General features: G+C 34.3%; 1 protein-coding gene and 1 long non-coding RNA gene across 4 annotated transcripts; both read left to right on the forward strand.

Moving 5' to 3' along the window:
• Nucleotides 1–25,095: 25,095 nt before the first annotated feature.
• Nucleotides 25,096–28,377, forward strand: Kal1 (Kallmann syndrome 1). The gene is made up of 7 exons (XM_014240702.3): nucleotides 25,096–25,277; nucleotides 25,896–26,575; nucleotides 26,649–26,767; nucleotides 26,846–27,039; nucleotides 27,448–27,803; nucleotides 27,865–27,931; nucleotides 28,001–28,377. Exons 2-7 carry the CDS (start codon nucleotides 25,914–25,916, stop codon nucleotides 28,172–28,174), a joined length of 1,572 nt encoding a protein of 523 aa, XP_014096177.2. The 5' UTR covers nucleotides 25,096–25,277; nucleotides 25,896–25,913; the 3' UTR covers nucleotides 28,175–28,377.
• A 24,389-nt stretch (nucleotides 28,378–52,766) lies between these two features.
• Nucleotides 52,767–56,715, forward strand: LOC118682456 (uncharacterized). 3 transcript variants are annotated; one of them, XR_004978292.2, is made up of 3 exons: nucleotides 52,767–55,987; nucleotides 56,067–56,446; nucleotides 56,504–56,715. It is a non-coding gene; the product is annotated as an uncharacterized lncRNA (long non-coding RNA). The 3 variants fall into 3 exon arrangements; XR_004978291.2 differs by having other exon boundaries at nucleotides 52,767–52,999; nucleotides 53,053–56,446; XR_011396594.1 differs by having other exon boundaries at nucleotides 52,767–56,446.
• The last annotated feature ends 15,374 nt before the right edge of the window (nucleotides 56,716–72,089 follow it).

Below are 72,089 nucleotides of genomic sequence, written 5' to 3' on the forward strand. Positions count from 1 at the left end.
CCACTTAATTTCATTAAAATGTCACATATTTTGACCAACCTAAACGGTTTAAAGTCAGGTGGAAAGTCGGAAATCATTATATGGGGTACATTGGGTGCAAAAAAGGTCTGGGCTGATTGCATTAAGTTTTGACATTGTTCAGGCATAGTTGGGAACATATTTCCAAAAGATTTTGTAAATATATAAATACAATAATATATATACATATATATGGAGTAAAGTCAGCCAGATGTTTCAAAATCTTCAATATCAGTTATATGGGTTCTAAGGCAAGTTTTCGCCCGTTTTTATTCATTTTAGGCACAAATATACACTGTTATTAGGAAAACACGTTCTTTCAATTCCATTAAAAAGTCAACTGGAAGTTTGAAAATCTTTATATTAGTTATATGGGGGCTAAGGGAAGTATTGACTCGATCAACCCATTTTTGACATTATAATATATTATTACGAAAGAAACATGCTTCCGTAATTTCAATAACATATCTCACATATTTTCGACAAAAAGTGGTGAGAACAGGTGTAAAAATGGGACTATGGGCATGGCACTGCCTAGGGGAAATTCCATATCTTGTAGACGATAGTGCTTTTAAGGTATGTCATCTCGTGCCCAAAAATGGTCGAAATCGGATCATAACTTGTCAAGCCCCCACATACCGAATATAAGGACGCTTTTTGTTTACTTTTTACCAAATATATCGGCCGTTATATACTTAATACACATAAGGATGTTCAAAATTCTGATTGCTTTTATCATATACAGATTTACACGTGTCGGTCAATTTATAAGATCTGTTAAAGAAATTCAGAGAGTGTTTTTTCTGATAACAATGGGCTCCTAGTGTACAGTGCATTTCAAACTTTCAGTTGCCCTTATGCCAAGTATATTGGATATACTATTGTTTGATGTCGAAAATGAGTTAAATCGATCAAAAAATCCCTGCTTCCATATACTACATAAATATAATGATGCTAGATTTGTGAGTAATTTTAATAAAATTGCATGTAAATATATTCTCAAGCATACTTCAGTTGCCAATAGTAAATGCAGTCAGAACAGACCTTCCCCTAGACCTAACATACCTGATATAGTTATTCCCGACTTCTTAGTTGACTTTGAACCTCATATCCCTATTATTTTTTGAGGTTGAATTTATTCTAGCAAATAGGAAGTGTAAAATGTTCAGTTACACCGGAAATATGCTATTCCTTGCATGTTAAAATTGAATATTTCAAATGCATTTATATATACTTGTAAACTTAAACTTGTAAGAATAATATTCCGTGTTTTCATTGATACTCTAATAGTGTTCAAAGAAATTTTGCCATTCCATAATGTACGGTTGCTACTTTTGACAGGACAAACTACTTTTTTATCAGCAAAATACATTTCTTCGTGCGCTGCACACACCATAAAAAACCCAATAAACGGAAAATGGCTTCAAATAAGTAGTCAAAAACACGGATATTAAGTTTTTCGCATTCGCGCTACCCACTCGATATTTCTGACGTTTTGCTTAGTCGATATTATTCCCACGCACAGTTTTTCTTTAGCTTCGTGCAATTCCAAAGAATAAGCGCGCACGGCACAATCGTGTAAGACAAAAAAGGCGCACAAAATTGCTGCAATATTCACTTTTTTCTAAAAACTTCTTCCTGCGTTTCCTCCCACAATACTGTTGCACTTCCTTCGCAGCTGCCTCGTTGTGCGCAAAGCTCTGTAGCTGCAGCAGTGCAAATATTTGGCCACTAACACAAGCTCTTAACACCGCCACATGCGCACCCAAATGGCGAACACTTACAATCGAACAAATTTATGAGCACGTATGCAGTTTGCCACCCAATTCAAAACTTCAAACACCGCCAACGCTGTCACAAATGCCGTGTCGTAAATAGGATTTCACATCATACCGGAGGCGTTTCCTACGCCACCATCATAGTTGGCTTATTGGCGTGTCGCGTCGGCGGCAAGCAAGTCACCACACCACGCAAATCTTTTGCGCGCGTTGTTTGTGTTGCCGGCGGCCTAGGCGACCAGCATGACTAGCCTGTAGGTCGGGTCGCTATCTTACACTTCCTTAGCAAAATGACACCTTTAAGAGAACAATATGCTTTGCTGTTGCACGCGGTGGCTGCAAATGTTTTTCATATTAACGCTACTTACAAACCGCCATTGAAAGAATGCTCGGCTCCCAGCAGGCGCGAGTCAGCAGACAGCTTGCAAAGGCGTTGTAGCGAATAGAATAGAATATTTGGTGGAATTGTTTATATTCGCGGTTCAGAATTTTAGCGGGAAAATATGTAATTGTATGATCCACGCATACACCGATACTTAAAGGGGGAAGTGCCAACTGTTTGTTGAAGTACTTGTGCCAATTCATGTTGCTTTGGTGGTTTGCAAGGAGTTTTTAATGGCTGAAATTCTCAACTCGCCAGTATGGTCAGCAGGAAACTTAAAGTTGTTCATACTTCTAACAGCATCTTAGTAATTCTCGTATGAAACTTTCTTAGTAATTGTAAGCAAACCTTTCAACTCCATCACGAAATGACAAACACGCTCCAAAGAAGGAACGGGAACTTAACTGTCGCGATCTCAAATTTTATAACTTTTGACGTAGACAGTTTCAAGCTACTCGGAACTTTCTAAGGAATTTTATTAAAAGCTTTTTACTCGTATACTCCTGCAACATGTTGATACAGAGTATAATACTTTTGTTCACATATCGGTTGCCTGTATCACCTAAAGCTAATAGGGATAGATATAGAGTTATATATACATAAACATAAACACCCAAAATTCAAGTTTAATGGGGAATGTTTATTATCTTTCGAAAGAACATTCTTTGGAATTTATATTTTGAGGATTATGTCTTTCAAATGTTGGGCGCGGCTACGTTCCGATGACTTCATCGATGACTCGTTCGAGCATTTCGACTGCTAACTGGCAAATGACACGCGTGGTCAATTAATTCATTGATTGATGCGATGTGTAGCAAGTGACGTCGTCTTGTTGAAATCAAATGTCGCCGAGATCACGAGCTTCAATTTCAAGCATCAAATCCATTCCGCGATAACGGTCGCCATTGACGGTTACGTTCGCACCGGCATCATTTTTGAAGAAATATGGACCGATGATTCCACCGGCCTACAAACCACACCAAACCTTTGTTTTTTCTGGATGAAATGGCAGCTCTTGAATCATTTCAGGTTGCTTTTCGTCCCAAATGCGGCAATTTTGCTTGTTTACATACCCATTAAGCCAGAAATTGGCCTCATCACTGATCAAAAATTGACTAAAAAACGTCGGTTCTTCTTAGAACTCTTCAAGAGCCCATAGAGCGAAGCGATGTCGCTTGCGAAGGTCGATCGGCTTCAGTTCTTTCAAAGTTGTAATTTCAATTTAAGATCTCGACGTAAGTATGTTGCGAATAGTACGCTCAGTAGGCTGATTATGTTGACCATAAGTTGAGCGAAGCGGGCGAAACACATTCTCTACAGAACGTGAATTTTCGTCATAAATTGAACGATTTGTAAACGTTGTTCAGGCGTAAGTCTTTCCATGACAAAATGTCAAACAATACTAAACAAAAACAAGTAAGGAAGTTCTAAGTTCGGGTGTAACCGAAAATTTTATACTCCCGCAATTTGCAAGGATCAAAAACAAAAAAAAAAACAAATAAATTGCCATAACTAAGCTCCACAATAAGATACAAGACTGTTATTTTTTATATAGGATCACATTAGAGAGTGGCATCTGCAGTCCCCTTATACACTTAATGTGCATATCTCCTAAACTGCTAAAGCTACAATAACAAATTCACTGAGAGCAAGCGTTTTAGCACCTCTATCGACAGTGTGAAAATGGGTGAAACCAGGTGACAACCAAGCCCTCTTCCCATATAACGGTACTGTTAAAAACTACTAAAAGTGCGATAAATCAAACACTAAACTCGTCAGAGACATAAAATTTCATTTCTGAAAAATTAAAGAGGGCGTGGCACCGCCCACTTTTAGGTGAAAACCGATAACTTGGGATCTGCTTAACCGATTTAAATAAATCGAACTAAAAATGTTCAAGCCCCTAGGTACTGAATATGTGGACCCCAGTGCCTATAGTTGACTTTTTACCGAAAATATCGGTCAATGTGTAAGATATATACATAATTTAAATGCATATAATAAAATAAATAAATGAAACTCTCGATAATACAAGTAGGATCTTGTAGTATGTCTTTGTGTCAAAAATGCGTTGAATCGGATCAATACTTCCTTTAATATAAAATTTTGCATACACCTGAAATAATTTCCCGGGCTTTGATCCTTGCAAGTTGCGAGAGTATAAAATGTTCGGTTACACCCGACCTTAGAACTTCCTTACAATTTATTCCAAACTTTATTTTATTGTGTTTATCACTTCAAACTTTTTTAAAGAGCTTTGCTGGAATACATCTCTACTTTATGAATATTGGATCAATGCTAAAAGTATTTGTAAAAATCGCATGAAAGCTATCTAAACAACTTGTGCTGTACAGAAACAAAGGTTTTAAGTTTTATATAATTCGTGATATTAAATATATGTTTACAATTTTAGGCGATTGTTTCATGATCAAATTTTTATATAATTCTAATTACTAACAAATAGTGGAATATTTAAAATCTTAATTTTTGTCATCAAAGAATTTTCGTCTAACAATCATGTACAGTATAAAGCCAAATTTAGAGATGGCGAATTTATATTGTTATTCGTATGTCTAGTCTTCATAAGGGTGGTGAGCGCGGGGTGTAACCCGAGCACAAGAAACTCAACATGGTATATATGTACGTTAAAAGAGGAAATAATTATTTATTAAACTCGGATATTGTACCATAAGTAAAGTGCTGGTCTTTAGTAATTTCAATGTGCAACGGACCGCCTGGTGATCAGCACAGATGATTACTTAACATCTAGCAACGCAAAGCGGGCTGCATAAACAATTGCTTTGGTCACTTTGACTAGAACGAAAGAAATTTAATCGATAACGAAGTAAATTCTTGTGTCATTTGCAATAACTGCTCCTTTGGTTTATGGTAATTACGACATGGTAAAATGGTCTCACGACAGGACACAAAATTGAGCACAGCGACATTGAATGTATTTTGTGTATTTTTTATACTCTTGCAATATGTTGCTACAGAGTATAATAGTTTTGTTCACCTAACGGTTGTTTCTATCACCATAAACTAGTCAAGATAACATAGATGTGGAGTTATGTACATATAAATGATTAGGATGACGAGACGAGTTGAAATCCTGTAACTGAGTAAAAACTAAGATATTTAAATGAAACTTGGGACACCTTGTAAAAAATGCGAGGACGGGTACTTAATTGTACCACTGCCACGTCAACAAAACGCCATTAATCGAAAACCTATAAAATGACATAACTTAGCACTTAATTATGATATAAACCTGTAATTTGGTATAGGTACCCGTTGTATAAAAGTTAAAAAAAAATTTCAACCAACTAAATGCGCCAGAGACATTAAATTTTCCACCTAAGATGATGCCAGAGGTTTTTAGAGGAGCCAATGTCAAATTAAGACAATGGGTCGAAACCCATATCTGTGGACCTACTGGACCGATGTACTAAATACGGCAGGTAATATTGGCCAGTTTTTCCTACATTACAGTGCGAAAATGTGCAAAATCGGACAAAAACCACGCCTACTTCCCATATAACACAATTTTAAATTCCATTTGATGCTTTCACTTTCCAGTATACAAATCAAGTACCAATCAATGTATTCGGCTAAAACTTTTCACAAATAGTGTCTTTGAGGTATCCCACGTTATGGCCAAACATTTTTTAAATTGGACCATAACTCTTAAGCCCCCAGTTACCGAAAATGTGGAACCCAGTTCCTCCTACTTTTTGTAGACATAGTTGGTCAATCTACGAAATACATTATTGAAATACGGAAAAGCTCGTTTCCAGATAATATTGTGTTTGTAAGTATGCCAAAAATGGATTGAACTGAATCTTCCTCTAGGTCCCATATATGTACCTAATATAAATATTTTCGAACTTCCGGCTGACTTCATTACGCAAATATCGGCCAATATGTGGGTTAGCTTAATAAAATTGAGTGAGCGTGTTTTTCTAATAGCGGCTAATTGTTATGCCTAAAATGGATAAAATCGGGAGAAAACTTCTCCTATTTAACTGATATTCACGATTTTGAAACCACCGGCTGACTTTACTCCTTGTATATTGGTGATGGTAAGGGAGGTACCATAATTAAACTCAGAGAGCATATTTTTCTGTTAATAATATGTCTTAGAAAGTTGTTATCGCTAGAAAGAATTAGGAAAACGTTTTCCGTATGGAGAATATGTTTTAACTTAATCACAAGTGAAGCCAGTGTGTGAGTAAAAGTTTCACGTCCACCCTGAAAGCGAAATGTAAATTTCCAAAGTGTCGACGGCGCCAACAGCTTCGAAGAAAGTAATAAAACAAAAGTGTGAATACACGTGACACCCTGGGGGAGACAGCGGACGCACAGCTTTTTCTCAATTGAATCGAAAGAATTTAAAAGTGAGAGAGTCTTTGGTATAAGTATGTACGTAAAATGACTTATTTTTTGGATAGTTAGCAGTATAAAAATTATAACAATATAATATTTTAACTCAGAATGCGGCTCAATATACTATAAGTTGGTTTAATATAGTGCTGAGAAAACTTTGAGATCAGTATAAATACTACAAAAACAGTTTCAAGCTTCCATCGTCATGTCCTCTTAACACTTTTACGACGTTGTTTTAATATAAGTGAAAATGCTGTGTTGGTAGAAGGTAATCGCTAAGTAACCAAATATAAGTAATAAAGTACTTTAAAGAAACCCACAACGAATCCCAGGACGGAGCTATAAAAAAAAAATTTATTTGAAAAGTTGGAGTCTCCATTAAGGTAAGTAAAAATTCTGTTAACATTTTATATGTTTTATTGTTTGGCTCTTTGAGGAACCACTAGGTGCCCATTTTAAGTATATATTTTTAAGGATTAGAAAACAATTTTGCTGTGATGATAAACAAAGAGATATACCACATTTTATGCAATAAGTTTGTGTATGTGCGTACTGATAAGCACCTGAGGGTTCCTCAAGGGAGCATTTAAGTTTTATTTCAACACTTACATCAAATTATATTGTAATAGCGATGAAGATTTCAAAATTTCAGCACTAATTAATTATTATTACTTTCGCACTGGTCACTTGAAAGTACAAAATTTTCCTTGAAATTATGAAATGACTACAAAGCTCACACACAAGTGGCGACTGAACTAAAAGTTAACGGATATATCAAAGCAACGTGGGACGTGATGCAATATTTAAAAATGCATGCTTATAAATGAAAATTTTACATAAATAGCGGTTGGTTCACCTTTTTCGTGCATACAAATATCGCGTGATTCAGGCTCATTACCCAAAAAAATATGTAAACAATTTTGGTATTAATTGGATCTAAATCAAATTTGGAGATATTTAGACAGACAACAAGTCTACAAAATGACCTATTTTACTTAATGAAAGTCTCCTTTTGAGGTTCAGAAGTTATTGACATACCCTCAGAAACAATGAAATAAAGTGGGTTTTTCAAAATGAACTCGGAGATTTAATATGTGATAATGTTAAGAATGATGGGCAATTTTTCAAATCGGTGGATGTGGAAGAGGATTGTATAACCTTGGTATAGGTGGACTATTTGATGGTACTCAAATGCGGCAATTATTAAAAGATACAGACTTTATCAAGGTTATGACTGCTCCGGAAATTAAAGCTGGGAAAAGTTTTGTGTTGATCAAAACAATTGTAGACTATTATAATTAATTTACTAGGCCGGTTAATTTTTGATAAAAGTCAAACAATTTACCAAATTGTTACAATGTCACTTAGTTGTATACTCCTACATTGCATACCATTTTTTACTAAAAAACCATTAGGTATGTACATATGAATTTTTAAACATAATCATTATGTATATACATATATGAGATACCTTAGACCCATAGTAGATAAAGTAATGTTCATGCTTTGTATTCTTTTCATTTAAATGGTTTCCTTCGCTCGGCAAATGGCAAACGAATTATGTACTCAGTTGTCACCTGTCACATAATCGGCCCATCGGCTGGACCCCCACCATGTAGTCCCCTATCTAAAAGTACATGTATAACACTATCCTCCGAAAGTGCGAACAAACATAATGTGTTCCGGCTACACGAATCACCTACTCTTCATTCTCGGCTACCGGCGACGCCATTTCTATGCGCACTTCTACTCCACAACGCCTCCGCCCACTATCCAATTTGCATAATTTGCGCACATTCGTGGCATGTGCGTGCAACTGTACAAATTAAACTTCCCTTTTTACGATGGAATTTTCAGTCAACACACGTAAGCACCCATCTAAATTCCTCACTCACACGAACACTCATACATACGCTCATATCGTACACACTCATAGATTTGTATAAGTTAAGCTATTTTGTTTATCAACTTCCATTGCACACGCAAGCCAAAATATATATAATCATCAGGAATTCAAACAACCAGACCAAAGTCATTCTGCGAAAAAAATGGACGCTTAGTCGTCAAAGCAAAGAATGGCAATTTTGAATGAATTCAAATACTCGTATTTATATTACGCCCCAAATTGTACTTATTATTTTAAGAATAATACACTTTTACCATCATCCAGGCGAACTCGCTGGCACAGAAGTTAGTCACCGCAACTAATTGTTTATAGGGTGTAGGTGCTTTGTCGGCTATATGAGGCTTTCGATTAATATTTTAAAGGATTTGGAAGTAAACTACCTTCAATTAAATATCAAGAAAGAGTCCACGCTAATATAATATAACAAAATCTCTTTATACCGAAGACGGTGTTGGCCACTGAATATTTGGTTACATAAGAACTATCTGCAGAGTGGCACCGCATGAGCTCATTATCGGCGAAAGACAATAACATCCGAACTTCACTCTTTATTTCGCTGCAAAGTCCAACGGACAGTCATTCGAGTGCACTGCACGAACAAATCTAAATTCGAGTTCAACATATAATATTTTTCTAATGTAATGTAGAATTTCTTCCGGCTTTTAGCTCACAAAAGAATGCTCGTTGAAAGAAATTTTGCGACAATGAAGAAGTAATCTAATACGAGTACCAACTTTCATAGAATACAAGGTTACGACAACTTTGAAATCATATGATTGATGACGAAGTTGGTTCAAATCAAGTTTTAATTGTTCACAAAAAATTTATTCAGATAGCAAATCTAATTTCCTGATGACATTTAAAAGAATGACATATTTAAATAAGACAAACCCGTTATAAAAGTTGTAACTTCGTGATTGTAATTGTTTATAAAAAAGGAGCATGAAAATCGATTTCTACAGATTTTTTTTATAAGATCAAGTTCGTTTATGAAGTGGTAGAGCCTTAAATTTTGTCAAAATTGCTTTTAAAAATTCGAAACGAGGATGAAGTGTATAGTGGGTTGTTGTTAGCAAAGATATAATGAAGAAATTTAAATACCAAAATTTCGCATATCTTTGTTAAACCTAAGGCGGAGAAAACTAACATAATGTAAAATAAGGACATTGTTTTTGTATCAGTATATTACAGAAATATTTTTTCCTTTTACGTTTTCCTTTTACATTTTTTAAGATTTCCCAAAAATTAAAGTTTAAAAAAGCTTTGTGTTGTCGATAGCGACGTAGATTTTTCTCCAATAATTTTAAAGTGGATGATTTCAAAGAATACATTCGATTCAAATTTGGTAAGATTCACATGCATGGTTGCGTTTAAGTCTATCTTAATTTGCAATGAAAGAGATAATGATTTACGCAAGAAACGCAAAAATTAAAAAAGTAATAGTACTAATAATTTTTTTTTTAATTTCGTACCACTGTCGTTATGACGATTTGGTTTTATGACGTCAACGGTTGCCTTAACTTTGTATTTTATGAACGTTTTGTTGATGTAATACCTTTTTATTTTGAAGCACAAGCCAAATCGTACTAGAAAAATGATTTCGAAAAGTATGAAAATCGCTGCAATCCATGTATCTCCGATGGGTAACTATAATGAATAATAAAACAAGAAAAACGTTACTTCGGCTGCAACGAAGCTATAATACCCTTCACAGTCCCATTTATTTACCATGAACAGGGTATATTAAGTTTGCTGAGAAGTTTGTAACACTCAAACGGAAACGTCGGAGACCCTATAAAATATATATGCATATAAATGATCAGCATGATGAACTGGGTCACTAAAACTAATCGAGATAGATCTACAGTTATCTGTCCGTCTGTCTGTGCAAGCTGTAACTTAAGAAAAAATTGAGGTCACGAAATGATGTGTGATATTTTAGTGAAATTGAGTGGACACGTTTTCTTAAAAACTATAAAATTATATTGATATTTCCTATATAATGAATTTCGATCTTTGGTTGACATTTTTCACATCAACTCAATATATTCAAATATTAGCCTCTTCGGTTGAGTTTATATCACGTATATCTCATCAGATCAGTCTTTGATTCTTGCAACGTGGAAGAGTATAAAAAGTTCGGTTTCACCCGAACTTAACTTCCTTACTTGTTTATCATTGAGTTATAATATTCAAAAGAAAAAAACAAATTTGCCTTAAAATAATCAAACTACAACCGTTAATATCTTGGCTGACTTCGAAAACGTCAATTTCAATGTATAAAAACAAAGTGCAATGTTTTGGGGTGAGATTGTAAAGCTTGTTATTAGTTGTTTTATTAATTTATACTAAATTTACATTAATTTCAGAATTATGGCAAATACTGTACTTAATATTTGCTTATATAAGTTATTACATTTTACGTTACGTTTATGTAAAAAAAATATTTTTTAAGCCGAAGCCGTCTTTATTTGATGAAAGTAAAACTTAGACTAATTACAAAAATTTCTTAAACTTAAAATTAAACCTAAGTCACATTACTGCTGTCCTCAAAGGTGTTGTTGACTCAGCATTTGCACAGATGCACGTGTGGTGTCATTTGGCAGTTACCCGTGGGATACTGCTTACAGTGCAAGTCTCACCTGAAGCTTTAGTTTTTGACAATAAAGCTTTGTGTGTCAATTCCAGCGTATGTGGTGTTAACTCCTCCCCCTTTAAAACATGCAGCGTCCTCGTTGGTAGGGAGAGATATGTGAGCTATTGAAGTGCTGGACCTTTCTACAGGTGTAGGTGGATTATCTTCTGAACTGTTCGCATTGACTTCAATATTATTTTAGTTTTTCTATTTAATATTATATTTTTTATCAGGATTATTATTACGATAATAAGTGATATTACTATTATCGTTGATCCTGTAAATAGGCTGACCTTGTATCTAGTCCTAATTTCCTTGATCTGTTGAATATTTGCTACATTGAGCTCTTTCAGATATTGTAATGAAAGTACTTCTTCAATGTTTCCTGTGGCATCTCTTGATTTTATTATTGCTGGTAATGGGTTTACAAATAATTTATTCTTGTTTGTAAAATTTTTGTTTTCCACTGTTACGCTTGCATTGTCATATTTAATCAAAAATGTTCCGTTTAGTTTGACGATTTCATTGTCAATTCTTAGGGTTCCCATATAGTTATTGATTAACAATAGACCAGGTGAAATTTCTTCTATCGTTTCTATGTGGTGATTGTTTGTTATGGTGCAATTGGATGAATAACCTTTGAGCAGATTTGGTATGCAATTACTTTCTGTGACTTCTTCTAAATTATTTTGTTTACATAATATTAAATTATTTATATTCTGACAATATGATTTCATACCATATATTTTCTTATTACAAACAATAAAATCTTCAAATCTTAGTTTAATTGCTTTTTCCTTAAGTTTTACAGGTTTTATTCTTATTGATCTACATAGTTCATTGTTTGTTAAAGGAAATTTTATAATATAAATAATTGTTGACAATATCGATGCTATTTTGACATCGCTAAATTCAATAGCTTCTACTAAGTTTAAATATGGTATATTCTCTTTTTCAAATGTTTCTTTAATTACATTGATTTCTTCATTTGACAACATAAATGAGTTTACAATTCCGGCCTTTGCCCATTGGATAGAATAATCCAAATTAGTTAATTCGTCTTTTAAAAATTTTAATTTTCTTTCAATATTTTTTTCTAATTCTAATTTGAGGCTATCGCTCGATTTCATTTCGCTTAAGATTACGTTTGATATGTGTGTTAAGTTATTTATTCTATCTAACATAGATTTATTAATTATTACTTGTTGATTATTATTGATTAAAATATTATTTATTTTATCTCTTATTATTTCAAAATCTTCGTTATCTGGGGTTCCAGCCAACCATTTCCAGGCTGTTCCAATTGAATTTATAGCTCTTTTTATCTTTCTTGGTTTGAGTCGGGATAGTAAGGATCGGATAGATTCTTCTTCTTGGGATAGGAAAGGGTAATTACGGTTTTTCCGAGTTACATCATTTTCTATTATGGAATGTATTTTGTTGAGTGCAAATTCGTATTGTTCAATGTCGATAGTGTGTATTAGTCTAAATGTTCCGGTCTGAACCTTTGCGGTTCCCATATCTATGGTTACTATGTGGCTGTTGGTATGATCCAAAATTTGGGTTTCTGCATTGCACCAGGCAATTAAATATAATGTCCTGTAACGGTAATGTAGATATTCTTTAATTTTTAATGTTGCTTTTGTGCACAATTCGACCTGATTTTGTTACTATTGTACAACCTTTATCTTCCTGTACTAATTCTTTTTTGTACTTAGGTGTAAGTTTGTTGCCTAGTCTTTTATTGATCTTTACGTAAACGGTATCGTCAGTATGGTATGCCTTAAATTCTGTCCTGTTCTTATTATGATAATCTAAGTCTTTTTCCTGTTTGTCACGGATTTTCTTAATGTTGTCTAGTCTGTCTTTTTCTAATTGTGCTGGGTTAGTGGTAACTCTTCGTCCGAAGAAGGCTTCTACTGGTTTTTTATTGATGGTTGAATGAATCGAATTGTTATATTCGTGAATGGCTCTGAAAAGTAAATCTTCAAATGAATTATGGGTTTTTTCGCTTTTTATACAGCGCATTATTTCTGTTAATGTACTGTGAAATCGTTCTATTTGTCCATTTACGGTACTAATGTAGGGGGGTGTTTTATATATCTGAATTCCATATTGATTTTCTAGCATGAATGTTATTGGGGCTGCACTAAGCATTCATTATCTATTACTATGTTTATGGGTATGCCAAACATTGTGAGGAGTTCCAGCAGGGGTAATTTTATATCTTCTGAAGCTCTGGATTTCACTATCTTTGCCTGAGCATATTTAGAAAATTTATCTATTGCTGTAAGTATAACTTTGTTATTAGTGTGATACAAATCGATGTGAACGATTTGTCCTGGATATTCTGGGATTGGGGAAGCTTTCAATATTGGTTTTGCCGGGTGTCTCTGATATTTATTTTCTTGACAAATTTTACATTGTTTTGTGATATTCTTAATTTTCGCGTTCATCTGAGGGAAATAGTATTTTTCAAGTAGTTGAATTTTGTTTTCTATCGCATTCCTATGTGCTCTGTTATGTTCCTTTATAATTTCCGTTTCTTGTTCTGATTCATTTGTTAGATCTTTTACTATTTTTCGCGTGTATTTTACTCTATATCTGCTAAAATTTTGTGAATAGATATTTTGGATTTTTCCTAAGATGTTGTCTTCCGTTTTTATTGCATTGGTGACTGAAGGATTGAGAAATTTTTTTAAAAGCGTGGTAAGGTTTTCTTCAGTAAATTCGGGTTCTATTATAGTGTGTCTATGATATGTTGGGAAAACGATTTGAAATTGGTGCGAAGAGATATCTCCTGTTAAAATAAGAAGTTGACTTTTGAAAGCATTTATTGGTGCATCTGTGTAGGGTATTAATGTTTGTTCTGAACTCTCGTCACTATGTTGTGTAGCTGTCAATGAGTTTATTTGCGGATCGGGTGGTATTCGCGATAATGCGTCTGCTACTACGTTGGTGCTTCCAGGTTTATACTTTATCTCATAGTTATACTCTTCCAAAATGGTTTTCCATCTTTTTAATTTACTATTGGTGTTTTTGTTACTGAGGGCATATGTTAATGGCTGGTGATCTGTAAATATTTTGACTGCGGTTGAGCCGTATAAGTAATTTCGTAATGATTTTAATGACCATATTATTGCTAGCATTTCTTTTTCGTTAGTAGCGTAGTGTTCTTCTGTTTTCGTCAGTGTTCGTGATATAAAAGTTATTGGTTTGCCGTCCTGTTCCAGTACTGCACCTATTGCATATGTAGAGGCGTCGGTTGTTAGGTGAAATTCTTTATTGAAGTTAGGGAATTCTAACATTACTTCGTTTGAAACAAGTGAATTCTTGATTTTGTTGAATGCTTCTATTGCTTGTTGGTTTAGTGTTACTGCTATTTTGGCTGATATATTTTTGGGCATTCGTCCCTCTTTCCCTCTCAAAAGGAGAGTTAGGGGTTTCGCGAGTTTGGCGTAATCCTTAATGAAACGTCTGTAAAAGCCAGACATTCCCAAGAATGACCTAGGTTCTTTTAACGTTTTTGGAATCGGAAATTCACTGATTGTAGCTAATTTTAGTGGGTTAGTTTTTAATCCTTGAGTGGAAACGATGAATCCTAAATACTCAACTTCTGATTTTAAAAATTCGCATTTAGTTAACTGTACTTTCATATTAGCTGTTTGTAGTGTGTGAAATATAGTTTCTATATTGCGAAGATGTGTTTCTTCATCTTGTCCAAAAATTATTATATCATCTATGTAAACGTAACATTTTGTCCCTATGTGTTCTCTAAGTATGTCGTCTAGTGTCCTTTGAAATATAGCAGGTGCGTTCTTTAAGCCAAATGGTAAACGGGTAAATTCGTATTTAGCGTTGTTAATCGAAAATGCTGTTTTTTGAATATCCTTTTCATGTAGGGATATCTGGTGAAAGCCGCTTTTAAGGTCTAAGACTGTGAAGAATTTGTTTTTCCCAAGTTGGGTGAGGACTTCATTTATTTCTGGGATGGGGTATTTGTCTGGTGTTGTTACACTGTTTAGTTTACGGTGGTCTATTACCATTCTGTACTTTTTCTCCTTTGATGCATCGAGTTTCTTTGGGACTATCCAGACTGGTGAGTTGTAAGGTGATCTTGATTGTCTAATTATGCCTTGATCTAGCAATTCTTTGATTTGTTTTTCGACTTCGTCCTTCATTGCCATTGGGTAGGGGTAGTATTTTGAATAAACTGGGCTATCTGTTGTTGTTTTTATTTCTGCTACTACTGTCGTTGTATATGTCAATTTCTCATTCGGTTCTGAAAAAAGTGCTGGATATCTAGCGCATAGTGAGTGTAATTTTCTTGTTTGATCATTGGTTAAGTGTTCGGTTCTGAGGTCAATATTGTTAACTGATTTGGATATTTGCTGTTTTATGGGGATTTTTATGTTATTTTTTACGAGCATATAGTCGTCTGATGTGTATATAACTGCGTTTAGCTGTTTTAGGCTATCGTTGCCAAGAATTGCATGAAAGGATTTAAGTGTGGGTAAGATAAAAAATTTGTGTTTTTCTTCTTTGATCCCGAAAAGGTTGAGTTCGGTGTGTTGTGATATTTCGATATTGCCGCCTACTGATTTTGCGAAAAAAATGTTTTCATTGGGTTTGGGGTTTTTTACTAATGAAGTTTGGATGTAATTCTTGTTTGAACCGGTATCTATTAGAAATTTTAATATTTTTCCATCGCTCGTCCTACACTCGAAGTAAGGTAGCGATGAGGAGGTTAGTCTAAAAAATGAACGTCTACGAAATCATTAAAATTATTTTCTGGGTTGTCCTGCTCTTTTCTCATATATTCGTTGTTATATTCTTCCCATGGTTGCATTTCCTCATATTGGGTGGTATCTTCTTCGTAGTTTTTATTATTTTCATTAGTATCTTGTGCAATATAGTTGATTCGTTGAAATTTGTTCGGGTAGTTGTTGCTTAATTGGTTAGATGGTGGTGATGGTCGTTTTCCTGCAATTCCGTTGAAGTTGGGTCTATTCATGTAATTAATATTTCTAGTTTTTTGGGATTCGTCTATTTCCATCGGAACTGATGGTTTCGGTTGCGTAGGTCTTGGCGGTGCATAATTAAATTGGTTAGGCCTTGGTAATTGTCTCGAAGGATAAGCAGACATGTTTTTGTATTGGGGATGTACAAAATTATTTTGATATTGAGGATAATGGGGGTTTTGGTATTGCATATTTCTGAATGCTGCTGGTTGTACTAAATTCTGTACGCGATGGATTGGTTGGGGAATGTATGCTAGATTCGGATAAAAAGGTTGCTTTTGATATTGTTGTTTCCTTAATGGAAGTGGGGGTGGTATTGGTTTTCGTGATATAGGTTGGTTGTTGAAAGCGTGCTGTGTTCGGAAATTTTGATTTTGTAATTTCATGCATAACTGAAGTGCTTGAGGTAGGTCAGTTGGTTCTTTTATTCCTAATAATTTTGGAAGTTCACCATTCAAACCTCTCACAAAAGTGTCTAATGCTTTATCGCGGTAAGTTTTAGTTAATATATTTAAAGATTCTTGACCTATGTCAAGACAGGCAATTTTATTCAATATTAGGGAAAGGTGGGAAAATACTTCGTGATAAAATTCGTTAATAGATTTATTTCCTTGGAAAAGGGAAGACATTTGGTACTCCAACGTACTGATGTCTCTTTGGTCTGCGTAATGCGTATTAAGGCATTTCGAAATTGCTTCCCAATTGAGCGGAGTGTTATAAGACTCTAACGCTAAATCGGCGTTCCCTGTTATTTTATTTCTTATGACATTCAAAATGCCAAAATAACGAGGTGTGCCTTTTTCGGATTCGTATAATCTCAAAATTCTCTCTACACTTTTCTTCCAAGATGCGAATTCTTTCGGATCGCCAGAAAAATCTCTTAAACACCTAACAACGTCTGGTACTCTGTCAAGTCCTGATAGGTTTCCTGCATATCTTGGGTCAATTGTTTGGTCTGTTACCGTTTCCCTTCTTGGTTGAATAATATTCTCAATGAGAGCTGGGGCGTCTGTCAAAATAACTTGAGTTACGATATTTCGTATGATGTTGGATAGTTCTGGGGTAACTTGAGGATTGGAGGGTGGTGGTATATTGGTATTTAGGACTGGAGGTCTAATTATAGATTCGGGATTACTCATTTTGAGGAATTAAATTAAAAATTAAATTAAAAAGTTTATGAAAAATAATGTTGATTATAATGGATATATATTATTATGTTTATTTTAGCAATCTCTGGAGGGTCCCGTTTAGGTGAATCGCAGAGTTGTTCTTTATTATAAAGCCGGAGGGTCCCCCTTAAAGGTGGTGAATCGCGACTTTTAGAATTTAGTATTTTATTGGCTGTACAAGCCTTTGTTTTATTTTATAATTTTGATTGTCAATCTCTGGAGGGTCCCGTTTAGGTGAATCGCAGAGTTGTTTTTTATTATAAAGCCGGAGGGTCCCCCCTAAAGGTGGTGAATCGCGGCCTTGCTTTTATTTAATTATTGGCTGTACAAGCCTTTAGTGATTAATTATAAAAAAATTGTTTCCCAAATTGAATATTACTCCCTTTCGTTAATTTTAATTGGTATATTTAACTTTACTTCTCTACAAATATATATTTTTATTTTATGTATATATCTTCTTTTGAAATGTTTCTCTGTATATATATATACATATTTTTTTTTGTTTCGTTTTAAATTTGATATTTTCCGTTTTTATTAATTTTAATTTGAGTATTTCACTTCTTCTTTTTTTCCCACTTTTACTTTTTAATCTCTATTACTATTTGGTTTTTCAAGAAACTTCTATAATCTTTATTTTCACGATATTTTCTTTTTTCTTTCACTTAATTGTGTAACTGAATATGTTTTTTATGATATCTTAACTCTATGCTTACGTAATAATCCCACGGCGCATATTGAATTGTCCCGTTTGCTGGTCGCTACTAGAGTTCTTTATCACGCACTCTTCGTGGGTGCGGGTCTTCTTCCACCGAAGCTATCCCTTTTCTTGTTGCGGTGTCCAAATCCGTATCGTAATCCTTGTGGTGCTTCTTCAGGACCTTTTACGCTCTTCTTGAGGGTTTTATTTTGGATTCACGAACGCGATTGGCACGTTGGGCGCCAGTTAATACATTTTACGTTACGTTTATGTAAAAAAAAATATTTTTTAAGCCGAAGCCGTCTTTATTTGATGAAAGTAAAACTTAGACTAATTACAAAAATTTCTTAAACTTAAAATTAAACCTAAGTCACGTTACTGCTGTCCTCAAAGGTGTTGTTGACTCAGCATTTGCACAGATGCACGTGTGGTGTCATTTGGCAATTACCCGTGGGATACTGCTTACAGTGCAAGTCTCACCTGAAGCTTTAGTTTTTGACAATAAAGCTTTGTGTGTCAATTCCAGCGTATGTGGTGTTAACTTATATTTTAATGATGTTGTGCTTGTATTTTTTATGAAACGGAAAAAATTATCTATTATTAAACTATTTTGGTTTAATTTTAAAATTTTTTGTCTTTATACGTTCGCAAATATATATAATATAATATTTATATATTATAGATACGTTGCAGTAGTTTTTGAAGTCAGCTCTTTTGAAAGGTTAGGTTTACGAAAAATTCCAATTTCCTACAAAATCTACGAAACGAAATATTTTTTCAAGTAGTTGGAAGCGATATATGTAGTATGAGTTTTCTATCTGCTATTAAGAAAAAAATACAAAACTGTAAAGCGGATGACCTTCCCGTTACAATTAAGAGCTAATACTTGGAGAACCTTTCTTAGAGGTATCTAAGAAACAATTTTTTGAGTATCAAGTGAAAGAAGTTTTCGTTTTTTTACCCACTCTAATGTTTAACCAACTGTTTTTTAAGTATCAGCGTGTTTTTTTGCATCAACAAATAAACGACATAAATTTTGAATTTTGGCTAAAACAGTATTATTAAATTCGTTGAAATAATCGACTATTGACCAAATGGTCGAGTCAATGAGGGTACCTACAGTCCAACCTGAAAAAAAAAACAGTCTTCAGTCCTTGAAACATTTCTCTTCCTCTAGTGCTTCTATTGGAAAACAAAATTCTATATGATATTCCAATCAATATGACTTACGATGAGAACAAGCGGTATTTATATAATACTTTGAGTCCTTCCATTGAAGCCTTCTACAGCACAATGTTCTGCGCTATTTCTTAAGTAAATGTGATTGTATATATAAATTGTGAATTTTCTTTTTAATTGCCTTGATGGAATGGACTTTGTGGCATACATGACAAGTTGGGTGACTTTTTCATGTCTTTGCAGCTCATTAAATTGAAATTGAGAAAGCACAGTAATTCTCAGGAAATTCCCAAGTGCAGTACAACAACGACGTTGAAACAAGACATGCGCAAAAATATGAAAAGATATGGTACATGCACACACGTATTACCAAAGTACACAAGAGACAAAGGAGAAGCACAAGAAGGCGAGCAAATTAAGCGCTCCAAAGCGGTTTGCTCTTGCAAAAGCATCGTAAATTGTCAACGTTGAGGTGGCGAATGACAGAGAGTGCGGCACATAAGAAACTTTATTAACAAAACATAATAAATGAGCTCCAACGGCGAATGATGAAAGAACGTCCGACAGCAGCGACACGAATGAGCCCTGGCGCGGGCCGACCGTAGAGGATGGTGCGAAACAATAACACTGCTGTCGACACTTTAAATGTCATTACGCTGAAGGCTGAGGTCTGCCAAAAGAAAATGCCACGTTATAGTCCATAGTTGGAGGCCAGCTCCTGTGTTTGTGTATGCGAGGCATATGGCTCAAATACGTTGTTGGTAATTTCCTCTCCCCGAAACTTGCTGTTAGTTCTTGTTGGATTCACTATGTGTTTTATCGTCGCCAGTCCGCTAAGCTCCCTACAAGAATAGTGACAATCGTTTTACCGGTAATTTGAGAGTCACAGCTAAAAAGGTTTCTACATACATATATTATTTTCTTAAGAGTAGTGTGCCAAAACTGTTATACCATAAGCTAACGTCTTTGTGTAGGTTTGCATCTATTTTTAAACATTTGTATTGGAATTGTATAAATATGTTTGTATGCTGCTCGTTTTAATACATTCCAGTCGTTTCTTATTTTCGCTATTTGGCGCTAATTGTGGAGGTCTTCCTGTTCTAATGCTTCCACGGGCGGGTACTTCATCGAGTTCTTTTAAAGCTGTAGTGTTCTCATACATCCGGTCAACATGACCCAGCCACTGTAGCCGCTGTCTCTTAATTCACTGAATTTCTATCTCGTACAGCTCCTCGATCCATTGTCGGCGGTATATGCCGTTGCCAATGCAAAAGGACCATATATCTTCTGCAAAAGCTTTTGTTCGAACACTTCTAACGCCCACTCATCAGATGTTCCCATTGTATGTTTTTATTTTTTGTTCTTCGAGAGTGGACTAAACTTTTCAATTGCCTTGTCAATCTTGTTAGTGTTAATGCTGGTTCCGTATAAACGAAATTTTCTACGACTTCAAAGTTATGTCTGGCAACAGTGACTTGTAAGCCAAGTTGATGGCTATTTGTTTGTATAATCTAATTCGTGTATATTTTAGAACAAAAAAAAACGTTAACTTGGGTTGCACCGAAGCTATAATACCCTTCACAAATACAAAGGTTTCTAACAAAAACTTGATACCGATCTAATTTCTTGAAGATACCTCGTCAAATAAAAAAGTTTTCCATGGAAGCACTTTATTTCGATCGTTCAGTTAATATTGCAGCTGTATGCTATAGTCATCGGATCTATACAATTTCTTCGTAGATTACATTATTGCCTTAAATCATAATCCATGACAACAATTGGTTTATCACAAAAATTTGCGATTTTTAATACTTCACAACTTCTCCAAACTCCTATGGAAATGTCTGCTGTTTTTTTTTGACGTATACAAAATTTGCTTTTGGAAAAAACATTGACAGTAATTTGACTATTAATTTGATCATTTGTGGTGGCAGTACCAAAGAGTTCAGCTAAGTATTTCGTTCTTACTTACATATGTAAAGCTATAGTAAGCATTATAGGTCGTAGGTGTCTCTTTTTAACAATAAAAGGGACAGCCAATTGACAAGTAAATTGAACGTCACGACTGTCCTAACAAATGTCAGAGCATTTGTGAAACCAACAGCAGTTTCTTGTAGGGCAGCAGTTTCTTGTAAGGTTTTTACTCACTTTTCTGTTGTAGTACTAAGTGCAATTTCAGTTGTTGTTGTAGTAGTGTGCCATAGTCATAGATTTTGTGACATATCAATTAATCCTCAATTAATTTGCAGGCACAGCTGGACACTTAATTAGATGCATTAGATATTTAATTTAGTTACAGCTACTACGGGGTCACAACATGTCGCCGAAGTGTCAGCACACGTCAAGCTGTGAGGACGGAGTTAAGCAAACATAGCGTTCAATGGATGGCGCTATCTTGTGTTGAGGTCGCGATTTAAATTAATTTCGCCCACAAACCTATAACACATATCTAAATACATTTGTATATGTATGCATATATGTAGGTGGCTATGAGTTTTATGAACTTTGCAAGCCAATAAATCCAATGTAAAGTGTGCTCGTTCAATAAATTCTCGCAACAAATCCGCTATGAGGGCGCCCATTTTGACACACTCATTGGCTATGGAAGCGTTTATCGATGCCAATTTATTGACTAGCTAATGTAATAGTGGTCGAGCCTGTGGCCTACATACACACACGAACACAAGTGTATTAATGTAGCTCACGAGCACAACGTAACACAACTTCGCAATGGCTTTGCATTGCCGCAATCACAACCCACACAAGCATCCAGGCACAGTTATGGCAGGGTGTGAGCATTTGTGACCTAAATCGCAAAATTTGGCATCGCTATCAAAGTGGCCATTTTTAATTTGCAGCTCTTGCCTCTGCCACCTACAAACACGTACAACCGTCTTCCGTCTCCGTATCGCTCCAAACATCATTTGTTGCGTCTTCAAGAGTTGGTAAAGTTGTTGCTAATGGTCTATAGCAGTGTGGGCTTGTGGGGATATATGTAGGCTTCGTTGGGGGATTCTCGCCGGTTGACGTCTTTCGGTAATACAATTTCCTTTCTCTCCTAAATTTTATCAATTTGACATTTTTGTCTTCTTTGGATTTTCATAATTTATTGCGAAAGTTGATGTTGCAAATAGAATGTGGCATGAGTGAAAGTGGAATGAGAAGACGTACTTTATATGTATATATATTTATGGGTAGATAAACGACTTAATATGTGAATATTATATCTTCGACAAAAAAACTATACTTTGATATGATATTTGTTATACCCCGAGAAGGGTATAGTATTAAGTTTGTCATAATATTTGTAACACCCAAAACGAAACGTCGGAGAGCCTATAAAATATATAATATATGTATATAAATGATCACCGTGACGAGCTGAGTCGTTTTTAATTTATCGATCTTAAGTTTTGCACCTGTCCTTTCCTCATTAAGAAGCTGCTCATTTGTCAGAACGGCCAAAATCGGTCCACTGTAGCATGTAGCTGCAATACAACTGAACGTTGAGAATAAAGTTCTTGTATGGAAAACTTTTTTATTTGACACGATATATATTAACGAAATTTGGTATGAATTATTGCCCAAGATAACGCTACAACATTTGAGAAAATTTTTCAGATTAAACCACTATGACACATATGTAGCTGCCATATAAACTTACCAATCAAAATGAAATTCTTGTAAATAAACGCTAAATTTTATAGATCTCGGTTAAGTTTAATTGAATACACCAAATAAGTTCTGATACTATGCGGACTTTAACGTTTTTGGACTAACAATGATATAAGGTTTTCTGAATGAAGACATGGCCTTATTCTAAATAGCAAAGAAATTATATAAATATTTTCATTTTAAATAATATAAAACAGTGTATTTGGGCATAAGAACGTAAGTTTACATTAAATTTTTAGAAAGAATTTTTTTACTTATACAAGAAAAAAATAAAAATCCCCAAAACTTGGATATTTAAATTTTTTACATAAATTTTGAAGTTATGTGAAAAAGGTGTTAATACAAAAGTTATAGATCTTTTCATTACCAATAACTTTGCCACTTAACTTTTTTCTATTGGACTCGTAGTTTTGGAAACTGTAGCCGGAAATCGAGTTAAATCGTTTTTACCCCTTAAATACCTTTACCTTTAACACGCACCTCCTCTCTTCCTGACCTCAGATTGACCGTAAATTATTTTTCCTTTAATTTTTGTTATTTTGTCATTCGTTTGTAATCTACTTTGAATATCTTTCACTTTTTACAATTTTCAAAGGCCTCTGCACTGGTCTAAAATAGGATTAGTATTCCAAGACAAGGGCAGAGATCTTTGGCTTGTGGTGCGATCTCATGGTCAGTTCAAGGCTTTTTAGCCCATGCAGTACATAAGGAGTATATCTATCTATATGTGTATACATATGTATATTGCATTTATATGTATGTATCGAAATGTTATTAAAAATATAACTTGCAACATTTGAAATCATAGAAACGCACGTACTGACGTTGTTTTTCTAAACTGTACGTGACAAAAGTCAAAATATTTTCCTTGCAACACTATAATTATATATAAGAAGCAAAGAAGAGCGAACTTCAAGTAACGTAAATATACCTAAGATCCATAAACCGAATACTATTTATTTTGCAATTTGGGAAATATTTCGACATGCCTGCAAATCTTTACTATACAATATATGACATACGAATTATTCATAAGAAAATAGTTGAAATTGTGAACTAGCGTGATATCGTATTAGTTTATGCTATCGCACCGAACTTAATATTCCTCCTTGAAACCACTAGGCATTAATTTAGGCTAAAGGTAACAGACCCGTCGAATTTCATGGAGATGATAGAAAGTCGAACATAGATCGGTATATTTCTAATATGGTCGCTAGAGGTAGGGCTGGATAGATTTCATAAATTTTTGACAACAAAAACCGTTATGTCTAAGAAAATGAGGACATGAGGAAATACTAAACCAAGTTCAGTTTATGAAATCCACTTATGATTAGAAAAATACAAGCATATAATTACTTTATTTAATATAGCTCACATATTTACTGATATTTAGGATATGAAATGAAACATAGTGACAAAAGTTGTCGACATGAACTAATCCGCTTTATCCCAATTTCTACTCAAATTAACGAGATTGCGCCTTTGGCCTGATATATCAACTTACTACCAAATTTATGGTTTCTGGAGTAATTCTAACCCACATTTGAGTTTTATTCGACGGCAAGTGTTTTGCTTAGCCATTGTTCAACTTTAAGGGGTATTACTTTATTAAAGACTGTTGCAATTTGGAGAACTTCGCGTAAACTAGAAAAAAACTATATATGTATATATACCATATATGTATATATATTAATATGTGCATATATATACATGTTTGTATATATAGATGAACTTAGATGTGATAAATATGTACATATGTATGTATAATATATTTGTATATACATAAATGCATGTCCGTCTTGATGTCGCAAGCAGTGCGCGGCTTTCTTATCAGAAATATCTCGTATGCTACATATTTATGTATATACTTGTAGTACATACATGCTTATAACATACAAACACATGCCTACACATTCAGACATTCATACAAATCTACATAAAAGTGATAATGAAAGTGCATGAATTAAACGAATTTAATCGCATAAAATATGTATAAATATGAGAATCAATGAGCAGCTGTGGTTTCCACAATGCAACTAGTGTATGTATATATGTATGTAGTAAGGTTCGTGTTTTATATTGCGTATACATATCTGAGCTAAATGCTCGCGCCAATTTCTTTAACGCGCTAGAGATACTCGCTGACCTCTTCCCACACTCTCTGCGAGACGACATGAATTGCAATGGAAAGCGCAACGCCTGCACTCGCGAAATTTCAATTCGATCGTCAATCTTGTACATTCGATCAGAGATCAACAGAGCAACGAGGCAGCACAGCACTTGATCCGCATTTAGTCTTTAGTTTTGCTTCTCTTACGTTGCGTGTTGCGTGTCGCGGGTGCATCTCCTAACAATCGCACATAATACTGCAATTTACTTCGCTTACGGAACTCGATAATCAAGTGTTACTAGTGTTTCAGGATATATTCGAGTATTTATCTTCAGTTATTTTTAACTATACTGTTTTCAAAACTATTTATTATTTTTATTTAAACATTATATTATATATCAATATATTATAATCTACATATCTATATACATATACTATTATATTATATAATATTATAAAGTATTCCATACAGTGAAGATATTGTATAAATATATAGGCGTAAACGTTATTGACGGTATAAGAACTCATTTAATTGTACTTGAGGTTTAATTTTGAAAGTGATTGATAAAAATATTTATCAACATTTCTTTTTGATATCTACTAAATATTATAATAATATAATATTTATACCCTGATATATTAAGTTTGCCAAGAAGTTTGTCAGAAACGTCGAATACCCTATAAAATATATATATTAGGTTGGGATAACAAAACGAATATGTTTTCGTTTGGTACTCTGAAAAATAGGCTCTTAGACATATCTTTAATAAAAAATCTCTCTAAGTATGAGCTTTTAATTGTACCGGAAAGGTCCCCTACTTCACAATATTTTTTGGGAAACTAATTTTAAAAAGTATTTTATATAGACGCGACCTTTTATATGTTATGTAATAAATTTCAACTCGTGTAACACTTTACATTCATCCCTTTTATCTGTAGCCGCTTTCTACTGCAAAAATGGATAATTCACTCACAGTTAACCCTGTGTACACGTCTATTTGCACCACACTCTTTTTGTTACAATATGTGCAGCACATAATGGGCAAACAGCTCGCCCACGTCTCGCACCATAACGCAGCAGCTATCCAACACTGCTCAGCTATTGATGTGAAGGATAAAATTGTGGAGCTGCAATGTAATGCCAAGTGTGCGGTCGATAGTGTGAGAACTACCATGGAAGATCCGCTAATCTGTTTTCAACAGTGCCAAGCGTCTATTTATCGTGAACCACGACGTGGTTTCTGTCCGAGCAAGCGAAATTTTACACTACCCGAACGCTCGCCGTTACTGCAGCTTACGTGCCTCGACAACTGCGTGTACGACTCGGATTGTCCTTTTGTGCAGAAGTGTTGCGACATTGGTTGCGGACCAGTCTGTGTCGAAGCGTTCGACGTGCGGGAGGATGCGTTGTTGCCACCAATACCGAAAATCATAAATTCCAAAATGGGGCGCGGAAACAAGGTGGAAATCAGAATTGAGTCTTCGGCCAATTCTACCTACTACTGTCATGTGGAAGTGCGGTATCACTTCGGTATGTCGTACGCTGAGCGAAAGCTTAGCCCGTGGCAATGTCAGCTGGTGGAGAAAATTGCCGAAATTTCGGATGCACGCAGTAAAAGGTTTGTTGACCCAACCAAACAACTCTACCGTAAAGTTATACTCTGACTACTTAATTTTTTCTCACCATTATAGAATTGATATCTCCTTTAATCTTAAACCTGGTTACTGGTACCAAGCGCGTGTAGCGGCAATTAATGCATATGGTTTCCGTGGCTATTCTAAACCCTCCAAAGTATTTCGCTTAACACACAGTGAGTACCAGGTTTTACTTCTATGCATCCCCTTAAACATAATAATATATGGTATATGTATGTATTACATATTCTTAGATCCCAAGCCTCCCAAGTCTCCTGCTGATGTGCAAGTGGTTTCCGCCCTTTTTAATGGTCACCACTTTAAAGTGAAAATTGCTTGGTGCCCATCGAAGTCGAATTCGCCAATTGAAAAGTATAAAGTCATATGGTCGCTCTATGTGAGAAATAACGATGAATCAGTTATAACGAATGAAACATACGTCAAAGATGTAAGTGCATTACCGTACATACTATTAGTGTAATATAATAAAAGTCCCATAAGTTTCTGTATTTTGCACATCGAACCTCGTTTTTTCATCAGACGAGTATTGCCCAACCTTCTCAATGTTGGTGTAATTGCTGAGTGCATGCTTAGGTTAGGATATACTATGTTTTGTGATAGATTTCCGATTATGCGTAAAAATGTCTTAAGAAGTAAAGTACTGGCGATTGCTCAAAGCTCGCTAAGTTCCAGTAAACAGTAAGTGGGTAAGAGAAATAAACCATGGTTCCAGCCCAGTAATATGGAGAGTTCATTAGGCGGAAAACTGAGAACTACAGTTTTTAAAGTGCTCACGACTGTAATTTTTGTAAAAATATGAAAAATATTTTTGTTCTTTACTTCTTCTCACCAATAGACGCACTATTTCGAAATAAAGGAACTTTTGCCAGAGTCCAGCTACTACATTCAAGTCCAATCCATATCCATCAATGGCAGTCGTCGTTTAAAGTCAGACAAGTGCTCGATACTGTATAACACCACCCAACCGGCGGAGCCCTACAAACCACTCAAGTGTTCGCATCACGGCCATGAACAAGAACAAACTATTGACACCAGCTTTGGAAATCACCTATCACGACCGCATGAAAGAGTGCCCAAGCCAACTACTGCATTAGCAGCATCAACAGCTCAAGGGTATGAAGTAAATTATCGGTTTAGTCGCAAGTTTGGCATGATTGTACAAATAACGGGATTTCTACCGCATAAAGAGAAGTGAGTGAAGATTGAAAATCAATTGCAAATATAAATTTAAGAAATTTATGTATAAATTTAGGGTTTACGAATTATGTCCAAAAGAAAGAAACTGCGAGCAGCGCGAATACAGCGCCATAAGGGTGAAGGTGAGCATTTCACACATTTGAAATTTACGCTGAGCTAAAAGAAATTTACGTTGTTCTTTTGTTTCACAGCAAGACGCAGTGGAATTTAATAGACTAAAATTTGATACCACTTATGTGCTTAAAGCTTACAGAGCTAACTCTCTCGGCGAGTCAGCAAGAGCATTGAATGGTTCTTTCTCTTTTACGACACCGAAATGTGAGACCTTCAAAAATCGCTTTCCAAAAGTGCCTTTAAAATGTTAAACGAAACGTGTTCAAATATGTACAATAATTTTTATTAAGTTTATTATAAGTTTTTTATATTACGAATTTACTATAAATTAATTGATCAAGATTATTTGGCCTTGAAAAAGGAATCTGCGTTTAATATGTTCTAAGTAGTACTCATAAAAATAAGCTGCTAATTTCTGCATATTTCAAAGAAAACACAAAAGTTTTTTTACTAACTTTTGATTCTTTATTCAATATAGAAGATGCAATCGGGGATTATACAGTAATTGCTTATAGGGATCTCCCAACTATTCGGAAGAATTTCAATAGTAAAAGAAGTATTTGCTTTAAAAGGCAATAACTTCCTAAAAGTCCTACGAATTTTCATTGATAATATTGGTGTTGCGTTCCTTTGATATGCTTAGAATGTCAGTTATCTCTATTTTGGTCGTCCACGGGGTTCGTTGTCTCTGTGCCGGTCTGTAGTAACGGGTTCCAACATAAGGTTATTTGTCTATGTTCAGATCTCAAACACTTGGTCGATCTTGTTTTGATTCACTGAAGTAACTTTGGCTTGTCACTCCTCTTGCAAATAAATGTTCGAATAATAACACAATGAAGCTTCAACCAAGCAACCACCAATTCTTACCGTTCATATAACCCTTTCAAGTAATCGCTGCTTATAACCTATTTCTTATTTTTTGGTGAAAATAGCGGCTATTAACGTGCCAAAAACTACAGCTGTATCAGCGAATTACGCTTGGGTAGAAAAACGTTGAAGTATTAAGTTGAGATAAAAAAGTCTATAATTTTACGAGAAAAATATCGATCAATTTATGTGAGACATGGAGATATCCAACCGAACGTAGTAGTAACAAGTAAGAAAGGGCTAAGTTCGGATGTTACCGTATATTTTATACTCTCGCAAAGTCAAATGGTATACTCGTTTTAGATTTCTTTGTGGATCTTGCCGCCTTGTTCTATGTTGACCGACATTTTCGGTAAAAATTTAGCAATAGGCACTGGGGTCCACATATTCATTACCTAGGGGCTTGAATAGTTTTAACTCGATTTAGTCACAAGGTGGCATACTTCAAACGCATTATTCACGCAAAGTTTTACCCCGATACAATCATTTTTGCTTGATATGCATAGTGGAAAGTGACAGAATCAAATGGAATTGAAAATGGTGTTATATGGGAAATAGGCGTGGTTGTAGTCCGATTTCGCCCATTTTCGCACTATGATATAGAAATATGAAAAGAACGTTATGCACCGGTTAAGCAGATCTCAAGATATGGGTTTTCACCTAAAAGTGGGCGGTGCCACGCCCACTGTCTAATTTGAACGCGGTTCCTATATAGTCATCTCATACCATCCCAGAGATAAAATTTAATGTCTCTGGCGGGCTTAGTGCTTGATTTATCGCGACTTCAACTATTTTTACACTGTAGGTAGAGGTTCTAAAAACATTTGCTTCCAGTGAATTTTGTTATAGCTTTAGCGGTTTAGGAGATATGCACATTAAACCTATTAGGGGCGGGACCACGCCCACTTTAAAAAATTTTTTACTGCAGATGCCCCTCCCTATTGTGATCCTGTATACCAAATAAGAGTCTTGTATCTTGTTGTGGAGCTTAGTTATGGCAATTTATTTGTTTTTGAATAATGGCGTTTTGTGGGCGTGGCAGTGGTCCGATTACGCCCATCTGCAATACAAACCAATTTTTACTCAAGTTAGAGCTTGCACGGACGGACGGACGGACAGACATTCACCCGGATTTCAAATCGTCTCTTCATCCTGATCATTTATATATATATATATCCCTATATCTAACTCGATTAGTTTTAGGTGATACAAACAACCGTTAGGTGAAGAAAACTATTATACTCTGTAGCAACAGGTTGCGAGAGTATAAAAATAATTCATGCGCTCATAAAAAGGTTAGTGGAGTATTTTGTTTTACCACTGATGGTATTTGACACATCGGCTGATAATGCCTAGTCTAGATAAAAAATCGCTCTCTTAATTTCGCCTCTTCTAATATAAGTCTTTGAAGGTAAAAAGATAATTTCATTGGTAAAAACCTTCATATTTCTTATTGACAGCAGCAATAATTAAAGTATCTCAAAGCAGGCGCTAAACTACAAGTATATTTGCGGGTTCTACTAAAAATATTCGAAAATCGTAAAAAAGTTCAAATATATCAACCGTATTACTTTCCTGAAAGAAATAAATTTTTACGGCCGTTGTATTTTTTCCAAAATACTACAGTTGTAGTGACCGTACTCTAGAGACTCCTTATTGTAGTTGATTTGTGATAGGTGCAAGATACCTTGCCTATATTTAATATACAAGTACAGGAGTTGTAGCCAGATAACAATTGAAGGACTGTATTTAACAGTCTAGAGATCAGCCGTCTAATCTAACAGTTTTAACCAACTCCTGATTAAGGTCTAATACAATCATGATTCAGACGATTTATCCAAAGATGAGCATTATAGTTAGACGAGTCTCACTCACAATCATTCAAAATAAAATAACAATGATGGCCATGAACCCTTCCAAATATACTAGTAAAACCATAACGACTTAGACTTAATTTCAGTCTCAATAAAAATATAGATTTAATTTTGACAATTAAACCTGTACAGAGAGAATTTATAATATTCTAGTTATTTTATTCATTTCGAAATTTAACAATTGGCTTCTGTACTATCACCTAGACCAAAAATGTATCCAAAAGTTTCAGCTAGACATCTCAATCTAAATTCTAAATCAATTCGTCTTTTCGGTCTAACACTTCATAATATCGACACCAGTCGATTCCTTTATAGATCGCGAAAAATGGTTAGGGCTATACTATCCTGTCTTCAATAATCCAGTCGGGTAAAAAACTACAGATCTACTACAAAGGTAGTTATTGTTGATGCCTTGGTAGTCTCTCAAAAATAGCTATATATCTCTATAGTGTGCCATAAAATCTTCAGTAGTTAAAATCCAACTCTTTTACAGTTCAAATAACAACAATAAGAGATAATTAGCTAGATACAGCAAAAATATAATAGCATACTTACGTTATATTACAATATACCTGGATTTTCCTAACACAAAACAGATCTCCATGACTCTAAGGGTAAGTTTTATGGTAACGTAGGTAGCAAAACTATTAGTTAACTAATCGGCTAATTTCGCTTGCCTTCAAGTATCTCATGAAAAGAGTGTGTACGAGTATGTGTATCCGGGGTAGATAGAAAAGAACGATTATTTAAATGCCTTGCTGGCAAAACAGAGAGACAAATAGAATCGACGATAAGGAAAGAAAGTTTATGTGAAAGTATAGGGATAATAGCATAATAATAAAACAACGGGACCCAAGCAGTGGTAATTCGAACTAAGCCATTGGTACAACTGTGTATCTGAATGACCAGTTGACAGATTGCTCGATTGGAAATCTCTTTTGAAATTATCAAAACCATAAATTGGAATAACTACACATAATATAAGTATTTGTGTAATCCATCAAAAAAACTGAGAATTAGCCGAAACTTCAAAGAGAGCACAACAACAACCTTCAAGCACATAAGAAAGATACATACATATATTATATTTTAGTGTCAACTGAACATTGCCTATATACTCTCTCTTTTTGTTATATTAAAGGCATGTTTAATTCAGTAATCGTTATTAGTAACATTTAAAACCGTTTTTCCTTATTTTTTGGACGATATTAGCTTATGTTATGATTATTAATACGTTTTCGTACTCGATATTAAATTTAGGATTGTATAATCAATATGTTATCTTAGGTAAGGTATAGGGTGTTGTTTTTTAGAGGTATAGAACTTACCATTGCAATAAAACAACGATGGATTATTCGATTGACATGAATTTTATTTATCCGATCTCGTGACATTACATTTTAAATATGATTTCTGGCATATGACCGCCACGGCTGCAATAAAGTCAACCAAAGAAAATATTTATAATAGGTTTAAAGCGGTAGGACAGATCTAAATCGACTGCATTTACTAATTTTGCTAAAAAATCGCATTAAGTTAAAAAAAATACCAAGTGTAATACTAATGCCAATATAATGTTCGTCTTTTGAAGAAAACCAATCAGACACCCAATTCGACCGTAGGAATCGAAGTGCTACTCAGCCAATGCGTGTCCCAAGTCTGGTGAATACGGCGGGTAGGGTAGCAGCTCCTAGCCAAGTACTTTGATTGTATCCTGAACCGATTTTGTTTTATCTGCAAGTGCATTGATGTGCAACAAAATTACTTTGCCGTGTTTTCTGGCCACTCTGTTTATTTTTCGATCAATGCATGGTTCAAATTGGTCATTTATTGTCCAGGTCATTGTTCACCAGGTTTTAGAAGCTCATGGTGTTTCACACTCATCTGATCCCAGCAAACACACAGCATTGCCTTCTTACCGAATCGATCTATTTTTGCAGTCTCCGTTTAGGATTCTTAAAATAAATCCATTTTTATCGCCAGTGACAATTCGATGCAAAACTGATTTTCTCTCGTGTCTTTGAAGCAAAATTTCACAAATTTATTTTAGGTTTTCCATTTGCTTTTCATTCATTTCATATGGCATCCATTTTCCACACTTTTCGATCATTCCCATAGTTTTTAAACGGTTTGAAACTATTTTTTGTGCAACATTTAACATGGGTTATTTATTTCTCACTTCAGAATCATTATCTCTGAAGCGTTGAAACCATCTTTTGCAAGTTGCTTCTGATTGAACATGATCACCATATGCCCCGACAAAAATTTGATGCAACTCTGCAGAACTTTTCTATCAAATTATTTTTATATTGCCAGTAGTCCATTATTTACATAATTCCATCGATGAAAACAAGGTTATCAACGTCATTTGCTACCACTGCACCCGTTTTGCTTCCATTGTACCACAAAATACAGCGTCCTCCATGCTGACAGTCTTATTAATTGTTCTTGTGTGTTGTCTTATGTCGCTTAGCCATCCTTCCGTAATACAAATCGACGATCATTGGATCCAAATAAATTAAATTTGGACTCATCGTTAAAAATTACAGAATCACAAAATTCGTTATCACTGTGAATATTCTTGTATACAAGTATAACTATATAGTAAAAGTTTCGCAAAATTTCTCTTCGATAATTGTATGTACACATAGCCAATAAAGTCTGCGTTCACCCGACACATTTTTTAAAGTAAAGTAAAAACACAATGTAAATAGGTAATTCAGTTAAAATTTTCTGCATGTATTTCTTCTTTATATTCTTAAGTTCAAAATGCAAAAACAAAAATGTATATTCCAATTTTCATTTTTGTGATAATGGGATTTTAGTGTAAGAACAAGTAAACATAGGCACCATTAAGTAGTCTAACGGTATGATATCACACGATCTTAGTGTCCAATCGACCTGCCCAACACGTGACATTATCTGCTCACCAAAGTGTTCTCTCAATAAATCCATTGATTGATGCGATGTGTGGGAAGTGGCGCCGACTTGTTGAAACCAAATGTCGCCGAGATCAGAAGCTTCAATTTCAGGTATCAAATAGTCGGTTATCGTGGCGCGATAACGGTCGCCATTGACGGTTAAGTTCTCACCGGTATCATATTTGAAGAAATATTTACCGATGATTCCACCAGCCCACAAACCACACCAAAGCGTTGTTTTTTCTGGATGAAATGGCAGCCCTTGATTCTCTTCAGGTTGCTCTTTATCCCAAATGCGGCAATTTGGTTTGTGTACATACCCGTTGAGTAGGAAATGGGCCTCATCGTTGAACAAAATTTGGCTTGAAAACGTCGGATCTTCTTGGAACTTTTCAAGAGCCCAAAGGCGAAGCGATGTAGCTTGGGAAGGTCGAACGGCTTCAGTTCTTGCACAAGCCGTATTTTGTACGCTTTCAATTTAAAATCTGGACATAAAATGCGCAAAGTGGTTCCATATGTACGTCATAAAGTTGAATAATTTATAAACGTTGTTCAGGCGTATGTAAGTCTTTCCACGATGTAATGCCAAACAATACTGAACAAAAATAACATGACAGCTTAGCACGACTCATGCGTGATTTGTCAGAAAAAGGCTATTGAAAAGCCCACCTGTTATTTGGAATCTTAAATCAATCGTATGAACAGAGATTAATATATTCAGTGCTAAAAATTATGGTAGAGATGCCTATGACAAGTATTTGTAGTGCTCCGGCGATAACTTAATTTTAATAAAAGAGTAGATAGTGCCATTTTAAAGGAAGCTGATGGAGCTCTACGCTACGCCGGCACATGTATGTCATCACACTAGTGCCGAGGGGAGTATATACATATGCCGATATTCATAATCTGTATTACCGAATGACCTAATACCTCTTGTTTAATTTAATTGAGATATCTTCTATTAAGATATATGAGATAAAAACTCAACCAAATGGACAAAATTTAAAATATTGGGTATATGAGAGAAAAGTAATTGCAGTCGCGAATGCCATTATATTAGAGGTTGAGGATTTAATTTGGATTTCTTACATATCGACCAATAAATGCGGCAATTTGTACCGGCAGTAGGAATATTTTTTTATTAGGTATATAGGGGCTAGTGGAACTGTTGACCTGATTTTATCCATTTCTGAATTTTATTGAGATATCGCAAAGATTGACCGATATTTTTAGTACGAAGTCAGACAAAACCACTGATGTCCATATATTTAGTATCTGAGGGCTTAAAAATGTATGGTCCGTTTTCGACCATTTTTGGTTGAACATTGAACACATTATTTAGGCAAAGATTTATTCCAATGTCTTGATTGGTGCTCGATATACGTACATACAGTGGGTCACAGCTTATTTGATACAGCAGCCGATATAAATTTCGAATCCCAATATTTTCTAAGCTGAAAGGAATATTGAAAAAATTTAGACGCTATATTATAGAGTAAATAATTTCATATATGTGATGTTTTAATCTTAAATTATAATATTTTGTGTGAAAGCCTTACGCCTTAGCAAGATCCTGGTTCCTGGTTGGCATTGGTTGGACCAACTTTTGTGTGGTTTCTGGGGTAATTTTCAACCATTCCTCTAGTAGCGCCTTTTTAAATTCCTATTTGTTCGAAATTTTGTGGCTTCGAATGTTTTTGTCTAATAAAGCCCACAAGTTCTCAATAACATTCATATCAGGTGACTGTGCCGGAGTGTCATCAAATGGGGACAGTTCTATATGAGCCAGGATTGAACGACTGCTGCTTTGTATTTTGGGTCTTGATAAAAGCGGAATTTTTCTTTTATACCAAGATTCTCGGCACTTTGCAGCAAATTATTTCTGAAGATATTAAGGTACATATTTTTGTCCATTGTACCTTCAATAAACTAGAAATTTTCTACATTGGCTGCAGACATACAACCCCAAAGCATTACACTTCCACCGCCATGTTTCACTATATCTCTCAGGATCTGCTTATTTAACTCTCTATTCTTTTTTCGCCAAACGTAAGACATGCCATCGGACCCAAAAACATGGAATTTTGACTCGGCTGAAAATATAACCGTGTTCCAAAATCATGGGTCTTACAAACATGTTCCTGAGCGAACTTTAATCTACATATTTTTTTTTGTTACTAATAAACGGTTTCTTACGAGCAACTCGGCCATTAAAATTATGTTCGCGGAGTACGCGGCGGATAGTTTCAGAGCTGCATGTTTTTCCTAATTCTTGCTGAAGATCTACAACCAATTTTGGAACCGATAGTTTAGAGTTTACGTTGATTTTTCGAACAATATAGCGCTCATCGGAAGCACTAAAAATTTTGTTTTCATGTAGATATCGCTCAATGATGTGCTGTACAGTGGAGGCACTAAGGTTCACAATTTCACCAATTTTTCGAACCGATTTACAGTTTTGAAAATGGTTTATGACCAGTTCTACCTGCTCAATTGTTGTACGACGACACGTTTTTATATAAACGCACTTGATGTCTCTATGGTTTATTATAACACACTAAAAATCATTTGAAACTAATCATAACCGACGCCAAAATGCAATGCAAAATAAAATACAGTTATGCGATGCGACAATCTGGCGGCTCGTGATGGAAAAATATATTTATCAAATAAGCTGTGACTCACTGTATGTATATTATATATTGTAAAGTGAAAGAATCATATGGAATCTAAAATTGTCATATAAAATTAGGCATGGTTTTAATACAATTTCCCATTTTCACAACGTAACATATGTATGAATTTTGCGAAATGCCGGAAATGGATTCACAGTCTTCTTTCTTTTGGGAAGGTAACTTTATTCACTCTAAACTCTTTAAACATGTTTTGGAATGGCTAAAAATTACAACTTTGAGGTTAGTTTATTTATCTAAAAAAACCCACACTTGCTGTATGGAAATTTAATTCATTCATGAAAATTTAAATTACCATCGGTTGATATTTTGAAATTGAGCAATTTTGAGTCCGCTTGAAAAAGGTTTTGCCAACATTGCGAATTGATTACATAAATATTTCCATGAAAGTATGCGACGAACATTATTAATTGTAATTAACTAATTAGTGACTTCTTCGGTGTGTTCATATTACAAATTTAATAAATCGAATAAACTGTAAATTTTACAAACTAATTGCTTTAATGCCATAAATCAGCAAAGGAATCAGCACGAGCGGCGGCATAATGCTGAAGTGGCAACAACTAAGTAATCTCGTCGCTCATCAGCCACAGTGCGGCCGACTGTTGCACAAAAACATCCGACAATATGCCACATTAAAATTTCATGCCACTCAAATGCCAACAAATATTATCTCTCAATGGGCGGATGAGTGTTTGTATGTGGTGTGTATAGGCTGGCAAGGAAAATACAAAACCACATCGATAATTAATTAATCCGCTTGGCGTGACGTTGCGGCAATGCACTACATATTCCAAGCGGCTAAGCTATTTATTTGTATAAGCCTACATACATACACACATACATTCATAGATATAGATGTACAACTAAATCGTCGTGCTCAAAACGTCTACTCAATGCCCAACAATCGAATGCAGATGGTGAATATACAAACTGGTATGTATGTATGTATGTCTGTATGTAAGCAAATATTTTAATATCTATTTCAGATATGTATATATATACTTGTATCCACTGTGTCTGATAAATAAATAAGTGGTTCTGGTATACATAATATAATATAAAAACTTAATGTTGATTATACAGTATCACAGTCATACTTTAACCATTCAAAATACATAACAACAAGAGTAAATGATTATTTCGGCTGCCCCGAAGCTATAATACCCATTACAGGTGCATATTTTATAGCATAAAATAGTATAAAAAGATTTTTATATTGATTTTGATTGGCCAATTTGAATGGCAGCTACTTATATGCTGTACTGATTCGATCTGAACAATTTGTTCGAAGATTGTACCTCTGCGTAGGCAATAACTTATGCCAAATTTTAGCATGTCAAGTAAAAAAGTTTTCTATACATGGACTTGAGTTCGATCAGCCAGTTTGTATGACAGCTCTATGCTATAGTTGTCCGATATTATATCCGATCGGTTCCGACAAATAAGCAGCTTCTTGATGAGAAAAGTACGTGTGCAAAAACTGAGGGCCTAGTTCCCAGACGGATAGACATACGGACATATCTGTATGGGTTCAGCTCGTCACGCTGATTATTTATATATGTATATAGTGTATATGTACATATACTTTATAGGGTCTCCGACGTTTATCGATGTTACAAACATGATGTCAAGCTTAACACCCTGCTCAGGGTGTAAAGATATGAGTGAGATAAGAAATATTTGAAATTATGAAATTAATCAAAAATATATTATCAGGCGTGTTCCGAAATGCATACGGTACAATGGCAAAATGCAATATAGAAAGATTTGTTTCGATTTCGAATGATATTTCGAAACTTTTGACGGCTCTATGTAAACCAAACACATTGTATAACAAATTACATTCATTAAAAAATTAAGTTCTTAAAATTGAATAGATTGCTTAACTTCTAACAAAGGTTCCATAATGTATTTTTAATATTCAGCAGCTCTAAGATTTATTCTGAAAATGTTGTGCGCAAACGAATAGAAAAACAATGCTTCATATTTTCGAGTATTTCACTATAAAATTAAATAGTGGTTTTTACCTCGCCAAATCGTTTACGACAACTCGAAATCATTTATGGAACATTGCGATTTGGTCTTTTCTTTATACATACATATATGATATACTATAAAACTTTACTATAGAACTCTGGTAGACGCCTGACGTTTCCCCCTTTGCAAGTGATATTCGCCTTAATTTGGTTGCTAAATGGAGTATCCGACAAATTTTAAGCCATACCCTAAAGCTTTTTCTTAGCATCACTGCAGTCGATGTTCCTTGACTGAGATCGCTATGAGAATAAACTTCCTACATCCGACTCATTTTAAGCCATATTTTAAAGCTTTTTCTTGACAACATTGCAGTCGAATTTCTCTGTTTGATATTTCTATGAGAATAAACTTCCAAGATATTGTTCGGAAAGAGGATTCGACCATGTGCTTAGTACTATTGGAATCTTAATATATTATATAATATTTGCATCTCTAATATCAAATTTATCTGTACATTAATAAAAATGGAGTAACTAGCAGACTTTCTTACACCCGTAGGCTGTCAGCCAATTACTCGCTAGTTGTTTCAAAACTAAAACTGTTTGGAAATTAATGATGAATCCATTTATGTTATGTTTCTTAGACCTTTTTATTACTTTGTTGAACATATGTCTCTTTAGATCTTCTATAGAGTCTTAAGGGTCAAATTCATGACATAATTACCGCCTTTTCCTGTTACTCACACAGAATCAAAATCGTAGTTAAATCAACCAGTGTAAATTAGTTTGCACTATAAAACTTCAAAACCAGTATCTACCTTAAAAAAATATTCAACCGAGTTTATAAAAAAAAACATTATTAAAATGTTTTGATTATTAAAGAATCGCATGAAATGCTGTGACTTTATATTAAAGGTATAGCATTCAACCTATCGTGTGAGCGACGGTAAGCTTTCGACCACACAGATTTAATACTTTAAGGAAATTCTAAGGCGTATTTTTCTATTAACACCTAATGTCTGAAAGTGGAATGAATTTGGAATAGGAAACTAATGTACTAAGAAATTAAAGTACTGGTGACGTAATATGCCTTTCAGCTTCCAACGATTTGACCGCTTCTGGAGCGCCATCCAAAATCCCCAAGGCATGCGCCATGCCAGGTTGCTAATGAGGGTTACGACTTCAGACGTTTTAAAACCGTAATCAATCTCCCGAGAAACAAATTCCGGCTGCTTGTCGTGTTCTACACCGGCCATTGCAGGCTCAATAAGCATTTATACAACATGGGCTTATTCTCTTCTGCAAACTGCCGGTTCTGTGACATGGAGCCGGAAACCCCAGAATACCTGCTAGTGGACTACACAGCAGTCTGCAGATGCAGAATTATCCAAACAGGGATCGCATCGCTTCACTAGCACCTATCAGTATATTGGAGTTCATCAATATGCTATTTCTATTCCAAAAAAATTTGTATACACATATATGATTTTGCACCGAAATAAAAACTCGAATGTCAAAATACTTATATATAAACTTAAATTCATTTGTGCGCTTGTGTATACTTGTACTTGTACATATGTAGGTCCGCTTGTAAATTCAGCAATAGAAAATGTGCTAGATATTACCACAAAATACATATATACATATATCAATAGGTATATAAATATATACTCTCTATTTGTTTGCTCGGCCTTTGCCAACGAGTTAATGCAATTAAATACCCCCATACGACCCAGTCGTGTGAGAAACATCTACTTATACTTGCTGACAAAATGAAAAAAACAAATAAATGAAAGTCAATGTGAGTATGTATGAAGATATGAGCCAATATTCGTTTGAGTGCGAATTTTCGTACCTTCATAGAAAAATATACCTCATGGAAATGTGCAAAAATATTTCTGCAGCGCTTTATTCTAATACTAAATGTTAATTTGTTCTGGGTATAGCTAATTATGAAATAGAAATTTACCTTCGGGGTGCTTATTTTATCCTCTCGGGGATCCTATAAAATATATTATATAAAAGATCAGCATGACGAGATGAGTTGATTTATCCATCTGTCTCTACATGCGCGAGCTAGTCCCTCAGTTTTTCAGATTTCGCTGTGAAATTTTGCACACGTCGTTTTCTTTCCCAGAAACTGCTCATTTGTCGGAACCGTCGATATCAGACATTTTCGAGCATATAGCTTTCTTACAAACTCAACAATCAAAATTAAGTTATTGTAATAAATTTTTAATTTCACAACATATCCACGAAATGTAGCCTGGATTATTGGTAAAGGCAACGCTACAATATCCGAAGAAATTTTCCAGATCGAACTACTATATGATATAGCTGCCATACCAACTTAGTGATCAAAATCAAGCTCTTGTATAGAAACTTCTTTATTTGTGAAGGATATTATAGCTTCAGTTCAACCGAAGTTAACGCTTTTTCTTGTTGACCTTCAACTTAAACACTATTATCAGTAATTGAAGGGGCGAGTCTTGCATTTCTTAGGAAATAAGTAAGTCAAATCAGCTTAGTAAGCATTTGATATAATGATTTCAAAAATTTTATTTTTTCGTCAGAATTTGGATGATCCGAATGCCGGAAAGGTCGTCAAACCCATCATCGTTTGAAACCCTTTAGAAAATTTAGTAAATTCAATGACGAAAAATCTAAAAAACTTAAACTTAAAACATTTGGAGCGAAGTAGAGCATTTTCTGAAAATGCACGTATACTTATTTTCTATTCGGACTTCTTAAATACATTTTTTTTAAATTAAATTGTGTTAAGGCCTTTTCTGTTACTTGTTATGAATGCTCTCTTATAAAAATACATTTTCATTTTAACGGAAAAGAACCACCGCGTTTAAAGCTAAAACACCTATACTTATTTCCAGGAGGTAGATATGTATGTATGTTTGTAAATGTATGTGTTTGAGTGTGTGCCGAAATTGAAAATTAATTTTACAGTTAACAGTAATACGCCCCGCATTGACGCCCATCAGCATTTCGAGCGAACTATAGTATACTAAATAAATACCCGGCCATCAAACTAACTAGTCATAAACTAAGGCAAAACTAGTCTGCCGATTGTATCTCTTTCATACAACCATATATACAAATTATATATTAGTTCAAAACGAATTCAAAACGGACCACTTTATTTTATATCCTCAACTACAATTTTAATTCAGATTTTCTTCAAGTTCTTCGTGTATTTATTGAAAAGCTATTAATTAGCCGACTTAGCTATAAAATATCGAATTCAAATTTGTTCAAAAAATATTTTTTGTTGTAAACTCTCTTTGTTCCTATAAGCTTCTCTGGCTTTCATATACATATGTATATTGGAGGATACACGTATGTATGTATGATAGTGTAACGAGCTATGCCTTACGAATGTAACCTCTTTGACCTAACGTCACTCATGCGCCACGTAGAAAAATAGATGGTTATTCCCAATAAATTCATTCATACAGTTTCATATACCAATACATGGACATATTAACATACATATATACTTGTAATTGTCTATTGAACACTGCAAGTGGTTATTTGTTGTTGCCTCAGTCCTTTAGCTACTCAAACCACAAACACGAAATGATTCCAATTAATGTCCCCAACAGAAAAGTGAAGTGGAAATTCATACGAAGGATTATATGTACATGTGCTATAAGCCCCTATTTGTTCATTTGTAAGTGCGCGTATGTGTACGCTGACCATATTTTAGTAAAGTGCAATAAATTATAGAGTTGATATAATTTACCGCCGCAACACGTGGAATTAACGAGTTGAAAGTCCAGTTCCTCAGAAAATCGAAACTTGAACTTTTCACAGAATTGTACATTACTTCTAATATTTACCTTCAAGTACCTAGGTACTACCACATATTAATGTTTATAGTAGTTTTAGGAAGGGAAAATATTTATATATGTATGTTGTTACCCATAATATTAATATTATTTCTCGTCAAAGAAACAGAACTATTAGTTAAATATTTAATTCGAAAAATTTGTAACAACTTAAAATTTTTCAAAGTTAAGTTCCTTTAAGCCAAGTAATGTTTTATTAGGTTAAGTTATCTTAATATGAGTAATATTAAGTTAAGCAATTTCTCATTTCAGACATATTAAGTTGTATTTAATTTATTAACTTCTTCTGGAAGATGTTGCCTTATACATAAAAGAAGAATTTCACCCAGCTCAAAGGTCAGATACATTTTTGTAATTAAATTTCAATTAAGTAAAAAATGTAAGTTCATATGTGGTCCACGGGAAAGCAACTCAAATAACAATGTGGTAAGGAAAAAGTATGACAAAATGTTGTTAAGATTTCTCAATTATTGAGCGATATACGGTATAAGTTCGGACGAAGAGATGGAAGTCTATATATTCAGTATATGGGAACTGAATTTCCACGTATCGATACTACTATATCTGCTAAGTGCGATACCATTTCTGATTCTTCAGTTAACAGATGAAGTCATGGACAGATGAAGTCATGGAGCTTTAAACAGCTCATATTTATTTCTTTTTTGAAAATATTTCTACTACAATTATATACATGCCTTTGTGTTATAAAACACAATAATATGAACACTTAGGAAGAAGGAAATACACTACCTGCATATTATTGCGAGCACAAATTATATTATATTTCTTCACGTTATTTCAACAAAGCTCAAACGAACAGCATTTTTTAAACCGGTGGCAACACTTCACAAATATAACTCCGATAGAAATCTTTCTCGAAGTACTTTAGTTTATTGCCTACTGTTATAATTTTAAGGTATTTTATCAGTTTAATTAAAAAAAAAATTTGAAATGGTGACAATGCTTCTCCATAATATCTCCGGCAGATAACAATCACAAAACATGTAAGTTACTTTAATACACGTATTTTAATCTTAAATGTTTTGGCAGTATACATAATTATTAAAACATTGTAATACGTGGCAACCCTTATAAAATAATTGTAAACGGTAAATCTTCCTGTTGCTTTGACCCTTACAGAGATCTTAGTTACACCGTAAGTTTTAATAACTAATATACTAACCTTCTTTTGCAGTTTTTTTGAACAGGTATTCAGCTCGCAAGTTGTAATCTTCTGAAAAGTGATTGAAATAATAGTACACCTGGTAAAGTTTAGTTCGTTCAAATCATTACTTTGTGGCGAAAGCATGTCAGGCCTTGTGCTAACAGATATAAATTGTATCAGAAATGAATACAAAAACTTTTTGAAAAAATCTGATATTCTAAAGTGACAATTTTGATTGAAAGTTAGGGCGCTTTTTCAACATTAAATCAAAATTAGGAGAAAAAGTAAATATTTTAACCGAACACTTTATACTTTTAAAGGAAAAATGTCCGGAAAATACTTTCAGGTGTTGACATAACTTTATATTAAACAAGTGAGGAAGGGCTAAGTTCGGCTGTAACCGAAAATTTTATACTCTTAAAGGTTGTAAGGATCAAAGCCGGGCAAATATCTTCATTAAAAAATGTTGCGAATGAGTTCAACAGTTATTGTTCGACGAAATTATGAATTGATTATATTCAAATTTGTATATGTATTATTAACTTATATTATAGGTTATAGGCTCAATTAGTTTTATAAAATTATTTTATTTCTCGTCAATGAAAATTATATTAAAATCATCTTCATCTTATCATCAAAAGATACATCTGACTAAAATCAACCGAAAAGGCTAATTGTAATATTTATATTAAATTGATATGCAAAACGTTATTCAGTGGATCGGAATTGATTATATTCAGGATATGAGGCTTGGACCAAGGTCTAAACCAATTCCATTCATATTCAGCGCTGAACACATTTTGACTAGATCTCAACCTTCATTATTCGATGAAAGGATTGCAATCATCTTTCGTATTCTATCAACTTTTATTATAGGTAGTAGACTCACTTAGTCTTATTACTATATTTTGCTTCATATTCGAGATATTGGTATTAAAATCAACCTAATTAACTCTAATAGATATATGTGATATAAGCTCAACCAAAGATACTAATTTTAATACATTGGGTATATGAGAAAAGAGCAACTAGTGAGACGGAAATCATTATACAGGGTGGCACACGAACTGTGCTATAAGAACAAACCGTAACAAGTAAGGAAGGGCTAAGTTCGGATGTAACCGAACATTTTATACTCGCGCAAAGTTCTACCGTTTCAGATTTCTTTATATATTTTGCTTGATTTGCATAGCGGTTGTTTGTATCACCTAAAACTATTCTAACTATAGGGTTATTTATATATAAATCATCAGGATTAAGAGACGAGTTGAAATCCGGGTGACTGTCTGTCCGTCCATCTGTCTGTGCAAGCTATAACTTGAGAAAAAAACACGTCCATAAAACGCTATTAATAAAAAACGAATTAATTGGGGGCAACTGCAGTTTTAATTTGTTTAAAAAGATGGCGTTGTCCCGCGAGAACTAATGTTTTTAGCACCTCTATTGACAGTGTGAAAATGGGTGAAATCGGGTGGCAACTTCGCCCACTCCCCATATAACGGTACTGTTAAAAACTACTAAAAGCGCGATAAATTAAGCACTAAACACGCCAGAGACATTAAATTGTATCTCTGGGATGGTATGAGATGACTTTATAAGAACCGCGTTCAAAATTAAACAGTGGGCGTGACCCCAGTACCTATAGTTGTTTTTTAACCGAAAATATTGGTCAATGTGTAAGATATATAATTGAAATTCTTATAATAAAATAAATAAATAAATAAACTCTCGATATTAGTAGGTATTTGTGTCAAAAAGTGGTTGAATCGGATCAATACTTCCTTTAATATAAAATTTTGCCAACACCTGAAATAATTTCCCGTGCTTTGATCCTTGCAAGTTGCGAGAGTATAAATTGTATGGTTACACCCGAACTTAGAATATCCTTACCTGTTTCCTAAAGTTAAAAATATTATTTAAATATCATTACTGAAAACTAAATAAATATTTAAAGTGCACATGAATTTGTTTTTTTTTTTGATTAGGTTGTCCAATAAGGGGGTTTCCTGTAATTGAACAAAGTGTTCAATTAAACGATTGTCGGTTAATTTAACCAAAAATTGTGCCATGTTTGAAGTACAATTATCCGGGGGATACCATGACAACCTACTCATAAGTATTCTTTGGAAAATGCCACCAGCAAGGTATGACAAGAGAACATTTTCAAGTTTTTTTTTTGGAACCATTATAACCTGAGAACATATCCATTGTTCAGGAAAGTGGTCCAACCTCAATTTTGAGTTATTGCAAGAAATTTCATACACTTTTGAGAGTACATTTACTCGTAACTCTTCTGTCAATTTTATCATAGCCCGATGACTTTTTGGTTTAGTTTTGCGAATTTTTCTTTTACTTCAAACACATTCATTTTAGAACCGGAAGAACCATCGTACAAGGTACACCCAGAACCTCTATAATTTCACTATCTTCAGGCATAAGAATTGTTGGTTGAAATGTTAAGCGCAAATCTTGTGCAAATGCCTCAACCTTACATTTGGCGGTTTGACACCATTCTCCGTTATAATTACTTATATCAAGATTCTTCTTTGTAGGTCGTTTTGAATATTTGGTGGCTCTCTAAGATCCAGACTTATTAAAAATTCTGCCGTTGTTTCATTTTTTATATCTTTCATGCATTTTTTAAGTTAGTTTGATGCTGTACTGTATTTGGTTTTATCTGGGATATCTAGTATTTGACCACTTTTCCGGAACTTTCGCTTGTTATTTATAAGGTTCCTAAGTTCAGTTGATATAAATAAAGTATACGCTGTAGCACTTTTGGCCGATAAAAAGGTAAAATAACGTACCAAACTAGACTGAAATCGGAAATACAAATATATAATTACCATTCAAAATACCAATATGCAAATAGTACGTCTGTACTGCTGAATAGTTGAATGTAACTCAGAAGTATGATATAAATTCAGAACTATTCTGCAGCGCAGAACGAGAAGATCTAAGAAATTTTAAATAAAGAATTTAGTAAATTTAATCAGCTTTATTTTATTCAAATGGAAATTCTATAAGAAAATTCCATAAGTCGTGTGGAACATTAAAACCTCACTTTCCGCATACTATGTCAAATAATAAGCACTACTAACAACCAGTAAGGTCTGTAACTATGTCAGCGCATGTACATATGTATGTATGTGCTCTATATTCCACAATAATGCAGTTTTTGTCATAGCAAAAACAATGTAATGCCTCGAAAGCTCAGCTAAGCCAAAACAACAACACGTTTGGTTGACCTTGTTGCTCACGAAGCACAAATAACGACGGCGACAAAATGAAAGCTAGTCTATTATCTTCCTGAGGTAAACACGTACACTCTTCGCTTGCGATGACGTTTTGAACTCTTTTGCCATGACATTGATTCATTCGTTAATACACAGGTATAGTACATACATACGAGGTTTGTTCAAAAAGTATGGCGAATTTTGTGTTTAAGAAAGTGTTTATTTATTCATGAATATATATTTTTTCCTCTTCAAAGTAATCACCCCTAGATATTAAGCACTTATGCCAGCGTTTTTTTTTCAATTCTCAAAGCAATTAAAAAAAGTAATTTTTTGTGATCTTGTTCAGCTCCTTCTTTGATGCAGTTTTTATCTCTTCAATCGTAGCATAGTTTCATCCTTTCATGGGCCTCTTCAGTTAAAAAAAAATCACAAGGGAATACGGTGGCTGCGGCACCATAAATGTGTTGTTTTTCGCCAAATATTCGATAGCAGGGGCGTTATCATGGTGCAAAAGCCAATTTTTGTTCTTCCACAAATCTGGGCGTTTCTGGCGGATTGCTAAGCGCAAATTGCGCATAACTTGCCGGTACTATTCTTTTTTCACCGTTCGACCTTTTGACAAGAACTCATGACCCATGACGCGCCTGCAATTGAATCTTCACATTCGACCGAAAATGGCGCGCTTTTTCGGTCTTGGCTCATGCAGCAGCTTCTATTGGGTTGATTGAGTTTTGGTTTCCACATTATTACCATAAGCCCATGATACGTCACCAGTTATGACCCTTTGGAGCAGATCTGGGCCGTCGCGGACTGAGTCCAAGTCCTCCTGAGCAATGTCAACGCGACGCTGGTTTTGATCGAAATTGAGCAACTTTGGCACAAACTTCGCGGCGACGCGACTCAAACCCAAATCATTGTTTAAAATCGAATGGCACAAGCCAATCGATACGTTTAGTTCCTCAGCGATTTCTCTAATGGTGACGATAGGCCAATATTATTTTCTTTATTTCATTAATGTTTTCGTCTGTTGTTGATATCCTCGGGCGTGCGGAACGCTCTTCGTTGTTCTCATCTTCTAGACCCTCTGATAATAACGTTGCCCCGATAATCGTTGCTTTTAACCAAGGTAGCTGCACCATATCCAACAGTCAACATTCCAAATGCTTCCGCGCACTTAATTTCGTTTTTTACACAAAATTTTATACAAATTCTTTGAAATAAGCAAAGATTTAAGACAAACCAAAACTCATCCAAGCAAAACAGCTGTCAAAAATTAACTAAACATTCTCAATGACCGATTTTGTCAGCATAAGTAAGATATATGAGTACCAACATAACACAACAAAACTTTCCAAAATCGAATACACGATAATATGTAATAGTTTAGACTTAATCTGACAGGGAAACAAAGTAAGATAAATATATAAACACATTTTAAAAGAGGGTCAGATCTGAATACAACATAAGAAAAAATACTAAAACCAAAGTTGGAATTGCTAGAACTTGCAAAGCAATTAGGAAATGTATCACAGGCGTGTAAAGTAATGGAATATTCAAGGGATACATTTTACCGCTTCAAAGAACTGTATAAAACAGGAGGAGAAGCGGCTTTACACTAGATAAGCAAAAGCAAGTCATTGTATGCAAATATAGTGTCGGAGGATATAGAAAAAGCAGTAGTTGATATAGCAATAGAGTTTCCAGCATACGGACAAGAAAGAGCAGCAAACGAACTGAAAAAGAGAGGAATTCTCATTTCTGCAAGTAGAATAAGATCAATGTGGGAAAGAAAGGATCTTGAAAATTTTAAAAAGAGGTATTGGACGAATTTATTAGCAAACCTTTGTTGATACCTATTCCAGAGTTGCTTTAGCTAAGCTTTACATAGAAAGGACTGCTCTCACAGCTGCAGATATTCTTAATGATAGGGTAGTACCGTTTTTTGATGAACAGAATATATATAGCCCGCGAAAATTAAAAGTTCGCGATACTTTTTGAACAAAGTTCGTAAATCCAATTTGAGGCGTACTACTTCACTATGAATATACTTTGGGTCGAGTAAGCAGATTATAGTTTTAAGAAAGAGAAACATATATAATAGTGATCTGAAACTGCTTTCTAAGATGTTGAAAACAGTTAGCTAACATTCCCAGCCACTAATATAATGAGAACAATCAGTTCGAACCTACTCTCCGGGAGTGTTTAATAAACTAAAATAAGCAGGGAAGTTTGAGGAAAATCTCGAAATATTATATCATACAATATGTATTTACCATCTCATTAAATGTATACTGTGTCGGGCCACATAACCGTAGATCCAATGAGAGACGGAATATTGGGTTATTTTATAAGAATTTACTCAATATAGTTGGATGTATCTTCTGCAGAGCAAATAAATAGTATAACTGGCTCACCAACCCTGGATCATCTAACCTACAGATGTCTATCACAAAGCAATACATATGTACATACATAAATGAGAACGCAAAATTCCGAAGATTGTAACTGAGATTAGTTGATGGTGATTGCTAGTCGCATAGCTGTAGTGGTAAGGTAGTATCGGATCGAATAATAAGATTTGAAGAACTTATAAAAAGTGTCTTCCATTACATTACAGATACATAACATTATAATCGGCACACCCATTTTTCTATAAGAAGATTTCAATTTGAGAGCGCTAAATATTGTAGGAAGTTATTTGATCTAATACCATGGTATCGACTTTTGACCATTCTTCGAATGACTTGTTTGATACTTTGCCCGAAGAACTTGATTTACTAATGAATATTGGTTAACTAGCATAAGTTCTCGTTTGACGCATGATAAAAATGGAAAATTACTGAGTTCAAGTCATTATCTGTGGATAAATGGGTCTTCAAGATTTCCTATATTCAGATTTACTTTTTAAAAATTATTGACTTCGGAACTATGTAAGTTTGCAATTGCTCCCAACATGGTTTCGATCATTATATATTATTATACTTGAGTCGACTCGGCAGAGATCACTGCACACATACATATGTATATACATGGCACATCGCATTAGGTTTGTATCTTAACTGCTAGAAGCTGCCACATAGCTATCAGGAAGATTAAGATTGCAAGTTAGGCTGACTTCGAAATCGTACTACTGCAAAGTATCGATATAGTAGTAATACAGTAACTTAAACATAGTTAAACCAAATAGTTTAGTTTTAAATAATTTCTTCCGTTTCATCAAAAAAACAAGCACAACATCACTAAAATATATAGATAATATAATATTCTTGCCACCATAAGTACATTATTTGCCATAATCTCTGAATTTAATGCAAATTTAGCATAAATTAATAAAATAACTAATAACAAGCTTTACCATCTAACACCGCCATCGTTGCATATGAAATTGTCAAAAAGCATCAACTTTATTTGTGTTGCGCGATTTTCTCTGTCATTGCTCGTCGACTGCCGTTTTAATATATTTCAGAACATGATGCAATGTCAAAAATATTTCCGATGCATTACAGAACATTATACTTTGTTCTTATACGAAGTCAGTCTTACTCTGACAAAGAGCGAAATACCGAAAAAGTAAAGAAACAGAAAAATAGCAAAAAAGTATCAAAATGTTGTTTTTCGCAAAACTTGAAAATTAATCAATAGATTTTTATGTTCACAATTTAAACCAATAAAACTAAACAAAATCAAAGCAAATGCGTTTCTGTTTCTTCATATGGCAGTAGCTCTTTTATGCTAGCAGAAATTTCATAAGCAGAGACTAGCAGTTCTCTTAGCTTTTTACGCTCTTAACTTGTGCTATCTTCTGCTAGTTTTTTGGGCTAAGAAATGCTTTTCCAGCAGAAATTTGATAGCTAGTGATAATTGGGAGTTAAGAAACAAACTTATTATAATACTTAACCAACAAAAAAGCCGGTTATAGAGTACATATGCACTGTATATTTGCATGCGCTCGTGAATAATGCACACTGAAATGTCAAAGCGTTGCGTTGACAAGCCTGCCATCTGACACATTACCCAGCTGACGGCAAACATCGAGGAGCGCAGTATTGGTGACGCGGCATGCATGAATAATAAAGTTGTCAACAATTTTGCGCTGCGGAAGTACATATGTACATACGTATGTAGGTTAGCGAGAAGTGTTGTTTGGTGTAATGGCATTTTTTGTACGAGTACGAGATGTAGAAGCTAGATATAAAATTGGGAAAGTGACATTAAAAATAATGTCAACGTTTTTCATGACGTTCTTTGATGAGCGACAACTCTTAAGTAGAGGATGGTGAATTAGCTTTAGCCCAATTTTTTGCAACTACGTAAGAGTGCATAACTTTGGAAGAACAATGCCTGAAACATTGAATTAGTTATGCGGAATAATCTGTAATATTATAAATATATATATATATATATATACATGGTCGTGATGTAAAAAATAGTGAAAACGGTGCAACTACAACGGTATTGATTTCTGTTAGTCGGGATGGCTTTATACTATATATAGACGTTTCGAATAATCAAGGTGTGTTAATGCAATTAAATAAATTTAGCCGAGTTTATTTCACCAGAATGGACACGAAATCAAGATCGACCAAGGGCTGCTAACTCAGTGATTAGTTCTGTGCAATTATTTGGGGAGTTTTGTTTATATCTACAATTACAAAAATATATAAAGAAAATTTGTAATCGTTTCAACGATCGACCATCGCTCCAAAGATGTTTAGTTCAACACTATACACACGTGTAAGTCGAGAGCTGAAGCGCTTTTTAGATACAAAAATCATACCGGTAACCGATGACTATTGGGGTCAAGATAAGGGATGTTATAAAAGGAGGAGAGTTGGATGGGGCACTTCTATTGGCTTCTAGTAAGCGTTTCGGAAAGTAGGAGGAAGAAGCGAACAATACACTCTGAAAGACCCGTCCACCTTTAGCGTGAGGTGCTCCAGGTGGCACCCTCGAAGATAGTAATCCACCCACTGCTTCGGCTGTGATAGGGGCACAGATTCTGGAGGCCCCAAACCATTTAACTCCTTTAAGGGTTGTTTGCAGCAATTGACCCAGAAGAAACACCTCAGGTCTTGGAGTTTTAGCAACACAAGACATACGAAGTTATTTTGGCGTAGTGTTGTTGGTGGACAGACCAAAACGCTTCTACTTCTAGACAAAAGGGATCTTAGTAATATACATCACAGGGCAGCTACCCTTAAGATCCCACATTCAGAAAATTGGAAAATTGAATTCGGCGGAATGCAGAGCAATCGCGGAGGATGATGAGACGCTGAAACATTATCTTTCTGAATACCCAGTCTTCAGCGGGATGAAACGCGTTATATTCCACGCTCCAACTTGAGAGACATTAGGCAGCTGGGATTGAAAAAGATTCGACTTTTTACCAAGCTGAATAAGGCTTGGTTACCACCCGCTAGTACAATGGGCCTAATAATGGCTTAAGTACGTCGCCTGTGGTCTGGCGCCCCCGCGCCTCCCTTTTCAATCAACTTAATAAGTTATAATAATCAGGGGTGTTGTGGAATCCAAGACATATTTGCTTAGCTGTCAGAATTGCAAACCAATTCTGATTTTCAATGGTGTCACAGAATCTGATTGGATTTGCGTCTTTTCGAACATATGAAAAACCAATATTCGAATCAGCTGTTTACTAATGTGACAAAATTTGCAAATGAACAAATTAGGAAGCGTTTTATAAATTTGAAATGCCTAAAAGGTCACAGTAATCCACTTGATGCACCATGGGAGTCGCATGTGAAATTTGGCTTGCATTTACTTGTATGTTTGTATACATGCTTACTTTACATATTTATATCACATTATCGACTGAATATAGACGCATTTGGGTGTTAAATTACGTTTGTGACGTTTTGTAAATTCTCTTAAAATATCTTGATTTTTCCATAAACTCGATAATTATGACATTTTTTGTTTTATTCTTATATTTTCCCCTATAAAAATAACGATAAATTAAATCATAACAATAATATAAATTATTTTCTTAACTAACATTTCAAATCTGTCAGCAAAAATCCTCTTGCTTTCTTTCTGATAACAAAACCGATACAATTTCTGTTTCAAACGTCAAACCAATAATATCTGAATTCATGACACCTACTACATTTTTTTATCGGTTTCAATTCTGATTCCGACAACTATCAGATTCCACTACACCCCTGAATATACCCACAAAGAACTGTATCAAAAATAAAAATTATATTTTCTCGAAAACACTTGTTTTCAAATCGTGATCGTTTCTATTAAATCGTCAATTCAAATCGTTTCTATGTTTACAAATAAATAAATCAATTTTATTATACTTACGTGTGCACAGAACAATTGGGAGTGCTTCATGTGAAAACAGCAACAACACAGTGCTCATTGGGGATCATAGCATTCCGACACACCAGAAACATTTAGGCCTGAAAATATTTCGACTAAAACAGAGATATACATATGAATGTACACGAAGGTATCCTGCTTGTTCACGTGGTTGAAGGCACAAAAAATAACTGTAAAATTAAGTATCTTCTAATGCAGTTTTTATGATATTCGTTTTGATTGTAATTAAACGCACGCAACGGGGATAGACCGACCGAAAATTCACCCGTTCGCCTGCGCCATCTGAGGCATGCGACTAGCGCTGAGACGCGACTTTCAGCACGCAATGCAAGTGGGTCATATACGAGTACTCGTCGAAAAGACTGTGGGCACCAAATAAGTGTATGTGATACACTGCTAGAAAAGTGAATGTGTTCGAAAGCTCAGCGAGAAGTTGTTTTGTAAACAATTTTATTGCCTCTGAATTTATGGATTTATCATGAGGTTGGTGGTAGGAGGTGGTGGGACGAATGGAAAATACGGTGATACAAATACAATGAAGAGCATAATATTGTGGAGTTGTTTACAACAATTTACATAATAGCTTTTTGATACAAAAACAAATAAAGAATTGAAGCATTATTTCAATTACTTCAATTCTCCAAAGTGCGTTGGTATATACAGTAAAAGTGTTACAGGTATTTTTTTTCAATCACGCATAGTTTTCTTGATTTTATTGTATACTATGCCGAAAAGTAAAAATACTTAGAACAAATCCCAAATAAGTTTCTTATCGACGAAGTAGTCAACCGTTGATGGTCCAATAAAAACTAACATTAACCAAAGAGGACTATTCAGAGTCGTGGAAAATTAAGGCATTATCTACCTTAAAATCCTACATAAGGTATAGGCGTCAATAAATGTTACTCTTTTAACTGCTATCACACGTCAACTTGAATCAATTTATAGCCCTCGGATCGCATTCGCCAGAATTTTGAGCATCTTGTGACTTTAGCCAAATTTTCATTATATGATTATATTATTTATCTATATAGTTCAGATACTCAGTAAATTTGTTAAATGGGTTGAGAAAAGTACTTAGGAGCGTCTAATCTAGTTTACATTAATTTTGAAACTCCATTATGCCTTTGTAATTAAATTAAATGAGAAATTATTCAGCCCTTCAAGTGTAATTAAGTAAAATTGAGTACACTTCATAATATACAAAATATTCGATACAAGAACATGATTTTGATTGGTTAGTTTGTATGGCAGCTATATACTATAGTTATCCGATCTGAAAAATTTGTTTGGAATTTGTACCGTTGTCATGGGCACCAACCCATGCCAATTTCTTGAAGACATCTTGTCAAATAAAAATGTTTTCTTACAAGGACTGAAGCTACATGCTACGGCTATAGTCCGATTTAAACAATTTTCTCGGAAATCGTATGGTTGCCTTAAGCAATAATCCTTGCTAAATTTCGTGGATATATCTCGTCAAATAAAAAGTTTTCCATGCATACTTACCAAACTACCTGTTCAGGGTATAAAGCTAAAAAAGCTTAATTTGATATAGAGGATCACCGTGAGGTAGGGCGTCTGTGGTTTAAAATATGTATATATCTCACAAACTACATTGAACTTACTGAAGAAATTTCCCTCTATTACTTCTTTATACAGTGTAATAATGGTTGAAACGGTTAAGTTCAACTATTCATATAACGGTTATGTCCAAAACTACTTAAAATTTGGGCAATGACCGTCCACTTTCAGAAGAAATCCCATATCTCCGCAACTAATCTAACAAAATGTGCGAAATCGGATCACAACCACTCCTACTCATCAAATAACATAATATCAAATTCTTTCAGATTTATCCATCCAATATATAAATGAGGCATCAACTAAGATATTTGAATAAATCTTTGAGCAAATATTGCTTTCAAGGTGTGTCACATCTTTGCTTAAAGTAATCGAAATCGAACTATAACTATAACAGAACTAAATATGAGGGCTCTAGTGCCTATATCTGGGTTTTTATCGAAAATATCGATTAATCTGTGAGATATCTTAAGGCATCTCAGAGGTCATCCTTTCCTGATAATAATGTGCTCTTTTAAAAAAATCGAGTCAATAACCCCATATTCTTACCTATTTAACGTTTTTCATTATTCTGGTTGGCTTTATTATTATTTATAATTATTTTGATACTATTAACCCTACCCCAAACAAATTGCGGAAGGTAGACGTGAATTTTCGACTTTATATAGTTTTCACTGATTTCATAATAAATCTAAGTGTTATTGAAACAATAAAATTTTATGTAATTTAAATGTTCCGTTAATTATATTAGGGTAATTCTGCTTAATTTTAAAGAAGGCGCTTCTTTATTAACTTTATCATCTCACACATTCACGAATTTGAAAAAGATAATATATACATAGAACATATGTATGGTAAATTTCTTTCGAACTTAATCCGAATTCACTAAAACTTTACCTTGAGTTACTTCCAACCTATCAGCAAAAAGACTGTTATATGTGTGGTTGACATCGAAAACGTCAATTGTAATATATAAGAACAAAGTGTAATGTTCTGCAACGCATCCTAAATATTTTTGACATATCATCATATTATATTTTGAAACATATTAAACTGGTAGTCGATAAGCAGTGACAGAGTGAAATCGCGCAACACAAATAAAGTTGAAGCTTTTTGATATATGTATTCATCATATGGGGGAGTGAGACTTTAAAGCTTGTTGTTTTATTAATTTATACTAAATTTGCAATATACAGAGATTATGGCAAATAATGTACTTATGATGGCAAGAATATTATATTGTATATTTGCCTATATATTGTATATTAATTTGTGTTGGAAAATATTTTTTATGAAACGGAAGAAATTTTCTATAATTAAACTACATATTTGGTTATAACTTTAACGCTCGCAAAAACAGCTTATTGGGAAAGTAAGCTTCAGCAGTAAATGTTTTTGCAACGTCAAATTTATACCACGCATCTTTTTGCAATATTATTTGACGTTGCATACCGACGATATATAAATACTGTAATCATACTGTATCGATACTTTGCAGTATGATCTTTGTTTCCACTTAACCGTGCGGTTCAAGGTTAGCTTTATTTATAAGTTTCAATAGTAACTCCAGTAATTAATTTATGTTTCTTTTATGCGTGTATGTGTATATGTAGGTTCGTAAAAATCTAATACGGTTTACTGACATTCAAATTTCTCGGCACTGACCTTGGGCGAATCGTTTTATAAATTCGATGATGCACAGCCCAATAGCACGAGCAGAGGCACAACAACTGGTTGAATGGCCGAACGGTCAATGCCGTTTTCTGCCCACTACAAGCGCTCTCATCTTCTCAGGTGGCTAGCGTTTCTACTAGACCGCATCCCCGGTATACGCAATCACTTTTGATTATTACGAAACACACGAAAGATTGATGCCAATGACTTTCAGTGTGCCACAGCGCACGAACGGGCGACAATAAACGGCTGCAAAATTCAAAATGGGAGAGAAGTCTGTGAGAGAATAAAAATTTGTTCAAATGCTCCTGACAATTAGGTACGTAGGCCGTAGCTTTTTATTCTTTTTAACGAATATATGTGTATTATATTTTAGCATTGTGGGAATATATACAAAATTTTAACTGAAAAACTCGGAGCGAATGAGTAAATAATTGTTACGATAAGCGTGCTCGGACGGAAAGTATCCAAATATTTAAAAAACGATTACGCATGGAATACTAGTACCTATGTACATATCTATGTATATACAAAAGTATGGTCTTAAAAATATACGAAGCTTTAAAAAACTGGTGACAAAATAATAAATTTGTATGTCATGGCTTTTTGAGGTCAGCATATACATATGTCAATCTAGGTATACATATTTGTAAGTAATCGTACAAGCGGTTAGAGTAAAAAAATTAATCACAACAAAAAAGCGAAAGCTGCTAAGCAGTGGCAAATTTTAGTTAAAGATACAGAATGCCGAAAGCTATACGATGTCAAAACAAAGCAAAGTGCCATCTAATAGCACAATGGGGCTTTCAGGTTTCCCCCCTCTAGAAAAAGAACGAATAAATTTTAAGTAAATATTTCTAGTTCAGATACCAAGCGGTGACGGTGACAGCAGCGATGTCCATTGCCCAGTCAGCCCACGCGAGGAGGATACAGATAAGAGGATTTTCGGCGACCCATGCTTAATAATAAATAAATTTTAAGTGTAACAACTTTTATTAAAACATTAAAAAAAATGTTATCCAATAGATAAAGTGTTTTATAAAAATAATTTTATATAAATTAAAGCAAAGCTAATTGCATATAAATTTAAATAAGTTTTACATATACACAATGTCATCAGAAACTGTTATGCGATGTATAAAATGAAAACATCGATTTTTGGGAAATATCGACTACTGCGTTCGAAATTTAACGATGTATTACATTAAATCAATAATCAAGAACAATTTCGGATTTTATTTAATTTAAATTTTCTTTTTCAGTTAATATATGTATATACATACCAGGGATGCAAATAATAATAAAATAAAAAATATAGTCGCATAAACCGGTTTGAGAAAAATAAAAAAGGATTATAAAATTAAAGTCAAGTTAAAAATAAATCTTTAATTTAAATTTTAATTTTTAATCCCAAAATCGTACAAGAATTTTGAATTAAAAACTTCGCAACCCTGATATATAGGCTCCAATACATAAATAAGACGGTTTTTTTTCAATGCAAATTGAAATTGCAGATTTTCTTGTACTTTTACTATATATAATAGATTTTTCTAAATTCTACATACTTCCTCCAAATACATTTCAGTACTCACGTACTTATGTCGCCGTGGAATTATCGCAAGGTTCGCTTAGCTTACTCATTTATAAAATAATTTAGCACATATGTACATATTAAACCTATATTGCCCCACTGTAAAATCAAAAGTGAAGACCAAATATTAAAAGTGAAAAGTCTGAAATGAAAATAAAGACAAAAATATTCAAAAAACGAACTACCGAGGACTGGGCAGATGAGGGAAAGTGACAAGAAACTTAATGCAAATAAATGTAAATGGTACTTAAATGTAATTAATTCAAAATATAACATTATATGCCTCGTTAGTTATTACAAAATAATTTGTATAAAACTCGAGCAAAATATAAATTTATGGTAACGGTTTATTTGTACTGACAGTGGCAAAAGAAATTTTTGACGTACTCCAATTGTGAAAGTGAAGATAAAACATCTCGATGCCTTCTTTTAGCCAACCGTAGTTTCGCTAGAGCAAGAAACATCTGTTTGTCGGGAAACTGTGTAAATTGGATAGTAAGGGCCTCATCAAATTTGTTATAGGCTAAAAACTTTTCATCAATTCATGATGAGCCTTTGGTTAATACCTTGAAGTTTTGTCATCGTGGAGAATCGGTGTTTCAAATGTCCAGGCTGAACAAGATCGGGGATCTCGAAATCTAACTTTAAATAACCTAATGACAATTGGTTATTTTGCAGTTAATATTATATCAAATTAAATAGGTTGGTCCAAATCAACTTAAAACTGTTGGTATTCACGACGGCAATTTTTTTTCTTTTTATGAAGTTTTTATATCAGAAATTAAATCGCAACAGAGTTAATTTCTTTTTTAATGTCGTCTGTCTCAAATTTTTTGTTGTTTTTTGTCTAAACTATCAGAATAGTACTAAACATTCTAAGGAGAGTTTAGTCTGGCGAATAGTAGACCTGGAGCATGTTCGTAGAAGTATGTATATCTATATTCCAAGCTTCAACCAAATTGGATATACAATCTCACAATTGAAAGCGTGGCTATACGGTCTGCTATTAGATTATTTTTTATTATTATTGTTATTGTTGTAATGGTATCTATACTTTTATTGTGTAAGATAGGCTCTCGATAAATTAATTGTTTCGACGAGGTCGCGCTATGGATGAAGAAACATTTTGCATGCATAATATATGAACGGGTTTTTGGGGCCAAGCCTGAATAAATAGGAGTTTAATCTACTGCACAATCTATTATATAATTGCGCAGACTAGTAACCTTTTCTCTCCTCAGCCTTTCTTTTCTTGACACTACACATTTCTACTCGAATTATTTGCGTATTATTCCTTAATGTACACGTGTGTGCAAAATATGAGAAATTTTCGGTTTTATTTTGACTGCATTTAAACACGTGGAGTCGATGAGCGATGCGGCAGCAATGCACCGGTATCTAGTATGAGAATGTGAATGCAAACATTGTTAAGAGTCTTCAACTTTACTGTGAACTCTGCAACGTCCGATTACATAACTACACTCCCGTTGCCTCGGTCGCATTGTTAATCCATTGAACTCTGCGTCTACGCATTGGCCGACTGCGGCCGATGTGCGCCAGGTTATCGACATCACGCAATGCGTCCATGAACCTGGCCTTACCCAACTGTAATACCTACACAACAACAATACATTGTATACATATGTATGTATATGTATGTTCATATATACGAGTATGTTTGTCACATTTGCTGCATCCACACCAAATTTTCCTCGCTCACCCACATATACAGAGGCGAAATTATGTCTGTTTGCATGGATTTGCAGTCTGCTCCCCGCTGTACTCCTTTGCAGCTACTTTAACATATTTCAAATGAAAGTAACAAGAATTGTCTGCACGACAGTGCCACATACAACAACAATGAAAATTCTATCCTATGCCGAAGTCTAGACGAAAATTTGTTTGTGCGGATTGTTTTTGGTTTTTTTGTTTTGCTATTTTTCGTTTGGTTGTTCGGTCGATTGCAACAGACTCGCACAGTTCAAAGACACGCGAGTCCTGCCGCCCAATGCATCCTTACCAAAAAATTACACCGCCAACGAAGTGCTCGCCTACACTCACTTACTCAGCACAACAGTGAGGTCTCAAGAAACAAATCAACGAGCGAAATCGGCAAATCTAAGCAACGTCGGCACGTTGGCCCGTCGGTGGCGATACTTTCACCCCTCGTTTCTTGCAGCCAGGTCAGCAGTCAATGCTATTTTCGCTGGCTGGCTCTGGCAGCCGCCTCTGCCATTGCGGCACTGTCGTCAATTTGCTAAAGTCAAAGTTCTATAAATTTGTCTGCTGTTTGCTTACGTTGTGTTGGAAATTATTTGAGGAAGGCGCAAGTGTCCTGTGAGTTGCGAGACTAACAATTTAACGATTTAAAATTGATAACCGAAAAGATTACGAGGCATAATAGCTGAATGTGTCTAATGACTGGAGCACAGCGAGTAGATAAAAATTTGCTAGGATTTATGATTTGTTTGTGTTAAGTAATGAATTTATACTATTGTAGGTTATGTGTGGCATAACTCAGGTTATATAACAGACAATTTTAAATTAAAATTGGTCAGGAGGCACTAGCTTCGCAATTAGCGATATACTTTATGTACAGAGTATAGCCACTTATTCAATGGATCTCAATTTCTGTTGCGGGGTTTTTAAGAACTTCAGAATATTAAAATTTTTGGATTTATTGAAATAAAAAGAAATAAGACTCCTTTTTCTGGTATATCACTATAGTTAAATCAGCTTGGTTCCTTTAAGGCTGTCTCATTATTTGTCAGGAAGTACATTGCTGACTATTTATATATATATGACCATGGCCAAAATTATATGTTCCGAAGATTGCGAACGAGTAATACCTGAAAGATATGTGAATATAGCTGTGTTTTCTGAAATTGTTTCCAGAGTCAGTCACAAAAATTTTAAACTTTAGGAGAGTCATTTAACTGATTTCTTGACTGATAAATGTCACAAAAAATACCTGGGCTTTTAATTCTTTTAAACGGGGTGGTTTTATAAGAAACTAAATTTCTTCTAAAACATATGTAAGTTTTTTACTTAATATAAAGTTAAATATAAACACATAATATATATCTACTGCTCGCTATTAGGTTTAAAGTTTATCTTAACCACTTGTAGAAATGAAAAATCATATATGATACATCACTTGTTCTACTACCTATCTAACCTCATGTGCTTCTTATTCTTCTCTCCCGTCTTTCTGTGCTTATTCCGCAGTTGGCGCTTGCTACTTGAGTTCCACATTTACAGTAAATTTTCTACATGCACATAACTATACTGTACATACATTAGGGTGGCTATGGTCATTTATTTTTCAAATTTTAAAATACTTAAATCTTATTTCGACAGTGTGTCAGCTAATGTATAAATGCTTAATAAACCAGTTTTTTCAATAACTTTTCTTCGTTTTAAAGAACGCAATTTAACCCAGCTGAAAAAGAACGCTTCTAAAGCACAATTAGTTGGCAACTCTCCGGGTTATTGAAATCCTCTCGGGAGACTGAAAAGTTTTTATCGTTTTAAAGAAAGCGCATAAATTCCATTATTATTATCATAGTTGCAATCGAGAGCACAACATGGATGTAACAATTTTCCAGCTTTTCGAACCCATTTTTGTAGTAAGACTTACTTTCAAAATAAGGCTCAGTCCCAGCAGTTACTTCTTCATTGAACTAAATTTCTTTTCAACGCGAATTCTCTTGAGTTCTGAAAATAGGAAGAAGTCATTGTGAGTTAAAGTAGATGCGTAAGCCATCCAATTTCCAAATCATGCACTTTTGTGATCATTTTATTCATTTTGTGTTATATTATTTTGCCATGATAAAACTGTTTTTCTTATTCTTCAAATGGTGTTGTTTTTCTGCGATTTCGTCCCTCAATCGTTCCCATAATATGCAATATAAAAAAGTCGATAAGTACTATTCCATGCCCATTAAAAAATATAGACGAGATAACTTTCCCAGATAACCATTGGGGTTTCCAAAGCTTTTGATTCGATTCAACGTGGACAAATCCGGATTTTTAAAATTACCGGTTTATCAGCATTGAGCAGCTCCAAACACTACGATAATGCGCGTTGGCCACTTTGCATGGAATTTTCATATATCCAAATATGTATTTGTAAACGATTCACAATGGACAAGGAGTGTACCCTTAATACCTTTAGATTAGCAGCTTTTTCCATCTGCTTCATTTCATGGTCATATGAAATAATTTTTTGTCCGTGATAGTCTCTTTTGGATGTCCATGGGTTCATGTCTGCAGCCTTTAAATAATAATAATAATAAACCCAACGATTACCCTCCTCCCGCCCAACCGACGCGAGGGGCGCAATCCGCATACGTGCGGAATTAGCCGAGTCAGAAAAGGCAAGAGAGTTTTTTAAGTGTTGAGATCTAAAACTGCTCAGCTACAGAAACAAAAATTTCAACAGCTAAGATCTAAAGTTACAATATAATAAATTGTTACATTTTCATTTATTAAGAGAAAACAATAAAGTCTTTTTAATTTTGAAAAGTGAGTCAGATAAGTCAAATGTGCTGGAATGAGAATTAAAATCATGACATATACGGCGGAATGGCTCGTTTTGTTCAAAATTTGATCTACAGGATTTTAGCAGTAAAGGTCTAAACTGCCTCGAAAGGCGAACCGGGATATTAAATTTAATTTCAGACAGGAGAAAAGAACTGCAAACAGTTCCATTCAAAAGTTTCACTAAGAATATTATGCCAAGCATTTCCCTACGAAAGTGTAGGTAGATTAATAAGTTTTAAACGACTTGTGTATGGAGGTAGACTTACCCTAGCATCCCATCGGAAATGCGCTAAGGCGAAAAGTAAAAATTGTTTTTGAACCGACTCTAACTTGTCAGAATGGATTTGGTAGCTAGGGTTCCATACCACAGAGCCATATTCCAATATAGGTCTAACCAAAGTTGTATAAAGTGTTTTAGTAATATACGGATCTCTAAATTCTTTAGACCAACGTTTAACAAAACTGAGGACAGCTTTTGCTTTCAAGACCATGGTATCAATATGAAGACTGAAATTAAGCTTAGGGTCCATATTAACTCCCAAATCAACATAGTTTAAAACTTGCTCTAGAATATGGTGTTTTATTACGTAAGAAGAGGGGTGCACAGATCTACGGGAAAAGCACATCGTCTTACATTTATTGAGATTCAATGGCAAATCATTTCTATCACACCATGCAACCAAATTGTTTAAGTCTGTTTGCAACAGACACCTTTCCTCAGTTGAAGTGTATGATTTAAAAAGCTTTACATCGTCAGCGTATAATAAAATTTTTGAGAATTCTATTACTGAAGAGATATCGTTAATAAACAACAAGAACAGAATCGGGCCAAGATGACTACCTTGCGGAACACCAGAAGAAACATTAATTGTATCTGAAGGTGTATCCTCAAATATCACTCGTTGTGTTCTATTATAAAGATAGGAAGATACCCATTGAAGGAATCTTGGCTGAAAGCCCAGCAGATCAAGTTTATGTATGAGAATCGAGATATTTACTTTATCGAAAGCTTTGCTAAAGTCTGTGTATATAACATCCGTATGCTTATGTTCCCTAAAACCCAATGATACATGGTTTACAAATTCAAGTAAGTTTGATATAGTCCAGTTCCCTTTACGAAATCTATGCTGAGATGAGGAAATTAACGGAGAAATCGAAAAGGTTATATGGTCAGTGATGATAGCTTCAAAAAGTTTAGGTATAACTGATAGTTTTGCGATACCTCTATAGTTTTCAATGTTGGATCTAAATCCACTTTTATGCAAAGGGATTATAAATGACTGTTTCCATATTGAAGGAAATATACCGTGTTTAAGAGAGGAATTAAATATCCTTGTCAAAGGCAAGTAAATATATTTGGCACTATTTTTTAGGAAGCATGAGGGTATCATGTCTGGGCCATAACTAAAAGATGGTTTTAACTTATTTAAATTAAAAAGGACGTCTTCTTCAGAAATAACTGGGGCGTTAATTAAAGTATTCGAACACAGCACTTGCTGATAAGAAAAAGTTTTGGAAGAATTATTACAGTAGTTTGACTTGAAAAATTCTGCAAACATATTGGATATAATATCATTGTCACTTGAAATGATAGATTTGTATTTCATTGCGGACGGAAATTTGGAAATCCTGCGTTTGGAGTTGACGAAATCATAAAACGATTTTGGATTACTTACAATATTTTTTTTAACTTTATTTAAGTAATTATTATAACATTTTTTGTTTAAGTCAAAATATTGTCGACGCAATAGCGAATATTTAGAATAGTCGACAAGTGAACCGGTTTTTTTAAAATGTTTAAAGGCTCGAGTTTTTCTGTTTTTCAATTTATATAACTCTTTCGAAAACCACGGACTTATACTTTTGTTTTTGTTAACAATTACTATTGGAACATACTTTTCAAATAATTTCATAATAATATTATTAAAATGAGAGACACTCAATTCAATGTAACCATTATAATTAGGCCATGTTATTGTAGAAAGTTCTATATTTAATTTTTTTAAATTAGCTTTTGCAAAATTAAACCGAATACAGAAGCACGAAGTTTGATGATTATTATCCCGTACAATGCCTGAGATTTCGACAGATATTTCCAAAGCAGGATGATATGAGTCCTCTGATAGAACAAGAGGATTACTCTGAATAACGGAACACTTTGCAGAGGTATCAACGTATACTAAATCTAAGCATTTACCAAATTTATTCGGAATCAAATTAATTTGGTTCAGACCCAACTCGGACATTTTTTCGAAAAACTCATTAAAACATGACCGATTGCAAATCGGCACGATATAGTCATCGAATGGTTTCCACGAAGCACACGGTAAATTGAAATCACCTAATACAATTATTGAATCTGCATTATTTGTCATCGAGGTAGCACTATTTATTAAAGAAGCATGCTGCATGTATACAGATAAGTCGGAATGGGGTGGTATATAAGATAGGGTTAAATAAATAAAGCAACTATTAACGTATACTCTAATACATTTAAATTCAAATGAGTCGGTCCGTGGAACAAGAATATTTTCGGATGGGATAGAGGAATGCACGGCAAATAGAACACCTCCACCGATTCTGTTCAGTCGATCACATCTAAAAATTTGAAATTCGCTGTTTAAAATCTCATTATCAAAAATGTGAGGTTTTAACCAAGTTTCTGTAAATCCAATTATATGGAAATTAAAATTGGAACTGTTCAAATACAAGTCAGTTAATTTTGTATTAAGACCTCTAACATTTTGATAATAAATGCTTAGCGAATTTCTACCAATCAGTTTTTTATATCGGTGGTTGCTTTTGGTAATTTAACACTGTTTTCCTCAGTTTGACATCTAAGTTTAGGTTTAAATTCGCGTACAAAAGTCCCAGGTGCCCAGAATGAACTGTCTAAGATCTTTTTGAATGTTTCAAGAGATACGTCTATTTTAAACGATGATATACTTCTATCATAATTAAAGTTAAATTTACGTATATTGATATCATCGATTTTTAAACGTGACGAAATGTAAGATTTAATGTCCTCCACCAAGGTATCTTTGGCAAGTCTCGAAATAAATATAGACTTTTTAGGTGGAATAACTATCAAGTTATTAACTGATGCTACTAAGTTAATAGGGGGAGCCTCTTTAATTGTGAGACACTTATTACTATTAGATAGAGCTTTTGGGGAATTGAGCTCATTGGAAGTTGACGGCTTATCACCTTGAGGGCAAGGAGAAGAGAGATTTATTAGGTCATTGGGAGGAGACGTTCTTTTCTGAACAGAAGAACTAAGTGTTACTTCATCGGAAGGACGTTTACGCTTAGGAGCAGGTTTAGAGGATTCGTGAGAATCATTCAGGCACTTAAAAGATTTGAACAATTTTTCATAGTGCCTAAATTTTTCAGTGAGGGTTACAAGATCACGACCGATTTCGTTAAAGCCATTGCGTGTCTCCCTATAAACTTTAAATAGATCGATTTCAATAGATCTACAATTTAAACAGGACCAACGCAATCCCTTACAGTCGATAATAGAATCTAAGATTCTACCAGTCAGTCCAGCACATTTAATATGGGCAAGCTCATCACAAAGCCAGCATGAAACGTAGCGATCTGACTCGCCTTTAATGTTACAATTGGGGAAGTTACAAGACATAATAAACCACAAGAATGAAGATCAAATAAAAGAGTAGGTAGAACAAAATTTAATAGATTAATAATAAATTAGTGTGTTAATAAAATATTAATAATAATAAATTCAAGTAAGAACAATTTTTTTTTTATCAAAGTTTAAAACCAAGACAATTTGAAGAAGCAATATAGCGAGCAGTTTTAGAAGCACTGTAACAAATAAAAAGCTAAACGCAACACAGCTGTGAATAAAGAAGTAAATAAGATAAACAAAGTGAGAAAATAGAATAAAATAAAACAAAATGAAAGAAAGGCTGACTCGGCACCAAAAATTGGAAAGTTTAAACTTTTTAATACCGCACAAAACAGAACATAAAATACTTATCATGAAACTGAGAGTTTAATCACTAAAAATTTGTATTAACACGGTAATAAAAATCAGTTAAACTTCAAGAATTTTTTAAAATAAAAACACAAATGTACACAGCTAAAGAAATTGCAGCTTAAGAGCTTGAAGTGTTGCCACCTTGGCCACCAATGGTCGATATTAACAAATAACTTTCAAATGGTTGTTTCACTTTGCGTTACAGGTTAGGAGTTAATTTCGGAAACGATGGTAATCTACTAATACTTGAAGAATTATATTTTTAACAGGTCTTTTTAATACACAAAAATAAGTCTATACCAAGGAGCTCAACCTAATGCGTCGCTGCTCCGTTAAAGAGGGACCTTGTATAAAATGGCTTTGTGTTTCTACAATAACATTTTGTGTGATTTGTTGTTATATTAGATGTACTGTTGTCGGTTATTCTTTTTGTAATTGCTGCCTTGTATGGATGATGGCCGAAATCGCTCGCTCAGGTCTTTAAAATGTGGCATAATTAATTATCTTTTTATATGCCTGCTTGAGTGCGCCAAAGTTGCTGTTACCAACGCCTCTATTATACAAATATAAATGCGCGTACACTCCCTCTGCACACTTGCCACACAACATCCCCACTTAAGCGTATTTTATTACAAAGTTCTTGCTGTGCATTTACTCAAGTACCGTCGTCAATTCGTTCTTCAAGCAAATATGTAAGTATGGATGTGGAATTACTTTGTTGCTGGCGGTTGCATCTTAACCGCAAGAGTTTTTGAAAATATTTCAGGGGAAAAATATGTATTTATCCATGAAGTCGTTTTGTATAATTTAACGGACGGATATGCAATCAAAATTGTGGGAATGTTTTGCTTTTTCCTACACAATCAATTACACAAACATACATACATACAAGATTCTTTCCCTGTTCTGTTTTTATACTCTCGCAACCTGTTGCTACAGAGTATAATAGTTTTGTTCACCTAACGGTTGTTTGTATCACCTAAAATTAATCGAGTTAGATATAGGGTTATATATATATAAATGATCAGGATGAAGAGACGAGTTGAAATCCGGGTGACTGTCTGTCCGTCCGTCCGTCTGTCCGTCCGTCCGTCTGTCCGTCCGTCCGTCCGTGCAAGCTCTAACTTGAGTAAAAATTGAGATATCTTTATGAAACTTGGTAGACATGTTTCATGGTACCGTGAGACGGTTGGTATTGCAGATGGGCGTAATCGGACCACTGCCACGCCCACAAAACGCCATTAATCAAAAACAAATAACTTGCCATAACTAAGCTCCGCAATAAGATACAAGACTGTTATTTGGTACACAGGATCACATTAGGGAGGGGCATCTGCAGTTAAAATTTTTTTTAAAAAGTGGGCGTGGTCCCGCCTCTAATAGGTTTAATGTGCATATCTCCTAAACCGCTAATGCTATAATAACAAAATTCACTGGAAGCAAATGTTTTTAGCACTTCTATTGACGGTGTGAAAATAGTTGAAATCGGGTGGCAACTCCGCCCACTCCCCATATAACGGTACTGTTAAAAACTACTAAAAGCGCGATAAATCAAGCACTAAACACGCCAGAGACATTAAATTTTATCTCTGAGATGGTATAAGATGACTTTATAGGAACCGCGTTCAAAATTAGACAGTGGGCGTGGCACAGCCCACTTTTAGGTGAAAACCCATATCTTGAGATCTGCTCAACCGATTTCAACCAAATTCGGTGCATAACGTTCTTTTCATGTTTCTATGTCATAGTGCGAAAATGGGCGAAATCGGATTACAACCACGCTTACTTCCCATGTAACACCATTTTCAATTCCATCTGATTCTTTCACATTCCACTATGCAAATCAGGTAAAAATGATTATATCGGGGTAAAACTTTGCGTGAATAATGCAATTAAAGTATGCCACCTTGCGGCCAAAAATTGTCTAAATCGAACCAAAACTGTTCAAACCCCTAAGTACTAAATATGTGGACCCCAGTGCCTATAGTTGACCTTCTGCCGAAAATATCAGTCAATCCACAAAGAAATCTCAAACGAGTATACCATTTGACCTTGCGAGAGTATAAAATGTTCGGTTACATCCGAACTTAGCCCTTCCTTACTTGTTATTTGTGTGTTTATTTTGAATCTCTTTTAAATACTTTCCTGTAAAATATTTGGTTATACTCTACGAAGTGAATTCGGTACGATTGAAGCTATAACAAGAGAGAGAAAGAGAGAGAGAGAAAGATGTTGAAAATATGTAACTAGAATATATGTATATACACATACATATGTATATCATCGGGTTGTGAGGTAAATATCACCGTTGATAATTAAACGCTAAATGATATCAATTCACAGAATCGATCTTCCTTTATTATCAGTTCATTTCTTTGAAGCGTGTATGGACAGGGGTTATTATTTAGAAAATGTATTTGCTGCCTGAAATAGTATACCGGAAAAGTTATGGTACGCATCAGGTACAAGCAAGGAAGATAATCTAAAACGCTTAATAATGAGAGTTAACGTATCAATACCAATCTATAATTTTTGCAATTTTCGATGACACAGAAGAAAAAAAATGACCATGTTCAGTATTTATGTACATAAGTTAGGGAGTCCCAAGGTATAACGCAAAATTTTTTTCTCGAAAACTAAATCGCCTACCTTCTGTTTTTTTTTTTTCTAAATTACCTAATAAGCATACATATAATAATAAATTACCGAACATAACACTGGTCTACAGCGGCTTTCTTGCCCTAGATATAAGATCGATTTTGAATACATATATAATATTATATTTGTGCTCCCAATACATGAAGTTCAATGATTTTGTAACATTTGCTTTCGTTTATTTTTAATAGTTTATTTTTAATACGCTTTATATTTCTCACAATAATACAAATATTTTTCGGGCAATATTTCTGTCAGTTTATATAGGGAATTATTTTTCACTTTTTAGCTTGATGTGGTTTAAAAGCGTGTTTTTAGTTTTTTAAAACTATACTTATTATATATATTTACAATTATATTTACAAAGAATCAGCCAATTCTTTGATAAAATTTGTATCTTTCATATAACGCCGTATTTGAACAACAAATGTTATTCTCAACTTATCAATACCGATCTTGTAAAATTGTCCATAAATGTAATGAAATCCTTTCCGGATTATTTTCGAAATGGAAACTGAGGTTTTAATTAAGCAAAACTAGACATTTTGTAAACTATATATGTAGATATCTCCACCTTTGATTTTTATTAAACCTTGAAACTTTCCGAATAATTTTTCACATATTTTCCGAAAAGAGCCTGAGAGTGGGAATCATGTGATATTTGAATGCGCCAAAAAGCACAGAACCCCTATCAAAACGGGAAAATAAATTTTGTTACTAATAAGCCGATAATTGATTAATATTTTCATTAATAAATTCGTTATTTAGACACTTGAAACCATTATAATTTGCTTAGATATTTAGGGCAACAATAAATATTTTTTTTGTTAAGATGTGTAATATACATACAAATTTTTGTACAAGGTGTTTTTTACAGTCAGGATAAATCTTCCTGTGTTCTTGTACGCAACGTAATAAGTATTGCTTTTGCTGCTTATTTTATTTGGCCGTAGAGACCATACGTTGACGGACTCTATTTGGTTAAGCTTTCAATCATTTGGCTTAGTGTATTTTACCTGGAGGTCGACCTTAAAATTTTCGATAAGAAAAAACAACAGCAGCAGAACTAATCACGTTTTGTAACGGTACTTATCGTAATTTGATCAAATGGCTACTCTATGATATATTATATATTGAATTGAAAGTGTGCAATTTCTTTTCGATACAGTCCTTATAATACTCGTAATCAATGCCGTGGTTTCGTCGTAATATAGTATTTTAATTCAAAAACACATCATGACAGCAACAATATAAGCTAAAGGGGTTCGATAGGTACTTAACTTACAAAATAAAAATAAAAAATCATAAAATCGGCACCATCCCTTCTAAAACATACATTTCTAAATTTGCAAAGTAGGCCTCTGTGGCTGCGGTCCTGATCTCATTGACATTTCTTCTCTGCAAGTAACTTTGTATAGTTTTGAAACAAAAATAATATGAATGCCCGAAAACGGTTGCCATCACCTTTCCGACCAATAGACGAGTCTTCGCCTTATTAGAAGCAGGTCCTCTGTTTTCTGTGGGCGTGTCTCATCAAAATACGACATGCACGTTAAACCAATTTTTGACAGTCGGAGGAAAAGAGTCAGCATTCAAACGCTCTTTGATTTCGCCGCGTTATTTCTCTTCTCATTTTCTAAAAACCGCGAACACGTCCAATTGTACACGCTGTCAAAACATAATTTGAAGTAATAAAACAAACGACAGTGAGTTTTTCGAGCTTCGTTTAGTTTCAGAAAAATATAACCCTAATCTAACAGATTGTGTTTTGAAATGGTTACAATTTTTAAGGTTTTAAACAGCGTAAATATTGAGATAAAGGAGAACTATCATATATGATAAAGTTATCAAACAACAACCTGCCGTTCGTCATCAAATGTATAACCTTTTAGATCCGACTTTCCGACATGAAATAGCTTCTGATAAAATCTATAAGCGGCTTGGAAATGAGTGTCATCTATTTGACGGTCATCTGGCGTTTGTTTAACGCAAATGGGAGAATCTCGGTTAAAGTATAAGTACTGGCATGTACACATATATGTACCTATGTGGATATGATAAGTGTATATTTAGCTCAATTTTTTTTGTCATTCAGTACACTAATGACCAAGTGATTGTCAGAGACACCTACGACTTATAATGCCTACTATAGATTTACATATGTAAGAGTGAAATAGCTGAATTCTTTAGCACTGTCAGTCATGAACAGTAAAATGACTGTCAATGGCTCCGGTTATTCCAAATGTAAATTTTGTGTACGACAAAAAGAGACAGCACATATTTCCCCAGGAGTTTAAAGAAGTTGTGAAATATCTAGCTGCTATTCCTTGCCATAAACCAAAAGTGTTGCTTCCTGGTTCTTTCTGGTTTTGTGTTAAACATTTTTATAATAAGAAGGAGTATACATTGTTAAATTTTTAAATATTCACTAATTTGGGAAAGACGCACGCAGAGCTATTGAAAAGAGTAAATGGAATCAAGTGAAAATTTCTTTTCATAATTTATTATTTAATTATATTTTTTGTTGCATTCCTTTTAATATTTATGTACTTATATTATTAGTTATAATTAAAAGTTTTAAATTTATCAAAAAAATAATAATTGTATTATATACTGAGCAAAAGAATTTTTCACTTGTGATAGATTTACAGTCATAACATAACATAATCAATACCGACAATTTTCAGATTTGATGGATTTGCAGTCAGCAATGACTCAGAAAAAGGCATCAGAGTGACCAGTAAACCAATTCTGAATACCTATGTGTAAAAGAGAGATGTAAACTCCCACAAATACGTTTGTTTACATCAGGTTCTGCACAAGGCACTTAAGAAAATAATAGAAACTTTGTTCTGCGCACTGAAGCCTTTTTTTCAACTGTGACTCAAATTACCGGTCAGATAACTATCACTGTTCTTGTAGGGTACCTACATAAATATATGTAATATGTATGTATATGAAAATATATATTTACATCCGTTTATATTTATGAACGGACAGAAAAAAGGGAACACACTCATTCACAAAAATAATTGTAAATGCTTCTGTAGACTGCGGATGAAAAAGAATATGAAGAAAATAGCGACCGAAAGTATAGTTTTTTAGTGAATAGAGAAGAGTTTACAGAACGGAAAAAACAAATTAACTCAATCAAGAAATCAGTATATT

The sequence above is a fragment of the Bactrocera oleae genome, chromosome 5, assembly GCF_042242935.1.
Source record: "Bactrocera oleae isolate idBacOlea1 chromosome 5, idBacOlea1, whole genome shotgun sequence".
Classification (NCBI taxonomy): Eukaryota; Metazoa; Arthropoda; class Insecta; order Diptera; family Tephritidae; genus Bactrocera; species Bactrocera oleae.

Coding starts and splice junctions, on each gene's coding strand:
- Kal1 (XM_014240702.3), top strand. CDS start 25,914: ATGGATAATTCACTCACAGTTAACCCTGTGTACACGTCTATTTGCACC. Junction 26,768..26,845: donor AGTATTTCGCTTAACACACA/GTGAGTACCAGG, acceptor ACATATTCTTAG/ATCCCAAGCCTCCCAAGTCT. Junction 27,040..27,447: donor ATGAAACATACGTCAAAGAT/GTAAGTGCATTA, acceptor TCTCACCAATAG/ACGCACTATTTCGAAATAAA.